This window comes from Callospermophilus lateralis, chromosome 3 (genome assembly GCF_048772815.1).
Source record: "Callospermophilus lateralis isolate mCalLat2 chromosome 3, mCalLat2.hap1, whole genome shotgun sequence".
NCBI classification, from domain to species: Eukaryota; Metazoa; Chordata; class Mammalia; order Rodentia; family Sciuridae; genus Callospermophilus; species Callospermophilus lateralis.
Window position 1 is genome coordinate 146,074,263 of NC_135307.1, and position 72,089 is coordinate 146,146,351.

The window sequence follows — 72,089 nt, forward strand, 5'->3', positions numbered from 1 at the left end:
GTTTTGGATGTTTGGGGTCCTGTAAGCTTCCAGGATTTGGCAATCCATTCCATCTTTCATCTCTGGGAAGTTTTCTAGTATTATCTCCTTTAGTAAGCCATCCATTCCTTTGGACTGATTCTCTGTGCCTTCTTCTATCCCAATGACTCTCAAATTTGGTTTTTTGATAAGATCCCATATCTCTTGGATAGATTGCTCGTGAGATTTCAGCATCTTTTCTGTGTTAACTATATTCTTTTCAAGTTGATAAACTTTGTCTTCATTATCTGATGTTCTGACTTCTACTTGATCTAGTCTGTTTGTAATATTCTCATTAGCGCTTTTAATCTGATTTACGGATTCTTGCATTTCTATGATTAAAACTTGATTTTTTTTTTAACACCTCTATCTCCTGATAAAGCTCATTCTTTACTGATTGAATTTGTGTGGTTAGTTCCTCTTCAAAATATACTTTCAATGCTTGGATTTGCTGTCTCATGTCTTCTCTAATATTCCGTTCCATCTGAATTAGGTATGTCTTGATTTCTTTCCCTGTCCAAGTTTCTGTTTCTGCTATGTCCTCTTGTACATTTAGATTGTCCTGCATTGTTTGTAACCCTTTTTTCCCTTGTTTTTTCATATTGTTCACGTCGCTATCCAGCTCTGTTTGACTGCTTTGTAACTGCTTTCTCCTATACATTTGTTTTGGCTTTGTATATCTCTGTTTTCTCTCTTTTGTGTTGGGAGATTATGCCTAGAAATGTTGGGCTTTGTTGTGCTTTAAAGCAGATTCATTCAATTCATATAAGGCTTCTAGGTCCTGTATGCATATAATGTTTTGCTGTTTGTTCTTAGGTCTATACGTTTAGGTTAGGTGCTCTGGTGGTACGATGGTTAGTATGTCTTGGCTACTTTAGGAGATTGCTCCACTGAAGGTGGATACTACCGGGCAATTGGATCAGGGTGTTGTTAGTAGCTAGGTATTTGGGAGTCTTATAGACAGCCTCGAGATATTCACCTATTTGCATTTGGACAATTACACGCAATGGAAGATGTAATGCTTGGGATGAGAGTTGGGGGGTAAGGGGATGAAGGTGCTGTTAAAAAGATAAAAGGATGGAGGGAGAGATAGATTAGAGGGGAATGAAAAGAACAATAAAATTTGAAATGGGATAGAAAGAGAGAAAGAGTAGGGGGGAAAGGATCAGAGAGAGAATAAGGAGAGAGAAAAAAAATATATCGGCAGCATCAACCACAACAACAACCACAAAAAAAATAAAAATAAAAATAAAAATAAAAAATAAAAAATAAATTAAAGTCTTGGAGCTCCTCCTTCTTCTCTTCCAGTAGGTGGCGCTGTGCCCTCCAAGCGGAGCGTCTGCTCTGTACCTGCCGAGAGCTATCTCTGTAGGGCGTCTCCTGGGAGTCTCTCAGACTTGTCAGTCCCGAGCCATTTCACTTCTCCAGCTCTTAACCCCCTTCCTCCTGTCAGCCTGCCAGCCAGGTCCTGTTCCCCATAAGTGATTCTCCAGAGGTCTAGTTACACTTGCAGCCCCACCGTGTGTCCCTTTTAAGCCCCAGTGCTGTGGTAAACTGGCGGCTAAGACCCTGGCGGTCACCGCTGGTGATATGGGGGCCTTGGGGTCTGGGATCCCCTCTGCTTCCCTACGGACACGACCCCTGAGAAGTCAATGATGTTTCCTGGCTGCCTGTATCAGTATGGGAAGTCACGCACCTGCTAAAGTGGATTCTGCTGGGAAGGAATTCCGCCAGCCGAACTCCGATGACGTCACCTCTCAGCTATGGCGGGCCCCAGGCTCCTTGCTGTAGTGTCCGAGGGGAGGGGTGAAACTAGTCCGACCCGGTTCGCCTCAGCTCCTGCGTCGTGGGGGCTTGGCTAAAGACTTCTTCCTGCCAAGCTGTGTCTCGGCATCTAGCAGGACCCAGTCACTTTTGCTGCTGGCGGGTGGACAGATCTGCAGCTGTGCCCGCGGTGCACGGACTGTGGAAGGTGAATCTGGTACTCCGCGTCTAGCGGCAGGGTCCCGCTCGTCCGGGTCACATAGACGTTTTAAAAAAATCCTAGTAGCTCCCGGGCGGTCTCTCTTCAATGGAATTTTGCTAGGAGAATCTCCGTTGGAAGGATCCAAGAGTTATCCTTGCAACTTTATGCCCCCATCACTGGGAGTACAGTGAAAGTGCAGCCTCTCTGCCCGCCGCCATGTTGGATCTTCCCTAAACCTTTCTTATGGAGAGGGATCTAACCTACTTTCTTGAGAATGTGAAGAAAGTTATGGCCTCTGATGTGAAACCCACTTTTTAAGGTTAAGAATCTGATTTATTATAATTTATAATGTATTTAAATCTTTAATTCTTGATGTAAGCCACCACTGTATTATTAGATTCTTAGATTTTTGTGGACTTCACGTTATTATGTAAGCAAATACTTGATTAATGCAAATACCTGAAGGTGTAAAATCAAGTGTCAAAGAACAACTTTGAAAATATTAGAAGAGAAATAATAACATACTTTGATTACTTAGCTTACCTTTTCTCTCAACTGGAAATACAGAAGCAACGCAAGGCACTTTGCGGCCATGTGAGACAACAATTTGTCTGAATTATGGAACATGCAGATCTATAACCAAACAAATACATGTAATCACTACTACTGAATGTTCTTAAAACATTTATTTTAAATACTTAGGTCTTCAAAATCGATAAAAATTGGCTTACCAATTTAGAATCAATTTCATTTGATTGTAAAAGAATTTTAATTACATCTCTGTATTTCTCTTTTGCATGGATCTCAGTTTCAACAGACAATATCCTGGTTACCATCACTTTGATCACAGTTAACTGAAGGAGCACCATTTCTCGGGCATCGCTCATCTGAGAGTGTCTCTTCACACAAACAGGTGCTTCAGGAATGGTAGACACCCTGATGGAGGGCAGCTGATGCTGGCCCGGCACAGCATCGGTGTTCAGCCATTCTAAGGAACTGGCTGCAGAGCAATCTTGGTTTGAAAGTGCTGGGTTGAGGTAAAAGACATAATCATGGCTGTCATCTTCAAGTATGGCTCCAGAAAGTACTTTTTTGTATAACTGTTCTAAAACTTCACAGAAGGTTTTCATTTTGATATCCAACATCAATCTTTAAGATGGCTGATAACTCCAATTTGTAAATACTGATATCTTAGAAATGTGATGAAGCTCTATAATGCTTCTTCAGTAAAGCCTAAAATAGAAGAAGTAATTTTAATACTGAGTGTAATATTCATATTACAAAAGAAAGACAACTGTTGTTTCCACTTAACCACAAAGTCTCAAGTAAGGGTAATATTGGTTGCTGAATTTCTAATATGGACATTCATAATAAGAACATCACTTTAAGATTATAATAATGAGCCAGGAATGGTGGCACAAACCTGTAATCCCAGCTGCTCCGGAGGCTGAGGCAGGGGGATCACAAATTCAGAGCCAGCCTCAGCAAAAGCAAGATGATAAGAAACTCAGTGAGACCCTGTCTCTAAATAAAATACAAAATAGGGCTGGGATGTGGGCTCAGTGGCTGAGTGCCCCCAAGTTCAATCCCTGGCATGCCCCCACCCCCCAAAAAGACTATAACAGTAAAATGTATGCTTTCCATATAGACTTAAGGGCAAAAAATTAAGGGTGATTTTATCACAACAAAAACATCAACTTTCTTCTAACCCTGCTCAATGGGTTGCCAGGGCTCAGTGCTGTTTACATTTATAGCTAGATTACTCTGTAGTCAAGAGCTGTCTTGGGCTCTGTAGGATGTTAGGCAACATTCCCAACTTCTACCCCTACATTCCAAAGCACTCCCAGCCTCACCCACCAGATTCTGACAACCAAAAATGTCTACAGACATTGTCAAATGTCCCTTAGGGGCAAAATCGCCCCAGTTCATTGGGGTAACTAAAATTCATTAAACTTAACCTCCAATTTATAGATGAAAATGTGAGGTTAGATTGCTATATGGCCAAACAATATCGTAGCTATTGCTCATTAAGTTCCAATTTAGAACATAAGATAATGGCAAGAGTCTTAATTATCACCTATTTAAAAAAAATTTTCAAATGTCTCAAGAAAAAGACAAAATATGAAGTGAAAGTAATCCAAACATGAGCAAACTGTATTTGTAGCTAGACGTAAATTTAGACATTCCAGTTGTCTAGGACTTCCTGGACATGATGAAGACCAGGAAGAGGAAGGAAATGGACATTTAAGGTCAGAAAGGACTTTTAAGGCACAGAATATGGGTCATTGACTGATGGATCAATATCAGAGGAAGCATGTAGTATAAAGACTTTGGCATAAGCAAAGATTTACTGAATATCCTTCTAATGGAATACTGGTGCCTCTGGGAATGAATTGATCCTATGGGGGCTCTGACCCTTTCATTGCCTTTGAGCTATTTTGCATCTCTTAACAAGACAAGCAAATAATTTTATGGTGGAGGGGCAACCCTTTCCCAGTGGAAAAGGTTTTGCTTCTACCTGTAAACATTTTAATATTCCTTTACTCCATATTAACTCATGGTTCTCTTATTTCTCCCTGAAATGGGCTGTGACATCTGCCTGATTCCCTCATGAACTAAAGAGTTTAGTAAAATATGTAATAATTGTTCATTTTATATGGGTCATGATTTTGTCCTCTTAAACCTTACCTTTTAACAAAATCTTTTCTTCTCCATCTTGACCTGTGTATAAATGCTGGACCCATCTTTAACTTCCTTCTTCGGAAGAGACTTTGAAGATGACCACTTACATTGGACCTTACTTCTACAGTGTGGCCCACCAACCCAGCTGTGGTCTTCCACCTCTTTACACTGGCTTCTTCCCCATATTTAGCTTCTAAGAAATTTCAACTGTTGGCCATCCCACCAGACAAAGCTGTCCTGTTTCAGACCTCTAATATAGAGATAAATACAAGAAACCTATAGATTTTAAAATTATGAACAAAGCTTTGGTAAGTTTTCTCTGACTCCTACTTTCAAGCTGCAATATACATTCAAGATGATTGATTAATATATCTAATGATAATCTTTTTCCATCTGATAGCATTAAATTTTATCAGAGCACTGTGCTCCCAGAAAGCAGCTATAGTTAAGAGCACTGTGCCCCTTTGTATTCCAGGAAGAAGCCAACCAGGAAGGATTGGCCCCTGTCCTTATTCCCAGGTAGGACCCACCTCTATCCTCCCCTCATGACGCCTTAGTTTTTATTTTTTTTAAGGTGAGGGTCTCTCTAAGTCGCCAAGGCTGGCCATTAACTTTAGATCCTCCTGCCTGAGACTCAAGTAGTTGGAACTACAGGTGTTGAGTGGTACACCGCTTTCTTTGTTCAATAAAAATCTCTTCCTCCTCCTTGAGAGGTTTCCCACTGAAGAATATTCTCCCTATTGTGATAGCCTAAATAAAATCATCACCTCAGCTATTGTCAGTTATATATCAGAAATTGGTTTTCATAGTCCACTTCAAATTTTATCTACTTCTAATTTTATCATACTTATTTTTCTTTATTTTTTTAGTTTTAACAATAACATTTCTTTTCAATAAAACTACTGACACTTTAAAATAGAATCTTTTAGGCTTTAATCAATATTATATGCTCAACTCATTAAAAATTTTAGCAACAAATGAAACTATTTTTATTTCAATCCTACATCAATAAAAATACTTCCAATGATATTTCTATGGATCATAAATTCTTAAATTTTACCATAAAGGAAAATGAATTTGCTATTTGGTCATTTCTATGGGCATAAAGGACAAATTTGTACAGTGCAATCTTTCCAGCATACAAACGAAAGTGAACATCAATAAATAAATATTTCAGAGAGAAAATAACCTGCTTTCTGTCACGGTAGGACCCTGTGCTATGAGAAAGAAATCAAGCTGAAAAGTTGTAAACTTTAAACTAAAAATACAGATTTAATCCAGGTGTGGTAGCAAGTTTGAGGTCAGTCTCAGCAATTTAGTGAGACCCTCAGTAACTTAGTGAGGCATTATCTCAAAACAAAAAATAAAAAGGAGTAGCGATGTAGCTCAGTGGTAAAATACCCCTACGTTCAATTCCCAGAAGCACAAAAAACAAACAACCCAGACTCAAATGGACTCTTTGTAAACAGAAGAGAAATGATGGGGTCACAAAAGACTAATGGCCAGGCAGATGACAAATGAATGAGGACCAGTTGCTAGGTTGCTTCTGTTGGGACCAAATCAAACATAAACCTTTCTTAATTACACTGTTTCTTAAAATATTTATGAGAGACCAAATAAATCTGCACTAAAATAAATGTGGGTAGCCTGTTGAAAATCGAAAACCGTAGATTTTCTTTTTAAAACAATTGTGGTGTTAAATGAAAGGATGAAAATTGAAAAAGCAAACTAGGGGGATGAACCAACTACTTTTTTTCCAGAAGTGCCTGCTCTGAGGTTGGCACATGGCAAGCTGCATTACCATGCTGGCCTGGAAGAAGGCATACCCTTCAGACACCAAGCTTGTAAGAAATGAGAACAAAGCAGCAGGCCACTCTGGATGCTGTGAGGCTTTGAAACTGTTCATACATAGTAAACAAGAGAGGTCTGTCTAGCCTGGAAAGGGAGTAAATAACTAGAGGGGTCAAATCAGGACAAGTGAACAAGCAGTGCATCTCTTGGTATCTACAGAACATGCCTCTTGACAGGGAAGAGTAGACTCCCACTCCTGGCTGCCTAGGAAGGTACCAAGACAAGTTAGAAGGCAAGTGCGGTTCTTCAAATTTCCTCTGCTGCCACAAAGCCCAGAATGACAGGTGAATAAACTTCCTAAGAGTAAGTAGTAACTCATAGAGCCTAATCTTTGACCTTCTATTCTACCATAAAACAGAATACCAATCCCCAATCATTTTCAAGGTTAATTACTATGCAATTTACCAATGCAAACCAAGATTTAATTTTTTTAAAGAAATATTCAGCAGCCAAAGGCTTGATTGATTCAATTTTTATATTAAGTTTTAGTAGCTACAACAAACCCATCAGCTCCTCAAGAAAAGTTGCAATGATCCCACTTCGACATCAGGTCATCAACAGCTTACAGGTACTATGAATCTAAGTGACTGAGACTGTGATTGTACTACAATTAAAATAATTTTAATTTTCTACTAAATTAACTCAAAATAGATGCAAAACTTAAACTTAGCCTTTTAGGAAAAAAACTGAACAAAATCCTTGGGATTTAGGGTTAAGTAAATCCTTGACTCTAAAAGCACAATTCATAAAAGTAAAAATTGGTAAACAGGACTTTGACAAAGTTAAAATAATTTGCACGGTGAAATATCATATTAAGAGGACAAAAGGCAAGATATAAACAGAGAAAATATATGCAAACCATGTATCTGACAAAGAGCAAGTACCTAATATATATAAAGAACTCTCAGGTGGGTAAGACATATGAACAAATATTTCACTGAAGAGGATACAGAGGTGGCAAATAAACACATGAAAAGATGGTCAAACTCATTAGTCATTAGGAAAATGCAAATTAAACCTACAGTGAAAGACCATTCTCAAAATAGCTAGAATAAAAATCAGTGACACCAAATATTGGTAAGAACATAAGAGAAACTGGATCCCTCTTATATGACTGGTGAAAATATTAACTGATACAGCTACTCTGGAAAACAGTTTGGCAGTTTCTTAAAAAGCTAAATCTGTACCACAATGTCCTCCACTTGGTGAATGGGTAAGTAAACTGGAATGCATCCACACCATGGAATACCTTTCAGCAACAAAAAGGGAAAAATTATAGATACGTGCAACATCAAAGGAATTAGATTGAAGGGGAAAAGTCAATCTCAGAAGGCTGTGCAGTTCATAATTCTATTCTTGAATGATAAAATAAGGAGTGAAGAACAGATTAGTGGCTGCCAGCTGCAAGGGAGGCCTCCTCTCCTTCAGTGGGTAGGATTATAGAGGGTAACAGAGGGATCCTTGTGATAATGAACTGATAGGGACAGACTAACCTACATAGATGATAAAATTACACTGATGATAAAATTACACAGAACTAAGTATACATTCAAATGAATATAAGTAAACTCTGAATAAGATTGGTGTTGATGACAAGATCCTGACTATGCTGGGAATATAGCTCAGTGGTAGAACATTTGCTTAGCATGTGTGGGGACCTGAGTTCAATACCCAGCACAGAAGGAAAAACAAAACAAAACAAAAAAAAACTTCTGCTGGCTGTGACATTGTGCTAAGTTAGCTCCATAGGAGGAAACTAGGTAAAGGCTACATAATATCTCTCTGTACTGTTGTTATTTCTTAACAACTTGTGAATTTATAATTATCTCAAAGTAAAAAGTTTAAATAAAAATTCAACTATTTTGGCTATATACATCAGTCTTTTGATTCCCAGCATTAATGTACAGATTATTTCATTAATATCCATTGTTCTAAAAAAACACATTAGAATTTTGAATTTCAAAATGTCTTAATCCAAAACTAAACAGGTTTTCTTAAAAATATTTCTATATAAGACTATTCATTGGAAAATACTCTCATCTTTGATAATTCAAAATTATCAAAGAATAAGCTGCTAGAAATTTAATCCTTTCTATATGAGGAAATTGCTACTTTGGGAGTCTTTAAATTCAAAAAACATCTATTTTCACAGTCAATATTACTAAAAGTCAAAAACTTTCACATATGACTTGGCTACTACAGTTGCTAATAGATTCAATACTGGGCTTTAGCATAGCTCAACAATAGGTTCAAATCTAATCAAATCTGAGAGGCTACTTAATCTAGATATTAAGATATTTAAAGCAAAAGTTGAAGCATTCCAAACAAATGCTTCTTCCAGGATTCTGGTTTCCTTCCCCATCAAAATCGCATTAACTATGCCAGAAAAAAACAAAATGGGTGTGGTTTGGCTCTTTAAGAGCACCTCTCTGCTGTCAAAAGAAGGGAAGGGGACATCTTTCAAACAGCAAGCCGTGTGCTGGGTATCTTCCCCTTGGCTAGATTAACTCTTCACCCTTCTCAGTGCCCAAATAGACTCCATTAGGAGATTTGGGGGGGCTGCAGAGAAGGAAGGACACTTTCTCAACTACTGGGAACTGAACTTCTCCTTACCCTCAAGCCTGACAGGGACAAGTGGCAAGTACTAGCCCTAGCCTGAGGGTGTAGCACTACCCCTTCTTAAAACAATCCTGCTCAAAATTTGGCCTGTCAGTATCACTTAAAAGGCTGTAAAAACAGACTCCATGGCCCAACCTAAGGGGTTTTAGGTGTGGTAGCTCTGCAATGAGGCCCAATAATTTGTATTTTAAACAATTTCCCTAGTTATCGTTATTACTTTTTTTTAAAATTCAGGAGACCAAACCCAGGGCCTTGCACATGCTAGGCAAGTGGTCTACCACTGAGCTACACCCCCAGCCCAGAACTCTTAAACTCAAGTGTTTATAAATTGTCTTCCAATTAAACTTTTGACCTTGGATTCTGATAATGGCCAAAAATTTTATTTAATTTTTAAGTATGAAGATAAAAGCTGGCAATCCAGTTATAGATAAAAGGCTCAGAAACTTACGTGGCTTTTTGTTAAAGTAGTATACCCAATAAAAGCCTTAGAGTCAAATGGCTTCACTAAATCAAAGTCATCACGGTGTTATGCTCGAATTCGGGACCCCCAAAGACCACCAGAGACCCAAGATCGATGTAAGCAGCAAAGAGGTGTTTATTGCGAGCTAGCTCGGTCCTCCGCGCACAGACACACAGCAACTGGTGACGCTGAGAGGCCCCGAACAAAGGATTTGCAGCAGTTTTATACATTTTTTTGGAGAGGGCAGGGACTTCACATACATCATAGCAAATCATCACACACCCTGGGAAAATCAAATAACAACTCTAAAACATGATTAGCACATTCACGGGCGGGAACAAGTTGGGTAGGGGTGATTGGTCAGTGCAAAAGGGGTATTCGTTTGAACTGATTGATTTAAGCCAAGAGGGGTGTACGTGCTGAACTACATGGTTTCCCAATATGTTATCAACCACCATAAAATACTGGGAGGGTCATCTGGCATCCCAGGTATTTCCCTGTCTCATGCTGATTGGTGGCTGCTAGGGGTTTGCTATGGATCTCCACTTAGCCTGACTGAGTTAGGGACACCTGGGGCAGCAGATCTCTCTTGTTATTTGTAGATAAACAACTTAGCAGGGTGGGAATGTGCTTAGGAGTGCTCTGTGGGTTTTTCCAAGTCAAAGGTCATGTCCCTTTCTTGGACAGGCTTTGCTCTGGAGAGGCTGGTTTTTCAACGGGGGCAAATTATCTTCTAAACCTCAGTCTCCTTCTGTGTTCAAAGGTCATATAATGTACTCAGCTCACAGGATGCTAGGAAGGTTAAATGAAATCCAATCCTGAAATATCCACCTTGGGATCTGATTCCTTTGCATTTCTGTGTGTGGTATTTAAAAAAAAAAAAAAAAAAAGATTAACATGGTTTATTTTGAGAAAGATAGTCCTCTTTCCCTCTTTTATAGGGGGTTGAAGAAAATATTGGTCACCAGATTCTTTTGTGTGTGTGTGTGTGTGTGTGTGTGTGTAGGATGGCTACCAAATTCTTGATAAGGAAATTCAGTAAGCACTAACTGACAGATCTGGGGCCTCTGGAAAGGAGGCAGGACATGAACTAAAAGATGGGAAACAGCGCAAAAGCAAAGTTGTAATCATCTGAACCACATGAAACCCTGATTGGGCTCAACACAGATCACCCTGAACTGGGAAGATGCAGATATCAGCAAATACAAAGTTGCTGGATAAATTCACAAACAGCTGGTATTAGTTTTAAACAAGTAATGAAGTAGTTTTGTTTTTAAGAGCATGAAATAACAGGGATTGTAGCATTCAACATAAACTACCTCATTAGAAAGTATTCACATGTATCTTTCCCAAGTAGCCCCATTATTTGACCACTCCAAAAGCTAACTTTTCTCCAACATAGCACAAATTGATGTTGGATATCAGAATCAGAGCTTTAGGCTGGGGGTGTAGGTCAGTGATAAAGAGTGCTTGCCTACCACACACCAGGCACTGGGTTCACTCCTCAGCATCACAAAACAAAACAAAAAGAATATCCCCACCAACAAAACAAAACAACCATAGTTCATTGTCAGAAGAAATCTTGGAGAAGGCTAAATCAATCAAACTCTTAACACTGGAATTCCCTGGAAGGCTTGTTAGAACACAGATGGCTGAGAGTACCCCCCCCCACCCCTACTGAGATTCTGATTTTGTGGGTCTCAGGAGGGTCTAAGAAATGGACCAGGGACTACACTTTGAGAATCACTGATCAAACTACCCATTTTTTTTCTGATGAGACTCTAAGTTGCTTAGGTTTATATCAAATTGTATGAGTACTAAGTATTTTAAAAATGGAAACCCTCCTGAGTATCAATATTTTTTAAAATGCAACTTTTCTACTCTTAATTGCTATAATCTGATTTTGTTTTAAGTGGTCCTTCAGAGTGAAATCCTTCATTGAAAGGTTTTCTATACTCATTCACTTTTACCAGTCTAGGCTCTGTTCAATCTCTGCAGTCCTCCTACCCTCCCCAAATCTGCCACCAGTGTCAGGGAGAATTTAGTGAATGTCTGTATGACACTACCCAGATTTTACTGAACTGTTGAGTTCTGTACAGACAATTTGGTTTTCAGTTCATTAAAAAAAAAAAAGGCTTCCTCAATGAAGTGGTATACACTGAAGGTACACACGCAAGGTATATTTAAGTAGCATACATCTAAGTTATAAGTGTTTTCACTTATGTAACTCAAGGAGGAAGTGTGTGTAGAGTGCTGGTGAGAGTTCGGGAATAAAGAGTTGCTGTTTGAAACTACAAGGCTGTGTGGAAGCTCGGTTATTTTGTGCCCAGCCAGACTACGGCACTTGGATAATTTTTTTCTACTCAAGGAATAAACTCAATTCTGGTTGAATAAGAGTTTTATGAATTAAACTTCAGAAATATTTATTCCTGAGTTGCTTCATTTATATGTTGTAAAAGTAGTGCTTCAAACGCTTGTCAATTTGATATTATCTAAGTGAATAAAAAATGATATTAAAACCTAATCAATGTTAACTTGTTAAAAAAAATACTCTGTAACCTAGGGCAGGGTGTGGAACTCAGTGGTAGAGTTTTTGCTTAACAGATAAGAGGCCTGAGTTTGATCCCCAGCACCCTGCAAATGAAACAAACAAAATAAACTCCAAGACCTCTACTATCTAAAGTGCTTTTAAATCAATGAAAAGTTCTAATTTAAGAATTTGAAAATTTAATAGCACAATTTAATAGGCCATTTAATAATATTTCTCAATCACTTGAAAAATACTTGCAACTTGATCACAGGATTTTATGGGTAATCGAACCCAGAGGTTTGAGCCTGCTGGGCAAGTGCTCTACCATTGAACTATATTACCACAGCCCAACAGGACTTTAGATGAAGAACAAATGGCCAAAAATATGGAAGAGCTGACAATGAGGAAACAACTCAGTGATCAGGTCCCTCACCAAGAGTTCATATACATTCATCATTCAGATAAAGCAGTATTTAGCAAATACATTGAGCTGCATGGGTGCTGTGACAGCTATAAGACAATATGTTCTCCATAACCATTTACATATTTATATACCTCTTTCTCTCCCTCTCTTTCCTTCTTTTGGAGTTTGAAATTTCCTGATTTTATAATTAGTACATATTATAAAACTGAACTTATAAATACATGAGCTATTAAAAAAATTTTCAAGAAATTTAGTTTAAAGATCTACTAGGCATTTTCTTTGTTTGTGGTTCTGGAGCTTGACAAGGGCTTTACCACTGAACTACAATCCCTGTCCTTTTTTAAATTTTGACACAAGGTTTTGCTAAGTTGCCTAGGCTGGCCTCAAACTTGCAATCCTACTGCTTCAGCTTCCCCAGTAGCTGGGATTAAAGGCATATACCAACCAGCATGTCCTTCTCAATAGTTTTTTCTTTCAAATTAATAATTCATGAATTGAGAATGTGTTCCAATGAGCTGAGCAGGAGAGAAAAACAAAAAAATGGATTGGTCATTTCGAAGTTATTTTCCTTATCAGGTTAAAACAGAGTGGGCATCCTTATTTTGCTAGCTCAAGCACACAGGGCCCCTTCTGATTTGTTGCTGGGCATCTCCTGTTTTTTAGTTCTTACATTACTGGCATCTAACACAGGTGACTCTGTTCTGGTTTGGTCCAGTCTGTTAATAGGGCCTAATATAGCAACATTGTTGCTCATAAGACATGAATATATGTGTGTGTGTGTGTGTGTGTATGTGTATATATACACACACACACACATATATAAACACACATTCATACACACATACATTGTAGTACTATTGCTAAAAAAAAAATGTGAAAATCACTGGATCAGATGATTCCTAGATTCTTTTGCTACTGTGAAATTCCATCACCTGAAGAATATTGAAGGCCTGGTGTAGAGATCAAGGTTCCCCGTAAGAAAACTTCTCAGGATTAACTTTATAGACAGAATGAACAGATTATGTCTACAAAGTCATAGAACAAGTATTGTTGCATCTATGTAAAATAATAAAGACAAAAATAAACTACAAAAATATATTTAGGCCAGCTACACAGGAGACTGAAGCAGAAAGATCCCAAGTCTGAAGTTGGCTTGGGCACACAGCAAGATGCTATCTCAACGAACAAACAAAAAACTACAAGGTAGTATAGTTGGATTAAAGGTGAGGTCTTCTAAATGCCTTTCAAATTTCCTGGGAAGTTGTTTTGCTTTTATAATAATTAGGAAAACATCAAGGTAAAGTTAAAACCATCTAATTTACTGTAATTTAATATCATTTAATTACAAATGCTATTCTGATTATTCCTAAAATTACAATAGTTTCTAACTTTATTTCAGCTATCTATTTTAAGGGAAATTTAGAGATTTGAAATTCTGAATATGACTGATAAGAAGTATAATGAGATTAAAACTAAAAATGATTTAAAAAATTGGAAGTTCTACACCTCAAAATATATGGTATACATCAAAGTGTTTTTATTTTGTTTTAGGAAGAGTTACCTCATTTTAAATAGCATATTACTGTTTTAGACTCTTGTTGAGATCTCTGTTTTGGAACTGCTTGCAGAGTTTGGCATTTATTCTTTTGAATATACAGTTATATAACTACACTTTCTAAAGGGTTTTAGCTTCAAGAAACAACCAGAAATGATGAAAATTCCCTGCTTGATTTGCAACCTGGCTCTTACTGAACCCAACTTTTATGTTTTCTAATTCAAGCAAATGGTTAATAAAAAGATGTTCTAAAAATTTGTATTTTCTGAAAAGCCTTACACAGAACAAGAGAATGAAATCTTTGGCACTCGCCAGATATGCATATTAATTTAACCATTAATCTATAACATTCAAGTGCCTTCTCTATCAGTGTGAGATGTCAGACTTTAAAATATACCATTTTACTCTCCTCTCCCTACCAATCTATTTTTCCCACTTACAATTTCATTGTTGGAATTCTTGGCCAAAGGGGAAAATTCCTTATAATAAAAATAAGCATATGTTCATGTGGATAACTATGTAGTGGAACTCCCTCTTTGGAAGGTCCTACTTAGTCACCCTTACTGGATCCTCTTCCTCTTCTAGTCTCCTATATGTTGGGATCTCTAAGTGTTCAGTCCTCTCTATCAATTTTGTGGACTTTCAATGTCTTTAACTAGATTTTTTCTGAGCTTTCTATAGATGCTCCTTGACTTACAATGATATTATTCTTGATAAATCTATCATGAGTTTAAAATGCATTTAAAACATTTAACCTACTGACATCATACTTTAGCCTAACCTCCTTAAACATGCTCAGACCCTTACATTTGCCTATAGTTGGGCAAAATGACCTAACATAAAGCCTATTTTATAATAAAGCATTGAATACCTCATATAACTTATTGAATATCTTATGGAAAGTGAAAAACAAAACCAGAATGATTACATGGATACAGATGATATAGGAGGCATAGACATAGACTGGCATTTTGTAGATTTGATGGGATGCAAAACCACAAAACGCAATATCCACAAAAACACAGTATGCTGTAGAGTACTGGTAGTTTCCACTGGTGATCCTGTGGCTGACTGGGATATGGCTCACTGCCACTGCTCACCACTGAGAGAGTACTGGACTGCATTATTGCCAGCCTAGGAGACCAAAGTTCAACATTTGAAGTACAATTTCTACAGATACTTATGGTAAGTTGAACCACAGTAAGTTGAACCTCTCCAAGTCACATGTCTGTACTCAAGTACCTTCTGGAACCCTCCACCTGGCAAATTCAACTCTTTGTTTCTTCCCTCAAACTTGCTTTTCTCCTACACTCCTCAGTTCAATATGACTTCTATATTTCCTTGTTACCCAAGCTAGAAACCTGGGCATCTTCCAATCCTTCCCCATCTGTCTTCCCTCCATCCTCACTGTCATTGCTGCCTTTACCACTTTTATCCTAGACAATTGCAACAGATTCTTTCCTAAGTGGTTGTATCTTGGCCCACCTTACATCCACTGCCTTCTGAAAAAATGTTTACTTTCTTTGGGATAAAGTCAAAGCCCTTTAAACATGGCATTACCAGGTCCTCTGAGATCTAACTATTGGGGGTCTCCTTACTTCTGAGACCACAAACTAAGCTCTATGCTTTTTCTAAGGTCCCTACAAATTGTGCACTTAAGAGACTCCCAGGCTGTGTGTAACCCATTTTTTCTGACTAAATCATACTCAACCTCCACCCTCCACCTTCAACTTGGAAACCATTACCCTCAGAGAGCCTTTTACATATGCAAGTCAGGATCAGGCAGTCCTGCCATATAATCCCTAGGTTAATACCACAGTATCTGTTTCACTGCATTCTCCTCAACTTTGGTTCTTTGGTTCCCTCCACACTTGATTATGAGCTTCTCTGGGCAGAACTGAGCCCTGTTTGTCCACATAAACACGTAGATGACTCACATGGAAGGCACTAAGCAAGTATTCTTGAATAAATGAATGACAGTGTAGAAGAAAACAGGAGAGAACAAACTTAAGTGGTTATGATTCCCACCTGCCACAAAATATCCTAATATATCTAATTACATAAAAGTAGTCCATACCTTATAATACTTCCTTCATATACAATCAAGTAGGTATTTTACTTTTGAGGATACTGGTGGGAGTCAAATGTCTAATGTACCTTAGTCTGAGACATCATTTCTTGCCTGGACAACTATAACAGCTGACCATATTTGCTGTAATCCAGCGGCCCACCAGTCTTCTCTATTGAGGAGCCAGTGGTCTTTTCAAACATAAATAAGAGGCTGTCAAAGCAAACAAGGTGCTGCAAGATCTACAGCCTGTCCCACACCTTCTAATCTTATCAATGCTCTCCCCCTACCCTTTACTCTCTGCTTCAGCTACATGGATTTCTTTCTTCAGTTCCTGTAAACAGCAAAGCTTATTCCAGCATCAAAAGCTTTGTACTTCTGATTCACTCTACCTGCAAATTTCTTCCCCTACAACCGACAGGGCTAGCTCTTTGTCATTCAGACTGCTGCTCAAATGTCACTCTAAGACCCTTCCTGACTATCTAAAACAACCCATCACGTCCTCGCAAATTCGATCCTCTTATTTTGCTTTTAGTATAGACTGTCCCTGATCATCCTGTATTAGTCTCCCTTGATGAAATGAAAACACAAGTGATTGCCTTTCTCTTGTTTTCTGTTGTCTCCCCAAAGACTGGAACAGTGCTCGGCCAGTAAATACTAGCGAAATGAATTAACACATTTAATAAACACGTCTTCATATGCCCATGTTACATATTTCCCACTCTCCCGTTACCTTCACTCACAGGAAACCGTGGACCTGAGGATCGTTATGCTTTCAGGAAAGCCCTTGAGCCAGCATCGCGGTTCCAAAGACAATGCTAACTTGCAGCCTCCGGGAGGCATCTCCAGCTTGGTAGCTCACCGGGTCTCTGAGACCGACAGATGCTCCAAAGATTGGGCACTGGAAGCGCTGAGGAGAGGCGGCGGGTCAGGGCCTCTCCCTCCTCACTTTGTGGAGACTGCTGCCTCCCCAGCTCCGGTACCAGACCCTCACTCTGCTGTACACACGTCTCTCCTGTCGCTCAGTTCAACGACCGCTTGGGGTTACCAGTCCGGGAGCCTCCTCAGGCCTCTCGGCCTTCGCAACGCCATTCAAGTTCACGTCTGTTCTTTCAGGGCCACCGTAGTTCACGGAATGTATACGCTAATCCACTCCTCCCGCAGGCGCACAGCCACCTTTCGGTGTACAGTGTCTCTTAGCAACCACTTCGAGTCCCTCTGCCAGGGGCGGAGCCTTGGAAGCCTCCGCGGGGAAGCCGAGGGGAAGTGAGTGAGACCAATCAGAGACGAGTCTTAGCTCCGATCGACACGCCTCCCCTAACTGTCGCGAATCCGCAAGCAGCTTTACGGCAGATAGGGGGTGGGGGCTGCTGGGGAAAGGAGGGGAGAAGGAAGCAACCAACCAACCAAGTCGCCCCCACCCCCCACCCCCCTCCCACCCCGGACCTGGTTTACGGCTCAGGGCTCAGGCTCTAGTGCGGCCGCTGATTGGCTGCTGAAGGATTGGTCCCATCCCAGTGACCCCAAAGTGCTGGAGGGAGGGGGCGGGGGTGGCCCAGTGCAAAGTGCATCCCGAAAGCCCCCTGTCCGGAGACCCGGCTGCTGGCACTTCGGACTCTGTACGACCTAGGACCTCGCTGTCCCGAGACCTCCTGAGTCCCTCCGTAGCTGGAAGCCTCTGGCCCGGAGCGCGACAGCCCCCCTGCTCCGAGCCCCTGGACCGGGGCGGTCCCCCCCAATCCCCGAGCCCAGACTTCCTCCCTGCACCCCTGTCCCGAAGCTGCCCGGAGGCCAGGACAGCCACCCCTACCCTACTCGGCTATCTGGATGCTCTCCGGGCCAGGGCCGTGAGGCACCTAGGAGGATCGGGAACACCCGTGTCCGGCCCTGCCTGGGGTGTTTCTTCAATGGAGAAGTTGGTGAGTGTGGAGGAGGCTGAGAGAAGGAAGAGAAGCAGCAGCTGAGGAAACAGGTAAAGTCAGTTACCTCCTCCGAAGGGAAGGGGGCTACCTAGAGGTCTGGGAAGAAGGAAAAATCACTGTTTCTGCCTGCCTGCCCTTTGCCACTTTCTAGCTTTTTCCTTTGCTCCCTCTTTCTTAGAACCCTCTTCTCTTCGCCCCTGGGGCACTGCACCACTCACTGGTTTCCGTTTTCCAGGTGTGAACTGACCGGAGGACACTCGAGAGCAGGAAGGGGGTCTGTCTACTCTCTAGAGAAGCAGCAGGCAGAGTACCTCTGACCAGCATCTTCCATAAAGGTAATGAGCCAGATCTCCCCTCCCCCATTGTTTATTCCTGGCCCCTACCTCATTAGGCAGTGCATTATTTTCAGGGCGGTTACTTGGGGATGCATCCTTTCCTAGACTCCAGTTTCCTAGCAAAAACAAAAACACTGCAGGGCCTGATCCTTGACATTTTAATAACTTCTCTACTCTAGAAACCTATTTCCTTTTCCTCTCCGTTCAGTGAGTTTCCATGTTTTGCATTATCTTTTGATACACTGTGCCATTTGCTCTGAGGCTTTGAGACCTTTTTGTAGCTCTCCCACCTTCCTTACTCTCATAGGAATTCTTCAATTTCATGTTAATTGCTTGTTAATTCTGAAAGACTCTGCTTTTTAATTAAACCACAATTTACTTACCCCCACCCCCTTTGCTACTTCTGTCACCTTTTCTGTACCACTGTCAGAAAATCTTTTCATTACCTCACCTGACAGTCTGGTAGGGGAGGGTAAACTATTGGCTTGAAATTTGTTAAGTTTCAAAAATACTCTGATTTTTTCCAATAGTAAAAAGTGGATATATTTACTTTTAAAGTGTGAATAGAATGAAAACAGTATTAGCTCCTGAAGCATTTACATGTGATTAACTCTAGGTTTTCCCACATTTGTGTATGACAAATATGGATAGACACCAAAATTTTTACAAAGAGATATTCGTTACATCACAGATGTTTTAGACAAACAAAAATTTACACAATGTTAACAATCATTTTACAGTCAGAAATACAAAAATAAAGGATATTTTGATGTGTTTAGATATCTGGGGCTTAATTTTGGCCCTCTTCATAAATCAGTTTTCTTATTTCAAAACTTTTACAGAGAATTTGCTAAATCAAAATTTAAGCATCTAATTCATGTGGTCACATTTCTGCTGCCTATTTTGATGCTGCCTCTGAAAATGCATTAAAGGTAAGTTTAGGACATGAATGTAATTCCTAAAGAGAGCATATGAGCACAGAAATTATATAAAGGCTAATTCAGAAATCAGCCAAGTGAATGACTTTTCTAGCATCTACTAGCAAGGGTATAAAGTGACTTGTTAACCTCATTTTTTTTTTTTTTTAATATCTCAGATTGTGTAAGGATTTTTTGGTGTGAAAAAGCACTCAAAATAACATGTTTTTTTTTTTTACTTTGTTCCACTGGAATTTCTGCTTTCCATATGATTCTACTAATTCTCCAGATATAACTAAAGATACTTTTAAGGGATTTGGATATTCTTGAGATCTGGAACTGGATGTCAAGGGTATTTTCTGAATACAATTAGAAATAGCATCTACCAGTAACTGATCTATGGTGAAAGTTTAGGTAGACCTTTATATATGTATGTAGGAATCAAGGCTAATTGATCATTTCGGTAAAAGCTAGGCATAAAGCCATAAAGTTAAATGCTGCTTTTTATTATTTAAATATGGAAGTAACCAGAGATACCTAATGATTACTTTAGAATCTAAGAAAAAAAAAAAGCTAAATATTTGAGATATGATTTGAAGATTCATATGAAGTATATATTTTCTATTTAACCCTTCTTGGTGAAATATTTTTTCTGCTTTGGATTTAATCCTAGTGAGTTTTCATTTCTCAGGCTTTCTCCATTACCTGAGATGGTAAGAGAGGGGAAGTCTGTAACCTGTCAAAAAACTTATAAAAAGAGGGCATTGCTTTCCCCATGTTTCCCACCAGTTCATTCTCATTGCTTAAATAATATCATGGATCTGCTCAGCTTTTAATCATTTTTCTAAGATTAGAGAATATGATTAGCATGATGGAGAGTATTTGATCTAGGTTATGCCAAACATTTAAAATATTTAATTTGGGTATTTACTAGCAACATCGCCATTTAGGTCATTTATATTTTTTTCAGTCTGGCTGCCAACTTTATGTTCATTCTTTTGCCAGACACATCATTTTGAAAACAAACTCATCTGATTTATTTGGTCACCAAATATACATTTATAATCACATAGAAGAGAATAATTGATTTTAATTGAATCTATTCAGTGATGCCTCTTGAAAATACTATGGATTACACATTGACAATTATTTATTTTGTTCATATTTAACTTTGGTGACTTAGAGGCATATGCTACTTCTAAAAGTCCTAAAGTCAGTTAAAGTTTATGTTGTATCTACTATTTGACTTTCAGCTATTCATTTCATTCTCAAGTGAAAGCATTCCATAGTATAACACTTGTCTCCTTTCTTGAAGACTTTGTAGGCACTGACATGTGAGGCTGCAAAGATTGTATTGGCATACATGGGTTAATAGAAAAAGGTAGTATCATTTTTAATACTTGTGATTTAAGCTTTGAGTTGAGTTGGATAAGTGAACTTTAAAATTCCTTTATTGCCTTATCTGCACTACGTGAAAAGTATTGGGTTTTCTGCTGAAACTTAAGTGAATCATAGATAAATTGTACATGATGATAAATCTCTGTTATTCACAGGCCCAGTAATTTGGAGGAACTATGAATACCCTTATATTTGTTTAGGAACACAAACACAGTGCTATGTTGAGTGGTTTTAAAATAACACCTCCACTTTTTGGGGGGTTCCAGGCTCTTAATCACTAAGTAGAGCTCATTAACATGCATTTCAGCCAGGTTGTATGCTTTGATTGGGCTTTGGAGTGTTTCTGCATCCATCTTTCCTCTTAGGTCTAATGAGCCACTGGTAGAATATTTTTCCCCCTTAGAGCCAAAATCCTTGAAGTTGTTGATTTTATTTCCTTACTAGCTTCTATCTTTGCTTACTCTGCAAGGAAATGCTTATTTCTTTTTTTTTGAGTAGCAAGCAAGCTGTTAGCTTGTTTCTAGTTTGTGTGAAATCATGAAGACAGTTCTAATTTGTATCACTTAATCAAAAAATGTGTGAACTTTTAGTGAAAATAATATGCAAAAAGCCACTAAGGTCTAGTTATTTATACCAAAGGAAATTAGAGAAATATGGTCAAACTGTATGAAGATTTTATAATTTTGTAGAGGTTTTTTTTTAAATATGTTTAGTTTTGTGGGTATTTTATATTTCACTATCATATCACATATTTTCTTTTAAATATGTGAAGCAAGAAGTTTTGGTTTTACTAAATGAAGTTCACTTGACATCTATATGGAAATTAAGCGGTAATTTATCTTAATTTCTGAACTTGTAATTTCTAATATGATTAAACAGTATAAAACCTTGGGAACCCAAGTTTGTTTTCTTTTGACCCCATGTAGAGAGGAAAAGATGAGTTAGCAAAATTTAAACAGTGTTAACTTTGAGCAATAAGACTGCATATAAAAGTGATACATATTATGGAAATGGTTCACTTTGATACATACTTCTACAGTATTCAGCATTCGTATACTTTTTGCTTAGAATGGAATTTCTAAAGATTGTATCCTTAGAGGATCATTAGTTCCTGAGTCCAAGTCATCAAGATAGTCTTATACTGAATTATGTTATTTTAAAAATTGTCTCTTTTGCCATATTCCTTTTTTTTTGATAGGTGACTTCCATGAGCTTTCAGATTTTTAAACAGGTACTCCCTGAGGGGAAATAGGCTCTTCTCCATTCTCACCTTTGGATTTCCTTGATGTTTGTAATAGGCATTTTTACCAGTGAATACAATATTCACTTTTAAGTTCTTTGATCTTTTTTTATTCTTTATTTATACATACATGAGTAGCCATACCCTATTAGGTGCAGCTCTCATCAAATAACACCAAGAGAAAATTGTCTGATGCTTTGGACTATTGGGATTTTTGGTAATAAATTAATGCCCTCCATAATTTAAAATGGTGCAACTGATAGGGATCATGTGTACATAGTTGTATGTGTTTTTCCCTATAAAGAGTGATGTACCAGATATATGTAAGGAGTGCTTTTTTGATTTAAATCTAAATTTATAGTGCTTTGTTTTATCAGAAAAGAGAAAAACAATCCTAAAATTTCTAGGATTAAAAAAAATCATTTTAAGTATGTAGATCTCTCTATTAAAATACTCTCTAGAGCTGATATCTATGGCCAAGGCCTAACACCATGCTGGCCATCTCAGGCATTCAGCAGACATTCATTTGTTTGTTTGAAGTAACTTATATGAAATTGTCACAAGTTACTAATGTTCATACATCTTTTTTTTAATGGGGAGAAATAACTTAGTCACTTCATATTTTAATATCCAGTCTTTTCTGATATTATAAATAAATAGTATTTCATATTTTCCTCAACCTCTCAGCTGTCATGGCCTCCTCCCCATCATGTCTACCCACCTCCATGGTAGTAGTGATGGCTATTTAGAAGCCAGTAAAAACCACAAGGATTCTTATGGACTTGAAGCCACGTTGGATCTTTTCTACTTTTGGGAGCAGGGGCTGCTAGGACACACTTAGAAATAAGGTGTCCATTGATATTCATTTCTGACATGTAAATGTCATTAATGTGGAAAATGATCACAGGTCATATGTGGAAATGTGTGAGGCACATCATTAGAAATAATTGATTTACATTTTTAAAATAGACTTTATTTTAGCATAACTTAGAAAAATTACAAAGATAGTACAATGTTCCCCATATATTCTGTAGCCAGTTTCTGCTGTTGATACCTATGTTAATATATATTTGTTACCTTCTCAAGTGGGTACTAGTACACATGTTATTTGGAACTCTGAACAGGAATTGTATTTCTCTTTATTTGTCCAGTTATTTATTTCAATATACTAAATAAATATATTTTTATTTTATATATTGAAATAAATGGGATTTATTTTATATTTTGGGTTATAATTCAGTACTGTAGAAGTATTTCCTTGCTCCAGTTGTTTCATCTTTGGCCATTGAAAGCTCTTTCATTTGGTTCCTTTGTTCTCTCAACTTAGTCCATTCGTGATTTTTTTTCGTCAAGCACATTCCTTTTAGTACTACAAGATGCTCCAGGCTCATCTTGTATATTTCCTACCCTAGCTCTAGACTTAGTCATTTCTATAAGGATTGTTCCACATTATTTACACTTTGCCTTGTGTAAAGGTGCTCTCATCATGTCTACTTCATTTATTTAGAAACAATAAGATAAAATATTATATTTTATTTGCCAGTCTTTGCCCTCCTTGGAAAAGTTTGACAAGAAAGAATCAGGTATGAAAAGAGCAAAATGCAGGAGTGGTCTATCTAATTTGGATTGGTGAAAATTCTAGCATGCAGCCAGCAGTACCTACAACTTCTACTTTTTCCCTACAGCTTGTCAGGTTGCCAGGTAGCCTGGCCTTTCCCTCATCTGAAGGTTTAAGTGCTAGAGGGCTTGGTATCTCTATCCTGTCGTCATGGAAAGGGGTGCTGGTTCTTCCAATACAAAATTCCTAAAGTGATTCTCCTGTTGTTTGTGTAAGTCACTTTGCACGTGTCTTTAACCTGAATGGAATTTACAGACCTAGTATTCACTTGACATGGAGAAAGATCCCTTTTCTTTTAGTTGTAGTGAGAGGTTTGTTTGTTTGTTTGTTTTAGAATTCATGTGGGGAAGCTGGCAAAAGTATTGTTACTGTTTTACCTAGTTTGATGTATGCATAAAGAAATAATGTCTTTAATATTATTGAGTTGATGCCTCTTGAGCATATGAGGAACCAGCATTTATCCTCACCTTTTAGTTGTCATAGATTCCATTTTGACCCTGGCCATCTTCTATATTCAGTGCACACATTTTCTCCTTTTAGTCCTGTTTAGAAAGCACAGCAGGTAACTCATGGTGTCAGTTAAAATAATTCAAATGAAATGTCTGAAGATACATTCTCAGTAGAGGAAAAAGAAGAATCTGTGCTTGCATCCAGAATCCAAATATATGATTTCTCTACTCTTTTTCAAAAAAAAAAAAAAAAAATACATGGGAGTTGTGGGCGTCTGGAAGTAAATCACGTTTGATACTACCTTCAGGAATATTGTAAGTGACAAGATCATTTTTTCTAAGAGTTTTTCTAAGAGTTTTTCTGAGTTCTTTCTCTCTGTATAGATTTATAGTAAAGTACGGATATTTAAGCTCACCAAAAAGTAGACTATGCAAGTAGCTATGATTTCTTTATTATTTTAAGGAATTTCCCTGTGATTGTTATTTATTTTTAGGTTAAGAAGGCTCTTTTGCTCTGCAACCTGGACACCCTCTGAACCCCTCCCCACAATGCTGTATGTGCACAATGGTTATTAGGCAATCCATACACCAGGAGAAGGGATACTCTTCTGTAAGGTAAGGTACATCAGGATTATCAGTCAGCTATACTACATCGGGAGATACTCATTTAGCTTTTACTTTTCTTGAAATCAGCTAACATATGGGGGCTGGGAGTTTAACTCAATGGTAGAGCACATCCTGGGTTCAATTCCAAACACCAAAAATAAATAAATTAATTAAATAAAGAAATGTACAAATTATGAATTAAAAAAATAAATCAGCCAGGCATGGTGGCACATGCATGTAATCCCAGCAGCTCAGGAGATTGAGGCAAGAGGATCGCAGTTCAAAGCCAGCCTTAGCATCGGTGAGGCACTAAGCAACTCAGTGAGATCCTGTCTCTAAAATATAAATTAGGGCTGGGGTGTGGCTCAGTGGTTGAGTGCCCCTGAGTTCAATCCTCATTACCACCCCTCACAATAAACAAACAAAAAACCAAATAAATAAATCAGTTAATGTTTACTGCATATACCACTTGTTGAAAGAAAATGCCAGTTTATTTTTGATACTGTTTCAACTTTTTTTTTTTTTAATTTGGCATAACAGTAGTGTACTACATACAACACTTGCTATAAGGAAATCCAGGTTTGTTTTGATACTGTTTCAGACTTTTTCTTGTACAGCAGACCTTCTTTAAGTTCCAAGAAAATCATCCCATTTAAAACATTCTGTTAAAGATGATTGTTTTGAGCATATAGTTACAGTTTCTATTAATTCTTTCTGATGATCTTCCACATTTTCTCTTATAACACTGAGAATTAGCAAAAATTCTAATTCCTTCAGGTTTCTAAGTTCAGATTTAATATCAATGAAGTAACTTAAGTGAAGACAGAGGGGAAAATCTTGTTTTTTAAGATAACAAATTGTTAAGAACTCTCTATTGTCTCTGAGAAAATAGCTATTTGTAGCAGTAGCTTGATATTTTTAAATTACATCACAATAGTGATACTTATGAATATGTAGTAACATAATGTTCCATGTATAAAATCACATCAGGTATTTGTACTCTTAAGCTATGATGGTTCCACCTAACGTAGGCTTAGTTTAAACTATATAATCTATAAGGAGAAATTTTGCAAGTTAAATTATTATTGGTCACAAGATTATCTCAAAATGTCTAACCTACATATGAGAACAAAATGTCTTTAAATGGCCTTATCACATAATTTTTAATTTTTATTATTAGAAATGGAAATTACTACTTAAGAGATGAGGGTAATCTATTCTTTTAAATGAGCTCAATTGGAATATCTTCCTAGAAGCTTATTAGAGTTTAGGTTTCTACGCATACCTAAAATCTTAAAAACTTTTTTGTACTCACACATATGAGATGTGACCTTTCATCATTTCAATTTGGATTGTTCCTGTTTGCATGAAGATCTCATTTTATATTTGGTATGAGTACATATCTCTTTTGTGACCTACTAGAGCTTATGGAAATTCTAGGTATTACTTTTCCTTTAAAATAATTTTATTTTAACAGGTTCTTAACAGGTTTTTCAGATCCTTAGAGTTTAAAAACATATCATAATTTTTCTGCTTTGAATATTTGTAAAGTTAAACTTTTGAAAAACAAATTAGAAAAGTGCCAAAAAGGATGTGGCAGAAAAGGAAAGGAGTAGATAATACATCAAATACCATAAACTGGGAAACACTGATAGAAAGAAATTGAAATAGACAAAAGGAAGGTAAATATAATAAAAATATTTTACTCTAATTTACTTAATCCAGTGTACTTTTCCTTCCCCCAACCTTCCACCATATGCTGAAAATAAGATATTGATTTACTTTAAAGAACCAGTCTAAAGATTTTTATTTCTTTCTTTTTTTTTTTTTTTTTTTGACTTCTCAAAATTGTCTTTAGTCTTTAAAGAACATGGATTGTCCATTTGATACTCCATATTTACTAACTCTGATCTAAGATAGAATCCTTAAATGTTTGCAACTTAAATCTCTTCCATGGTGCACCACATAAATCAGAATTCCTAAAACAGGTACTAATTTAGCACCTTTGGTGGTTCCCACTTTTTTTAGCTGCCTGGTGTCACCTCCCATTTTATCTGTAATAAAGCTCTTGTGCCCATATGTTGCTTGTTTTGAATTTTCAAAAGGCTAAAGAAGAAATGTTTTGTTTTGTTCTAGGAGTTCAATACCTGGCAAAATCATTTGTAATCTTAGTGAAATTCCTGAAATTTTCTTAATGTTAACTAGGAATATGAACTATTGTTACTTAGGTTTACTGATTTAGCAAATGGAGATAATTCTGTGATATTTTGTGGATGCAGTATTAGGAGCCACATATTCTATTCTAAATTTCATAAATTCTACCTTCCTGAAAGGCTGATCCCTGTGACCTAATGAATCCTTTGTAAAAAGTGGACTCGCTAGGATGTTACACCACCATTGTCGAAGGAACCCTGAACTCCAGGAAGAATTGCAGATTCAGGCTGCAGTGGCCGCTGGGGATGTTCACACAGTGCGGAAGATGTTAGAACAAGGCTATTCTCCAAATGGCCGAGATGCTAATGGCTGGACCCTGCTTCATTTCTCTGCAGCAAGAGGAAAGGAAAGATGTGTTCGAGTATTTCTAGAACACGGAGGTGAGTTTATCACAAGCAAACCTTTTTCCCCATGGAGAAACTTGAAATCAAGTTAAAAGTGCATGTGTGCCTGCACACATGTGTGCCTGCACACATGTGTGTGTGTAATTTTTTAATGCTTCTCTTTCATTAATACTCAACATCTCGTTCCCTATTCTTTGTGAAAAATTTGTGAACAAAATACTGAGTTTTGTTTAAAACCAAATTGTTTAAAAGATGAGTTTGACTTCCTCTCCTTGCATGTATAATTTCCACGTACAACCAAGTTTTCTCAAGATATTTCAACTAAGCTGTACTTCTTGAGCTGTGTAGTTAACTTTTGTTTCCAGAAGCAGAAGTGGTTGAGGTACTGAGAATTGCACAAGTTTTCCCTGTTGATAATTGCTTAAGCAGAGAGACCTTAGTTCAGACTTCTTTTAAACATCTTGGCTCCAATGGTCTTAGAATTTGCCTTTCTTTTTATTTTGAATGCTTACTTTTATTATTATTGCTGTAGAGCACTTGCCTTTTCCAGAATCATACATAGTTTCTAGGTATCCTACAAGAAGACTGGTTTTTCTGAGGTCTAATTCTGTATAAATATATGTAGTTGGAAACTACATTTGTCATTTGATGTTTTTGCTTCAAAAAACTGTGCATCTCCATAGGATTTTTAAACTAATAACTGTCACAAATCAATTTACTTTTTCTTCCAGTTGAACTTAAGCTGCTTGATTTTCCTAGAAATGAATTTTTTTAAATTATTTATACCTTCATTAACTCTATAAATTATGGTATAAAACAGCTTGGTCGGAACTCAGGTTACACTTGTGCCATTCTATGGCCTGGATTGCTCATTAACAACATAGTTTCATTCTTAGTTTGCACTTTGTTACAAGGCTAGCCAAACTTCCTTGCATTCTGAAGTGCATAAAAATGTCAGAAGTCCCATAGCTCTCATGAGGATTGTGTGAAGAACATGAATATATGAATACAAAGGCTATGAGCATGGAGTAAGATAAAGCTAAACCTGAGATTGGGAGTAGTCATACATCCCAGGGGCCCTGAAATGAGAATTATATGCCTGAAATAAGTCTATTGTCTACAAGACCCAGAAATTCATTGGCCTGTGCCTGCTTTCTAGTTGTCTTCCACGTCATTTCACCATACAACTTGAAAACCTCAGTTCTGAAGTTAATGAAGGTGAAACATAAGCGGAATGCCAGGAAAAAGATTGAAAAAACAAAAAGGTGGGTGTAGGATCAAGAACACTTAAAATTCTGGCAGTAGATAGTAAAATTAAGATGAAGATCAGAGCTCACATTCTTTATTCTTCCTAGTCCTGTTACTTTCTACTTTCATCAGCCTCGTAAAAAAACAAAATTAAGAAGAAAAAGTTCAAATATTCAGGTAATACATGGATACTGTCTCCTTAGCACAAATAAAACACATTTTCAAATAAATTACAAATAAAGCCCAAGTCCCCTTTGGCCAGCCCCTATCCTTGTCTGCCTTCCACTGCCTGTAAGTAACTGTAGGCATAAGTTTCATTTTGTGTTTATCCTTCCAGATCATGTCCTAATGCCATTGCATGTACTCATAAAAATTATACTGCATTGTATTGTGTGTGGGTTTTGATCATAAGCAATATGCTTACTTACTGTTCGACAGCAGTTGCTTTATACTTGATTGTATGACTTAAAGATATTTCTGATATCAGAGGTTTGTTTTGTGATGAGAAAACAGCTATATATCATCTATAGTAGGTGTGACTTTTCCATTAAATCCTTATTTATAAAAATCAATGGTAGGGGGACTAGGGCTGTAGCTCAGTGTAGCGAGCTTGCCTAGCACTTGTGAGGCACTGGGTTCCATCCTCAACACCACATATAAATAAATAAAATAAAGGTATTATGTCCATGTACCACATAAAAAATATTAAAAAAAAAAAAATCAGGGCTATGTTGGTAGCTCAGTTGGTAGAGTGCTTGCTTTTCGGGTTCAATCCCCAGCACCACCCACACAAAAACAACAATGACAAAAAAACGTTTTGCTGGCATGGTGGGGCATGCCTGTAATCCCAGCAGCTCAAGGGGCTGAGAAAGGAGGATCACAATTTCAAAGCCAGCAACTGCAAGGCCCTAAGCAACTCAATGAGACCCTGTCTCTAAATAAAATACAAAAAGGGCTGGGAATGTGGCTCAGTGGTGGAGTGCCCCTGAGCTCAATCCCTGGTACCAAAAAAAAAAAAAAAAAAATGAATCAATGGTGGGCCAGCTGCAGAGGCACTTTCCTGTAATCTCAGCCACTGAGGAGACTGGTGCATGAGGATTGCAAGTTCAAGGCCAGCTTGGGCTATATAATGAGACCTTGTCTCAGAACAAAACAAAACCAGTTGGGGGAGAAGAAGAAAACCAGGATGGGCCACATTTTTTTGTAGGCCACAGTTTCTAATCCCTATTTTCTCTATAAACGCGCGCGCGCGCGCGTGTGTGTGTGTGTGTGTGTGTGTGTGTGTGTGTGTTTACAGCTTTATTTACATGATTCAAAGGAATTGGTGTATGCCTAGCATGTGTGATCCCCTTGGTTTGATCCCTTAGTACCACAAATAATAAGTAGACACAATTCACATACTATACTGTTCACTCATGTAAAAGTGTACGATTCAGTGACTTGAGCATCCAATACCACATTTAATTTGTCATTACTCCAAAGAGAAACTTCATATGAGTTCTATAGTAATGCATAATGTGAAAGCAGCCATAGATGATATGTTATGAATATAACTGGACTGCTGTACCAAATCTAGAAACCATCATGGACACCTTTTTACTAAGTCTTGTTGATTCTGCCTCATAAATAGCTGTCAATAAATGCATATTGATGTTTTAGTATGGTTTTATTATCATTTATTCTGTTTTTTATTTTTGAGAAAGGATGAAATTTTCTTAGGAGATGTTGTCTTTTGAGAAGGTAATGTGTACATACCTCGTTAAAACAAAATTTAAGGCACTGCAGACTGGTCAGAGAGGAGGAAGTGGATACTCACTAGTCCCAGTCCCAGTCTCAGTCTTTTCCCCAGAGACCATATCTTTCATCACTTTTTAAAAAAAACCTGCATATATAGTCTGTGCATATACGCATGATTATTTTTCCATCCTCTACCTTCTAGCCTGCTGCCCTTTCTTAATATTCTGTTCTGTATCTTGATTTTTGTCACCTAACAGCTGTTATTTGTCAGAATATCATTCTGTCTCTAATTTATTTATGTAATTTATTTCTACTTAACTCCTGTTGTTGGATACTTTAAATTGTTTTCATTTTCCTGATAGAAGTAGTATTACAGAGAATGTCCTGGACTGATCTTTCTACATATGTAAGCTTCTCTCTTTAATAATTCCTAGAAGTGCACTTCCCAAGTCAAATTTTTTAATGGATATTGACAAGTTGTCCTCTGAAGAGGTTGTAATTGCTTACGTCCTTCCCAACCTGTGGGAAAGTGTCCATTCTTCTGCCTCTGCCAGTAGTGTATCAGCAGATGGTTTGCTCTTCCCCTGTGTGACACGCTTGCCTCTTTTTTTTTTTCTCTTCGAAATCAACTATGACTAATGAAAAATTATGAGACTAGGTTGTTTTTTTCTTATTGACTTCTAGGAATTGCTTATATATTCCCCTTTGTTATATATCGCAACAATCTTCTCTGAATTTGTACTATTTCTTTCACATTCATTTTGATTTTTACTAATCACTTGTTTTGTGGTACTGGGGGTTGAACACAGGTTCTTGTGCATGGTAGGCAAGTGCTGTGCCACTGACATCACCAGCCCAGTTTTTCCACATTTTTGATGTTTTTGTTGTTGGGCAGAAGTCTACATTTTAATGTATGTGAGTTCAGTTTTTCTTTTGTCTTATGGTTTGTGCCTTTTATGTCTTGTTTAGGAAATACATCATATCATGGGATCATTATTTACCCGTATTTTCTTCTAAAAAGGTTTGTGGCATTTAGGTTGGTCCAGAATTGGTTTTTGTGCATGTACAATTTTCACCTCTTTCCCCCAAAGATAAGCCTCAATTTTTCCTTCTTTCCTCATGATGATGCACTGTTGGATCAGATAAAGTTTTCTAACCGGGGTTTGAAAGAACGTCACATGTCATTCCATTTATTCTGTTATGTGCTCTATAATACATTTTAATAAAAAACAACAACAAAATATTTTGGAGAAGCCCTTCATTTGTTATATAGCATCTCTTACCAGCTCCTTTTATCCTAATAAGATCTTCAGAGAGCATTTTTCCTACCACATTATAAACCAGTCCAGACAAATTCATTTTTGGGAAAGGAAACTCCTCTTATCTGCTCCATGTGACCACATATAGTGCTTAAGTGTGTTCTGTACTTACTAGCATAGTCCTAGTTATCCCCTTTCATGACCTGTCAATATCACAGCACAGCACAACCCACTGTCCTCTCTGTGTTCTTTCCCAGTTTATGGCACCACTGTGCCAGAAATCTAGAAACCATTATGAACACCTTTTTCCTCACTTCTGATGTGATCGGTTACTAAATCTTAATTGATTCTGCCTTGTAAAAATCTGTCAACGATTTCATCTCTTTTCACAGGAGACACAGCCCCACTCTTAGGCAGGAAAGCCTCTTTCCTCACCAGTACTATTGGATTTGTCTCCTTCATACCCACATCATCTTGCCCTTCCCTCAACTCAGCTTAACTCCAAATAACGTTATCTGTCAGAAGTGGAAATTAAAATATTTTCTTTTCAAAATCCATCAGTGGTTTCCCAATTCCTTGCAGTTGCTGTTCTAAGTCCTTCCTGTGATCTGCTTTCAGTATTTGACTCCACTTACTTTTCCTGCTGTAGCTTTGTGCCTTTGCTGAGCTTGGGCTTTTTCTTGGATAGGTCACTCTTGTGCTTACCTTACCCTGGACCCCTTTCCCTTGCTTGTGCTTACTTCTCCCTCAAATCTCAGCTGCCACTCTCTTAGGTCAGCTGAGATCATTATTTATGTCCTAGTTGTATGATAAAATGTTGTTCCAGTATGATATTATCCCTTTAGTGCATGATATTTTCCTCTACACCTTCTTATTGTAGTGCCTGTCAATAAGCATGATAAATTAGTTTACTATTCAATATCTCTGTTGCCAGTTAGTCTGAAGTTTCATGAGGGTAGAACCTACACCTTTTTTTTTTTCTCTTAAGAGATAAAACTAGCACCAGTTAAGTAACTAACATAATAGTCTGACAGATACGACTGATATTTTCTCAAAAATTATTGCTTGAAAATGGGCTAGCCTTGTGATGGAAATAGAACGCTACCTGAATTTATCAGACCACTCTTCAAAATCACCAACAGGGGGAAATAAGTGGAAAAAAAATGTATAACGAGAGTTGAACATTTTGCTCTCCTTTTCTTTATTCCCCTTTCTTCTGGTGTGTGTGTGAGAGAGAAAGAGAGAACTCATAAATAGATGATTTGGCTATTGGTCCCCTCTAAATAATTTAGTCATATATTTATTCAGAAAATATTTATTGAGCACTTAATATCTGCCTGGCCCTGTATTAGGCAACAAGACACAGAAATAAACATGGTGCTAGCCTTCTAGCATTTTAACAAGTGGGTAGATTTATAGCCAATATTTACTGAGCATTTAATATATGCCAAAGTCTTCACAACTGTGAAGGTAGTGTTATTGATTTTCACAATGAAAAAGTAGCCACAGTAGAGTAGATAATTTGCCTAAGATCATTCACATCATTAACATTGGATCTGGGAATCAAACCATTTTTCTAACCATGACTACTGCTTGGAAGAAAATGTGGTATTTCCAACAAAGTGAGTTAAGTGCTGTGGCTATAAGATCCTCTGTCTGCTAGGATTATGGTTGGGGTGGCAAGGAAGGATTTCTAGAGAAAGCAGAGTTTGAACAAAGATCTTGAAAGGCGTGTCAGACAAGAGTGTGGGTGCTGAAAGAACGGGGTGTGGAATTAAGCCAAACACAAGGGACAGTGAGTGAGAAGGTTGAAAAGAGAAGGAACATGTTTGATACTAGGAACTAAAAAAAGTTGATTATTTTTGGAGCATATTCAATAATTTATTCTAGGGACATTCTGGTCTATCAAAATATTTAATGGAGAGGAATGGGAAAGGCAGATTTGTGTTCTAGAAATTCTCTGATTATAGTTTGTAACTGTATTGAAGGGCCCAAGACCTAAGGCCTAAGGAAGTGGGATATGAGGTGGGAGTGAAAGAAATCACAAATGAATGAAGGTTTTTGGTTTGAGACTCTGGAAGAAAGAGTTGCTATTTATTGAAATGTTGAAGATTCACAAACAAGCAGGAGAAAGTAAGGTAGATGGAATTTAAGAAGCAGGAGATAGATGTTTAATATAAGCCACTTGTAAAACTACACATTTTTTGAACTATATTAAAAGATCAGATTTTCCCAATTTTAAGTCTATACACCTGCATAGTAAAACCACTCATGCATGAGTGATTGCACAGAGCTAGCAAAGCTCAGAGCTAAGAGGCTTCCCATGACTGAGAGTGAGTATAAGTGGTAGGACCATCGGAGTAGTCTTGCTGAGGAGCAGCTATATTTCTACTATGGGAGAAATCCAGTTTTGTTAAAAAAAAAAAAAAAAAAAGCAGATTTGAGCTAGATAACTAATAATATCAATATTCCAAAAGGGGGAAAATGAGACTCTCTAGTTCATTCTAAACCTGTGTTATCCATTGCAGGTAAACTATTTAAATTTCAGTTAAATGAATTCAGCTCCTTAGTCTTATTGGCCATGTTTTTAACTGCTCCATAAGCACAGGTGACTAGGGGCTCCTGTGTTAGCATAAGTAAAAAAAAAAAAAAAAAAAACTTTGGCCTGCACAGGTAAGTGGTACTTTATTGCCTTACTTTTAAACATGTTGTTTCAAAATGATAAAAACTAGGGTTTTATAAATTTTCAATACAAATAGAATGCATAAAGTAATACCTCTGTACAGATCGTGGCAGCCTTTCTGTGCTAATGATCTAGTGTCCTATTGGAATTGTAAGAGAAGAGAATATTACAAAGGTAGGAATTATTAAAAATCCATTGTTATTATCTTCAGTTTCAAATTTTGAATCTTTCTAAAAATTCTAAGACAGTGTTGAACATTTCAAAAGAGGAAATGAAGAGACCATAACTTAGTGTACTTATTCATCTTTAGATTGAGTGCTTTTGCAAATTGGCCTGGAGGGCATTAGACTAAAACTTTAGAAGTTACGTGTATAGAGCAAATCCTCAGAGGAACCTGAGAAAAACATCTTAGGTCCTCTCTCAACAAAGTAAGTAAGCCATGCACAGTGGTGCACACCTGAAATCCCAATAGCTGGGGAGGCTGAGACAGAAGGATCACGAGTTCAAAGCCACCTCAGCAACTTAGTGAGACCCTGTCTCAAAATAGAAAAAAAAAAAAAAAAGAAAGGAAAAAAAGAAAAGCTTGGGGAGCTGGGGATGTGGCTCACTAGTAAAGCACCTCTGAGTTTAATCCCTGGTACCAAATAAAATAAACTAAATAAAACTCTACTGGTGTGGAATACATGAAAATAAGTGAGATGAGGGAGTAGTAATCAAAGACTTCCACAGAAGTTATAAGAACTTTTTTTAGATTTTCAGAAATGAAACATTTTGCCCAAATGATAATGCCAAAACATGGTGGGAAATTGTGAGATGACTTTTGAAAAGCAACTGAATAATATGTTTATAACCTTAAGACTGGTAGATGCTTTTGCCCAATAAATGTACGTACATTCTAATAATTTAAATTCAATTAAATTAATAACTAAATTTTCTTAATTTATCCCAAGTACATAGTCTTAAAAGCAAGAGATATTTTCTCTATAAAAATGCTACCCCTATTACATATAATTTTAAAAACAGAGGCATTCTTAGAGCCCACACACAGGGAAAGGGTTAAGTAATTAGAATGTGATTATGATTGAATATCATTTTTTTTAAAGTAGGAGAAGAAAAGCTGAAAGTCTGTTATTACATTAAATAGTCATTAGGGAATACTGTTTTTACCTTTGAATAGTTCTATCATAAATAGTATAAATATGCTTTTTGCTCATTTCATTTTTGAAAGAACAATATCATAAAACAATTTTGTTAAACTATTGGACTTATATGAAAATATAATATGTTTGACATTAAGAGCATAGAAAAGGGGAAAGAAAAGGTGAGTATATTAAAGTAGTTTTGATAGACTATTAAAATTAAAGCCCAAGTTAAAATAGGACTAAAATAATGAATACAAAAACAGAAATCAGCATAATTGAAACTGAGCAAATACTAGAGGAAATTGATGAGAACTAAAACACAAAAATTGGTTCTTTGAAAAGATCAATAAAATTGGTAACTATTTAGCTAGACCAAAGAAAGCAAGAGAAAAAAACATAACTGATTTCAGGAATGGAGAAAGAGATGTTACTACAGATCCTATAGGTATCAAAAAGGTAAGGAATATGATGAGCATCTTTTTGCCATTTAGAAGAAATGGACAAGTTCTTTGAAGGACATAAATCGTTAAAACTGACCCAAATAAAAAATAGAACGATTTAATAGCTGTACGTCAATTTAAGAAATTTAGTTCATAGTTAAAACTTTCTCAAAGAAAACATTAGGCCCAGCTACTGTCTCTGTTGTGTTGTTTTACTATTAAAGGAACAAATAATCATATATAGACCTTTTGAGAAAGCAGAAGAGAAAACACTTCCTAACTTCATATGTAGACTTGCATTGCCAAAGACAATAAAGAAAAGAAAACTATATCCTTCATGAGTACAGATAGAAAAATCCTTGAGCTGGGGATGTAGCTCAGCGGTAGAGCACTTGTCCAGCATTGTGAGGTCCTGGTTTCAAAATTTAAAAAGAGGTGCCATGATTTTTATTGGCCTCTACTTTTTTTTTTTTTTTAAAGGTTTTCTTTCCTCCCCCGCCCCCTCTTCCTCCCCCTCCATCTCCTCCTCTCCCGCCCCTCTTCCTCCTCCTTTTCTGTCTCTGTCTCTGTCTCTTTTTTGATAGTATTGGGGATTAAACAAACACTTTTTAAAATCACTGACAAAATAGTGGCAAATTTATCAATACATTTAATAAGTACTACTTATGTCAGAAATTCAAGGTTTGTTTAATGTGTGGAAGTCAATAGGGTGACTAATTTACTATATTAAGAGAATAAAAGATTTTTAAAAATGAACATGTTAAAAGATGCAGAAAATGTGTGTGATAATATTAAAATTCTCATTCCTGATAAAGACTTAAGCAGACAAAAGAAGGCAACTTAACATAATTATGTCTGTGAAAACCTACAATTTGTGTTCTACTCAGGGATGAACTACTGAATATTTTTACTCTAAGATCAGAAACAAGGCGAGGGTATATACTTTTACCATTTTTATTCAATATTCTATTGTGGGTTCTAGCCATTGGAATAAAAGAACAATAAATTGAAAAGGAAAAAGTTTAATAGTCTATTTACAGAGAACATAATTTGCATGCAGAAAATTATGAGAAATCTACAAAAATGTACTAGAACTAAGAAGTGAATTTATAGGCCAATATAAAACTCAGTTTAACTTTTCTCTCTGAGCAATTAACATTTAAAGAATGAGTATATATAGCAAGAAAAATTTAAATTTGTAGGATAAATTTTAAAATATATAACCCATGCACTGAAATATTCCTGAGGGAAATTAAAGAAGACTTACATAAATGGAGAAATATTCCATTTGCCTGGTTTGGGAAAAACATATTGTTTATATCATTTTGAGGATATTGCCACTTTTAGATTCATTGGAGTTCCTTCCAATCAAAATTTCAGCAGGCTTATTTGAAGAAATTGGTAAGTTGATTCTAAAATATATTAGCCAAATTATTTGAAAGAAGATTGAAGTACTTACCTGCTATCAAAACTTACTGTAAAGTTACAGTAGTTAAAACAGTCTGGTATTTGTGTATGGAAAGACTTTTAGATCATAGAATAAAACGGAGTTCAGAAATAGACCTACACTTTTATGGTATATTGATTTTCATTGACGGTGCCAGGGGAAATCATTGTGAAGAGGTATAGTCTTAGTCAGGCTTGGTGGCATACTCCTGTAATCCCAATGGCTCTGGAGGCTGAGACAGGAGGATCAAGAGTTCAAAGCCAGCCTCAGCAACTGGGAGGCACTAAGCAACCAGTGAGACCCTGTCTCTAAATAAAATAGAAAATAGGGCTGGGAATGTGGCTTAGTGGTCAAGTGATCCTGAATTCAATCCCCAGTACCAAAAAAACAAACAAACAAACAACAACAACAACAAAAAAAAAACAGTTAACAAGTAGTAGATCATTGACCTAAACATAAGAAATTTAGAAGTTCAGAATTTCTACAGGAAAAGAGAATATCTTTTCTTAAAATGTATTCATTTTAGTTACATACAATACCAGGATACACGCCACGAAATCACAAAATCATGAAACATGACCCACTCCAATTCAGTCCCCAGCACTTGCTCCCTCCCTGCCCTCACTCCCCTTCCTCTACTCCATCAATTTCTCTTCAATTCATTTAGTTTTAAAAAAAAATTATTAGTGCCCTGTGGATACATTCAATGCTGGAACCCACCATGCCACATCCGTGCATAAGCAAGTTTGTTTAGATTAACTCCATGGAAAACAGAATGTCTTGTGACATTGTATTGGGCAAAGCTTTCTTTAACAGGACACACAAAAGAAATATTGGACTAAATAAAAATTTTAAATGTTTACTCTTCAAATCATAGTACAAAGAATGAAAAGATAGGCAAAGAAAGAAAAGGTAGACTGGAAGAAAATATTTATAAAACATCTCACAAAGATCATATATGTAGAATATATAAAGATTTTTTACAACACAATAATAAGGCATCCCAATAAAAATGGCTAAATGATGTGAAAAAAGAATTCACAAAAGGAAGTGTACAAGGAGGCCCAGTGTCACTAGTTATCAGGGAAATGTAAATTTAAAGCAAAATAAGCCATGATTTAAAACTCATACATAAAACTGATGATACCAGGATATGGAACTGGGGCTCTCACATATTGCTGTTGCAAGTGCAAAACTGTATAGCCATTTAGAAACTAACAGTTGGTGATTTCTTATAAAATTAATGTGCATTGAACATGTAACCCATCTGTTCTCACCTAGAAGTGAAAACATATGCACATACACACTTACCATGAATGTACACAGTAGCATCATTCAAATAGCTTCACATTGATAATAACTCATGTCCACCTGCTTACAAATGGATAAAAAAATGCATATCCATATTATAGAAATACTCTTCAGCAATACAAGGAATGGACTGTTGATTCAACAATGTTGATAAATTTCAAGATATTATGCCAGGTGAAATAAATCAAACAAAGTTTACATATGATTCCTTTTATGTGAAATATCAGGAAAGGCAAAACTTCCTTTTTTCCTCATCAATGGTTTGCCAGAGTTTGGGCAGGGAGTTGACTGACACATGAAAGAACTTTCTGAGGTGATGGAAATGTTCTATATTTTAACTGTGTTTCTGTTTATGTGACTGTATGTAATTGTCATAGCTCATCAATCTCTATACTTAAAATGAGTGAATTTTACTTCAAAGTTCTTAGGAAGAAACTGAATTCATCATAGGAATGTTTCCTTGTTTTTATTTATATATATTAAAAAATTTCAATAGATTTAAATGGGCTTATTGAGATTATGCTGTAGCTTGTTTAAAGTAGGTCCTATCTGGAGAAGAAAAAAAAAATGTTTGCTAAAGGAATAGATGAATAGGTTTGGTGGAATTGCTAGTTTAGACAAAGTGTTCAGGGAAGGCTTCTTTTTTTATCAAGGGATGTTTGAGCAAACGTAGATGAAGTAGTGTGGTGTACTTTGCATGAGCCTTACATATTTTCTAGTGAATATCTGTTTAACTGTTCTATAGTTTCTATTGCCATTAAATGGGATATCTTTTTCTTATCTTATTGCATTGGCAAATACTAATCCAGAAATTAAATTTTGTTTGCATTTTCGTTTGCCTCATGATCTCTGATTTGGTTGTTAATGTCTTGTGAACAGTAACTGTACAAATTTTATTCATTGTTACCTCCATTGCTTCTTTCAGTGACATATTCCTAGGGTGTAGTCCATTAATTCATTGATTGCTTTTTTTGATGTTGTTTTGTTTTTGTTTTTTTATTAATGAGACTAAGCAGATCTTTGTTGCATGTGTTTATCTGTTTTTTTCTTAGCCCAGCATAGCACCAACATGTGAATAGTGCCTAAAAAAGACCTCACCAGGCTTGGGGGTATGTCTGCAGTCCTAGCAACTCAGGAGGCTGAGGTAGGAGGATCGCAAGTTCAAGGCCAGTTTCTGCAATTGAGCATGATCCTCGGCAACTTAGGGAGACCCTGTCTCAAAATAAATAATCAAAAAGGATTGGGGGATGTAGCTCAGTAGTAAAGCACCCCAGAGGGTTCAATCCCCAGTACAAAAAAGCAAACCTGAAGTGGAAATCAAAGATGCAAGTACAATTTCATGTAACACAGTTTTAATTTAGAATGAGTATCGGATGAAAATAAGGATGTTGACTGACACCTTTGAAGGCTCCCCTGGTGGATGAAAGGTGGGAGAAGTGAAAGAAGGTATTCTTGATTTTACTCACAGATGAAGAGGTCAGGAAACAGTTGCCTGGCCAGGTATAGATTGAAAATGACATTTTGGCAAGATTGCTTCCAACATTTGAATAGGAGGGAATCTTTTGGATGTCATACCTGTCTTTGCTTTTTAAGTTTATTTAAGATGAGCAAAGTTATGTGAAACAGATTTGCTCAGCATCATCTGTCAAAATAAAACTTAATAGTTTATGTTCACACTATAACCAGTAGATGGCAGCAAAATGCTTTGCTAAAATGTTCTTGCCTGCCTTTTTGAAGGGAGAGTAAATAGATGCTGTATGTTTTTCTTTTAGGTAAAACCAACATAGATATGATACACTTATTTTCTCTAAACTGATTAAAATGACATTACCATTGTATACTGTCACGTTAGATTAAGTGTTTTTAGGAATTCAAATGATCTGGTTTACCTAAAAAGCATTACTTTTCATAGATTTTTTTTAGCAAATCCTTCTTAATGGAAAATGTCACTCTCCATAGTATTGTTCATATTTTAACATATAATTTTCTGCCTTAAGATTTTTCTAACAGAATCCATCCATTGTAATATATTCTAGAACTAAATTTTACATTTTACTAAACAACATAATGTTTAATCACATAACTTTAGAGACATTTTGTGTATGTATGTGTGAAAATCACTATTGTTTTTTTTTTTATTATCAACAAACTGAAAATTCAAGATGACTTTTATAAGAAACCCATTTAATCCTAGTAATTACGTTTGGCCAGTTTATATCCTACAATGAACTGCTGGCTTCCAGGAAGTAGCCTATATGAGTTAGAGGAAGCAGATCTTGAACCTGCCCTGCCCACTGTGCAGGAATGCCAGAGGAATTCAAGCTACAGAGAACTGACCTTTGCCTTAATGAAAACACTGGGGCAAGTGACAGAAGTGACTCAAAAGTCATATAGCAGATGAATTCTGGTACCTTTTCTCCCCAGAAATCAGTCAATTAAGGAGAGGTTTTTAAAACTGTTTTAGCACATAGTGTTTATATAGTGCTTGAGTTTCTCCCCATTTTTCACATACTATGTACTTAATTCTTATGAATTCCTAAGACCATGTAAAACTAAGAATTCAGAGACATATTTTATTTTATGGAAACATGATTTATCAAGATCACTTTAACATCTTGCATGCTTTAGAATTTTTACAGACCACAAAAAAACTGTTTTTATATTATATTTTATTTTTTTTATCAAATATGCCCTTAAACAACACAGTCTGCCAGACCAGAGTATTATCCATAATTCAGAGCAGCAGATGTTGCTGCACATGCTTCTCTTAGGACCAAGAAGAAGTGCAAGAGAAAATGAAACATTCAGAACAAACGAGAAAAGGGAGACTGCAGAGATGGGGGTGTAAGGTAGCCAAAGGAGTTGGTTAAATTAGCAAAGAGGGGATATGGTGGTCTGAACTCTGTTTTTAGTATCTATCAGCATAAACATTTTGTATGTGTTTTTCCTTCCACTAGCTCAGGCTTGATAACTTTCTACTAAAATTTGTTTTTCGTGGAAAGTAGACTTCAGTTAAACTGAGGGGAGAAAGTACTTGATGTTCTTTGTAATGTTTGATCCCTTCACATTTTGTACGAGAATTGACTAGAATTGGAGTGCTGTGCCATGGGAGAGTACATTGTTTTGTCTTAGACTCTGCTAACGTTTTCATTTTGGTTTTAACTCTAGCTGATCCCACAGTTAAAGACTTAATTGGAGGCTTCACTGCTCTTCATTATGCAGCCATGCACGGCCGGGCCCGGATTGCACGCTTGATGTTAGAATCGGAATACAGGAGTGACATTATTAATGCAAAAAGCAATGATGGTTGGACTCCCCTCCATGTGGCCGCTCACTATGGTAGGGACTCATTTGTCCGACTCCTTCTGGAGTTCAAGGCTGAGGTCGACCCACTCAGCGATAAAGGTACAACACCGCTTCAGCTCGCCATCATCCGTGAGAGGTCAAGCTGTGTAAAAATCCTCCTGGACCACAATGCCAACATCGACATTCAGAATGGATTCCTGTTGCGATATGCTGTGATCAAAAGTAATCACTCTTATTGCCGAATGTTCCTTCAGAGAGGGGCAGACACAAACTTGGGGCGTTTAGAAGATGGACAGACTCCTTTACACTTGTCTGCCCTTCGGGATGATGTGCTGTGTGCACGGATGTTATATAACTATGGAGCAGACACAAACACAAGGAACTATGAAGGTCAGACCCCACTGGCTGTTTCAATAAGTATTTCGGGAAGTAGTCGACCGTGTTTGGATTTCTTACAAGAAGTCACAAGTATGTAATATAATTATTACTATATTATTGCATCTTTTAAAACAATTTGCATCTCTTGAGAAGCTCAAGGTGTTTTTATAACATTAAATAACTAGACATTAATCGTTCCTATAAGCCCTGCTTGCTAAATAACGCCTCATTCATCCAAAAAATTTTTAAAGTTCTGAGTTCACTTGTGTTAATAAAAATAACAGGATAGATAGTAAGGATGGGAAAAGAAATGGAGGAAAGAACAGGGAGGAGAATTTTCAAAATAAAGATCTGTGTTAGAACAAGCTAGTTCCTATAGTCAAAGGGATCGTCTTTCTAGAATTCTGTAGTTTTCAGATTGGGAAAATGGAGAATTTGGATTTTAGATTCCTTAGTTATGGGAGTGTTGTAGAATTTGTGATTTATTGTTAAGTTATTCATGTTTTAATTGTGGCTTTTCTATTCAAGTGAACCCACATGAAATGGAATGGCAGTATTATTTATTTAAGTCCCCTCATAATGGAGGCTAAGGATACTAGAAATTGTTGTAGGAAAAAACTATCAGTGGGAAATTAGGCACTATTGTCCCTGAGACACACAGCTTCCATTAGTCTGACTTGTTTATGTATGGCTTTTTTTTAAGCATTTGTAAATATCTACTTTATGTAGTAGCATATGCATCTGAGTTGTTTTCTGAGGGACTGTTAGTTTGTGTAGACTTCGATTCCTTCTCTTGTCCAGCTTCCTTGTGACCAGTCAAGTACACGTCCCCAAGATTAACATCCAACACATGAAGTTAAGTCTATAAACAAAATTGATTTTGCTGCCTGCTGTACTTTCTAATGAATGCCTTTTACCTCACTGATTTTGAACTTTCACTCATGATTATAGAAAGACATTAACATCCTAGGTACATGGGTAAGAAATTTCACTTGACTTGCTTATAAACAATCCACTCCAACTCTTGAAACTGAATTTGAGAGTAAAAATTTGCTTTTAAGAAATGAAATATAATTTTGTTTATTTCTAGTGGGGAAGAAGATTAACTTATTATGATTAAATATATTCAGACTAAAGCTTAAAAAGAAATCACAGGTCTAACTCAGTGCAGCCAGGAGAACTTTCTGTAATAATAGAAATGTTCTCTCAGTGCTGTCCATTATGGTACCCATTGGCCTCCCTGTGACTGTTGAGCACTTGTTATGCAGCTAATGCCACTAAGGGGACTAATTTTTAAATTTTATTTACTTGTCATTAGGATAAATTTAAATGGTCATGCACTGATGACTCCCTGTTGGTCTGCACCATTCAGCCTGGCCTTGGAGAGGTATGGGCTATCTGGCATATGTTCCCTTGCAGAAAGCTTTTGAGGCACACAGAAGTAGCCAAAGAATGAAGATGTGTATGTGGTGCTGCAGCCACTGGTACCTTGTATCTTTTTATCATTGGTTACCTTTCATCTTTTTGTCTTTATATCCTTTTAACTTCTGCACTGAAGAATCTTGGTTAAAGTAGTATGGCTGCCCTCAAAAATGCCTGATACTTACTCACTAAATGTCCGAGCCCCTTTTGTTATTATTTTGCTCAGCAGAGGCATACACTAGAGATAGGCTGCTGAGTTCCAATTCTAATTCTACACTTCAGCTGTGACCTTAGGCAGGATTATCTAACCTCTCTGTGCCTCAGTGTCCTTATCTCAAAATAAAGGTGATGATAATATCTATGCTACAGGCTTGTTATGAAGATTAAATAAATTAATATTTATAATGTACCTAAAAGAGTGCCTGACACATTTTAAATGCTGTATAAGCATTTTTCAAAATAGACTGTAATAAAGTGAGGGTAGATAAACAGCAAGGATAGATTCTTATTCTAGCCCAGCTGCCTGTTTTCAGCCCTGTAGAATCTGTGCGTGGAGTCATGCAGCCAGGTGGCTCCTGCTGAGCATGTACTTAATATGAAGGGCAACAATAAGCATCAACAGGAACTTGCACCTACTGCGTCCTCAGTAAATGCTGGGTGGATTGACTGGCTGAGCACACAAAGAGGCAGGGACTGAGTAAACTTGGGATACTTTCCAGAAGTGTAGGACCATCTGTCTTTTTAAGGCTGCAGTCTTCCTTTGTGTTCTAGTGCCTCCACCTAAATCATTCTTTTTGACTCTCTAGTGGTGTTTCTGCCCAAAGCAGATTTGATGTTCCTGCTTCACCCATGCATTCCTTGGCTCTAATAGATTTTGCCAGTAAATTATAGGTGCTAGAAGGAGCCACTGTAGCTGCTGCTCTTTAGAGCCCTCCACTGAGGGTTTCCTCTCTTGGAAACTAGAAGGAAAGAAGGTTAGGTAGTTCAAAGGGCACAAGTCAAATCTGTGAGCTGCTTGAGCCCTAATGCCACTGAGCACCAGAGCTCTGTTCACCAAGCTGTTGGCTTCTAATCTGAGAACTCAAACTCCCCAGGTAAAAGGAGAGCAGAGATACCACTTGGTGGTCTTTCTCCAAGGCCATCTTTTCTATTATTTTTTTTTTCCCTTTTTCTTTTTTTGAGATGGAATCTCACTAGGCTGCCAAGCTGGCCCCGAACTTCTGGGCTCAAAACATCCTCCTACCTTGGCCTCCTGAGTAGCCGGGAAATGAGTGGATGCAAGAGTGTCTAATTCCTTCAGGGCCATCTTAATTGTTTATTGCACCATTTTGACTAGAAGCAGCTTATTCAAATTGGAAGAGGCCCCAGAAATCTTAATCCTGGAATTTAAAAACTAAAAACTTGCCATAAAAACTCTTGATACATTCTATATAAAAACAGTGGATCAGGTGGCTTGGTCATAAAGTAAGGTCTTCTGGTATCACATTTATAATGAGTGGAGGGAGAAGCCACAAAAGTTTCCTGTCACAGTTTACCTCCAGACTGAGCTATCCAACTATCAGACTTCAGAGACCCCCACCTTCTTCCATGGCTGCAGCTTGACTGGTGGCCTCCTCCAGAAAGCAGCCAAGTGAAGGAGTAGCTTCTCTGTGCCCAGGAGCAATAAAAACAACCAAGAATTATATTAATAATTGTAGTTAATTTAAATTCCCTAGCTGGTAGTTGCAATATCTGTGTCATATGTTAAGTCTGGTTCTGACGCTCTCTTTCTGTCTTTTGTCTGTTTTAGAATGACATTAATCTGTAGTATGCCTTGTAAATTTTTATTGAAGCAAGATATGTTATAGGATAATAGGAACTGAGGTAAATAAGCCTTTAATGTAAGGTGTTTTATTACTGTGCCTAGGAGTTAGGCTATGTGTAATGTTTGCTGGAACTGTAGGTACTGGAAGGTTCCTATTCCAACAGGGTTCTTGTTTTGGGTTCCCCAAGCCTTAGACTTTGGGCTTCCCTCCCCCTAGGAGCCGTGAGGGGGTCTTTATTGGCTCTTCACTTTGGGAACCTGGTGGGGTTCCTGGAAGTAAAACTCATAACCAGAAGGGGGCTTCCCAAGACTATGACCTCACTATTCATACACAACCTCTAACAGATCCTCAAACTTGCCATTGAAGTGTTCCTGTCAGTTCCAGTGGCTCCTTACTGTAGGTAAGCAGATCTCAACTGTGGTTCTCGGGGGTTTATTTCTCCATGTGTTTGGTAAAGTTTGCCCTACAACCTCAATTTATTGATTGATCCAAGATCAATAATTTTAGTTCAAATTTTTTTTTTAAGGACGGAAGTAACAACTACCAAGCTCTTTTCCTGTTGGAGCTGAAACCAGAAGTAAAAATTTTTATCATTTTTACTTAAAATGTAAAAAATACATCCTATCTGTGATCCTTTAAACTGAATAATATTTGCCCACTGGGATCAGAAACACGGGTCTCCCTATATCATCAATAAGGTCTCTCTACTGTGCTCCCACCCCATCCTGCTCATTTAACAGCAACCCCCTCATGGCTCCTAGGGGGAGGGAAGCCCAAAGTCTAAGGCTTGGGGAACCCAAAACAAGGACCCTGTTGGAATAGGAACCTTCCAGTACCTACAGTTCCAGCAAACACCTCCAGTCAGAGGTGCTGTTAAATGAGCAGGATGGGGTGGGAGAAAACTCCTAATGGGCTCCTGTCTGACTTGCCTAATAAATAAGAGCAGATCTTTTACCTTCACCCTCCACTTCTGAATCTTAGTTTCTTTTTTTGAAAATTGGTGAAGTCAGACCATAGTCCTTAAGATCCCTCACTTAAAATTTTTACTGGTAACAAGTTTTTTGGGGGGTGTTTTTTGTTTGTTTGTTTGTTTGTTTTGGTATTGGGGATAGAATCCAGGTGCATTCTACCACTGAGCTACGTCTCTAGCCCTTTTTTATTTTAACACAAAGTCTTGCAAAGTTGCTGAGGCTGGCCTCAAACTTTTAATCCTCCTGCCTCAGCCTCCTGAGTCACTGGCATTAAAGGCATGGGCTATGATACCCAGCTGCCACTAACCACTTTTAAAGGGAATGACTTCCTACTGCTTGCAATTTAAAAATCATTTTTGTTTCACATAGAACGTTTTTTTTTTTTTTTTCACCAAATGGGCTTCTCCAGGTCCTCAAGACTGTCTTATGTGTCCATCAAATCTAAACTAATTTCATTAAGTATTGTTTGCCCTTTTCACAGTGATGACATTTACACTTTATGACATTTGGTAGACAAGCTGTGGAGGGTAAACTCTGGCTTGTTAGCATGATATAGGCAGTGGCCCAACCCGTACTCAATAGTCATTGCATCTTTCCAGCAGGTGGTAAAGTAAAGAGTATTCCAGTCCCATTTAAGAATGCCTTTGATGAAGCAGTAAAATTAATTTTATTAAATATTACCCTCTTGTGTATATATTTTCTTAATATTTTGTGGGATGGAAATGGAAAATGTTCTCACTGTGTACCGAAGTGTGATGACTGAATTGGGGAAAAGTAACTGTAATTCATTTGAGCTGAACCAGAAGGTTTTTTTCAGGAAGCACCATTTTTACCTGAAAGATTAACAGCCAAACTATAGATTTAGTCTTGGGTTATTGGCAGGCATTTTCTTGAAAACGAATAAAATTCATTGGTCACTTTAAGGAAAAAAACTGACAGCCCTGATGGCTAGTCGAAATTTGAACTCTGAAAATGAGAATTGGGGAAGTTTGTATTTGCTACTGTGAGATTCTAATGTGTAAAGGCTTTGTTCGAGAATCATACATGGGTAAAAGACCCAAAGTGCAAGATAAATGGATTTTAATCTAAAAGAGTACAAAAAGTTCACCAATTTGGTTTCAAATTCTGTATTTCAGCTAACCTTGAAGAAGCCATCACTTGTGTAGTTTTGATAGAGTATCATAGAAGATCTACAGTTATCTGGGAAAAAAATATTAAAATATTCCTTGCTTTTCCAACTGCATGTCTGAGTAAGGCAGGGTTTTCTCCAGGTACTCCAATCAAGGCAGCATATTACAACAGATGAGATGCGGAAGCAGATCTCTGAGGTCACACATTAAAAGAGATTTGCTGGGGGTGGGGGTGTGGCTCAGTGGTAGAGCACTCGCCTAGCACGTGCAAGGCCCTGGGTTGGATCCTCAGCACCACATACAAATAAATAAATAAAATAAAGGGTATTTTAAAAAAGAGAGAGAGATTTGCAGAAATGTGAGAGTAATGCCATTTCTCTCAGGATCATTTTTGTTTTGGAAATCAGTTCAATTTTTCCAAAAGACTTTATTTCTACTTCAATTGATGAATTTATTACTGTTACTTGTAAATGAATCAATAAAGGTTTCTAAAATTTCTATTTTCTAAATGTGGTAAATATGGATAAATTCAACTCAATTAAAGAAGAATTCTTTAAGGTCCTACCATTTTAAAGGTACAAAGAGGTCCTTAAACTAAAACGTCAACACACAGTGATATGTAATTTCTACATTGAGATTTTTAAAGGGTGTCCCGTTAGCCTAGTATTTTGGAATTTGATGAATCTCTATTGTATTTCTATTAAGTTAAAATTTGTGGGTAATGTGAAATTTTAAAAAATTATTGCTTGCCCTATGCTATCACATTTTCTACAGAGGTTATGTTGAAATTGGTGATTCCTGAAATTTGTTTATAAAATTGTGGCCCTACAGATACTGTGATGTAAAACAGGTTCATGATTCTCATCAGCTGAAAAGATTGGTACATTGGATCCCAGAGGCCAGTTACAGAAATTTGCCATGCATGGTAATGTGTAAAAAGTGCCAAGCCCCTAAGTAAATAAACCATTTAACTTTGTTTGCTAGTTCAGCAGCTTAACTTTCCCAGCTTACTTTCTTTCACACAGCACCTTTTTATTTCTATAGCAAGCTCTGGTCTAAATTATTCTTAGGGCAGAGAGTATGCTATTTGGGTTTGTGTTTAAATCCAAGGGAGTCTGAACTGAGGCAGTGTGATCTGTGTTCTGGAAGACACTGCTCAAAGACTAGAAGCAGCCATCAGTATGTTTCAGGGGTGTGTAGAAGGTAGGACTGGGTTGGATTTTTATTTGTATGTTTTAGGAAACTGAATGGCTCATATTTCCAAAAAAAAAAAAAAAAAATTAAGTGGATGGGAACTGAGTTGTGTAAACTGTTTCGCAGGAGACAATCTGTCAACTACTTAAGCTAGTAACTTTCTGGAACATCAATCACAGATGTTTAAAAATACTATATTATAAATATCACAGTAACCAGAAATATGTTTTTGTTTATATTTAAGCAATAGTCAAGTACTATGTTTGTGCAAAAACAAAAGTACTATGTTTGCAAAAGTAAAATACAAGATTTCAAACTTAAAAAAAGGAGGGAAAAAAACACACACATACAAAACTTCAGAGCCAGGGCTATAGCACAGTGGTGGAGTAGCTTGTTTAGCATGCACAAGGCCCTGCATTCAATCACTAACACTGCAAAAGAAAAAATAAAACACACACACACACAGGACCAATAAAAATCATGGCTTCTCTTTTTTAATTTTAAGAAAAGGAAATGGACTGAGACTTTCTAAGCTGAATCAGTACAGCAGTAGGTATGTGATCATGCAAAGTGCCACTGACATCTACTCCCCTTACTTACTGTCCTTTCCAATGTTGCTTTAATTTTTTTTTTTTGGTAGGATGATTCATTTTAAAACAATATTATATAGTGTAACTATTTAGAGACATTGTGTAACACATTTTAACTAAGGTTATTTTTTATTATTTCTTTTTCTAATGAATTATGGATTTTTGTCAGGCATCTATATCATAATCTAAATAGGTTTTCCAGTCTTAATTATTAAAAAATCAATAATCATTTCTAGTTTCTAAAATTTAGAAATTAGCAATCAGTAGTACATAGTTATAAGTCAATTTTATCACATTTTAAAATTTAAAGATACAAAAAATCTTATTTTGCACTTTTTCACAGTATTTTTATTACTTTCTATTTTTAATTAGCATCTAAAGATTTCTTGTCATTTGTTAGTAAGCCATGTATGGTTTTTTGTGATGGAGTACCAAAGGAAGTTAGAGTTCAAAGCTCATTTGTCTATGGAAAAAATGTAACCAATAGACAAATGTCAGAAGACTAATAAGTGGATACATTTGGACTCTAAGAGATTATGCCATAATTTTTTTTAAGAGAACTAGAAACTGCCTTGGCCCTATAAAGTAAAATTTGTGTAGCACATTTCATACCACCCCATAGTGAAGGGAATTCAGAAGCAAGAACAAAGGGAGAACATGTGTTTATAGTAGGGTTTTAAAAATGGGAAGTAGAGATAAAACACAAGAGATATGTATTGGGAGACCATTCCAGATTTTGACCTAAGATGGAGAGGTTCCCGAAGGAGTGACAGATCGTGCAAACCAGAGGAGGCTAAATCTTTCCCTTTATTTCTTTACACACTCCTCTCTTCCTCCAGTCTCCCCAGCCCCCAAAGAAAAACCTGGGATCTGTTTTGCTTTAATGTTGTCCACTTTGGTATTTAAAATATTTTGTCTCTCTGTCTACCTGTATGAATCCAGATATTTTTATCCAAATAAATAAATTTATCTATCACAAATATAATAATGGTGCTGTCAAAGGAGGTAGCTGGTTCTTGTTTTGTAATTTATACTAAACTGAACCCTTTAAAAGCTGATTTCCTATTTTATACCAGCCCAATTACTAGTAATGATGGGCTTCTTTACCAAATGGAAAGACTAATAACCCTTTGAACTATTATGTAATTCCACTGTAGTTGGTTAGTCTGAATACCTTGGAATTTTTCTGCATCCCCCAAAGCATTTATAATTTCTTATTTTTACCCTTTTTGAGAGGTTTCTCTCATGTTTTCCCCTCTTATATTCCCATGGACTAAACAGTTGTTATTTAGTGGGAGCTAATTTTCAAAGAGCCTAGAAAATGATGTGCACATCTGTCTTGGTGTTTTTGCCTTCATTCTCTTCATTCTTTCTCTTCCTCTACTATTCTGTCTTTCCCCTGCCCCTTTAATCTTTGGTACAGTGCATTGTTTAGTATATAGTAGGTGCTCAGTAAATACTCTTACATGTTCTGTTGACAAGAATTAAGTACTTTTGTTTTAATCATAATCTATTCCTAAAATATTATTCCTGAAGACTCCTGGAATAGTTTAGGAATAACAACAATTACAATGAGTAGTCCTTATTACTCTTTATTATTTAGCCCCCTGTTAAATCAACAATGCTGGTATGACAAGATGAGTTAGTATTTATATATAAGTGCAGAACCTATAAATACATCCCTCACTTCATCACATCTTTTTATATAGTTAAAATCATGCAGTGGGCTGGGGTTGTGGCTCAGTGGTAGTACCAGTGCTTGCCTCGCATGCATGGGGCACTGGGTTCAATCCTCAGCACCACATAAATAAATAAAATAAAGGTATTGTGTCCATCTACAACTAAAAAAGTTAAAAAAAGAAAAAAAAAGTCATGCAATGATTTCCAGAATACAATTTCCATCAATTTTCCCAGGACTATTTCTGAGTAATAAATTGTTCCCAATAACTAGTTGCTCCTTAATGGTTACACTAATTAGTTTTCTTACTATTTTAACATCAAAAAGATGAAGACTCTCCCTTTCAAAGAGGGTGCCTTTCTGTTTTTTCTGAGAATGAGAAGCAAACCTTATCTTTACAAATATTAAAAAACCCATTGACCAAATAATCCCTTTGTGTTTGGCACTCTTCTTAGAACTTTTTCAAAATTAACTTTTTTAATGCTTATAAAGCCCTTGAGATAGATTCAGTTATTTTGAGGATACTGAGGCAGAAATACCTTGGTCAAGATCATGCAGACTCAGGGCCAGAAGTCAGACCCAGGCAGTCTGACTCTGATATATCACTATCATTAAAGACAGGAGTTACACAGGCTTGAGAAAATAAAGATCACATTCTCCCCAAACATACCAGATAACTGCTTGAAGGAGAAAAAACACCACCAAATTGAGCAAAGTGTTCCCATATATTTAGGCCTAAAATGTCCATTAACAGCATTCTGATATATTTGGATCTGGACAGTCTGACTGAGCTCCTAGCCGACCTCTAGCACCAACGCACCAGCCATCTGAGTGAGCCATTTTGCAAGCAGGGAGGCCCTGGTCAAGCCTCTCCAGAAAACACTTCATGGAACAGAGAAGGGATAATAATTGTTTTAAACCACAAAATGGTAGGAGAAATCACTAAATACTAAGGGTAGTAGTAGTATTGTCGAGTGTAATGATGATAAAAATACTACCATTCTCTGTTATCTATGCCTGAGTCTTTCCCAGTCAGTGATAAGAGTATCCAGCCACATTACACAAAATATGAGGGAGAGGAGAAATTGTAGTCATCTTTGGGGAGGACAGTCTATCACAAACACGACTTAAGAAGAGCCCCCATTACATAACCTTTTGTCCCAGTCCTTTCTAAGGAATAGAGCTAAGCAAAATTCCAGGAATTTTGTTTTTTCCACTTTGTTGATATGTCTTCTATATGAATGTATACTTATGTATGTCAGCTTAAATGATACTTGAAAAGAACCAACCATCTATTAGAAAAATCAACTATCCCCCACCCCCGTCCCTCTCTCTCTGTCTGTCTTTTAGTACTGGGGATTGAACCCAAGGGTGTTCTACCACTGAGCTACATTCCCCAACCCTTTTTATTTTGCATTTTGAGATGGAGTCTTGCTAAAGCTAACCTCAAACTTGGGTTCTTCTGCCTCAGCCTCCAGATTCACTGGGATTACAGGCATGGGCCACCACACCCAACAGGAAAATTGGATTCTTTACTTAAAAAGAAAAAAGAAGAAGAAGAATCATATCTAATTCATATTCTGATTTGCATTTTCAGGTCAAATACTACAAGCATTTGTTGAAAAATGACAGTGATAATTCATTCTCTTCCCCAAGGTAGCCTGTGAGTGGTGATGAAAAATAATTCAAAATAGGTTAGGAAATGACTTGCTGTTATAGGCATGTTTCACTACATATTGACTGTTTTATACTTTAAAGGAAAGCCTATTAAGTATTCATTTATTCCAGCTAATATTTGTTGAGTACTGTGTCAGGCTTTGGGTTTACATTGGCAAATGGTATTGGACATGGTCCTGGCTTCATGACATATGTCATATGGTGAGAAAGATGGGCATTAATATGTAAGACCCAAACATGGAAAGGTAAAACTACAGCCTGTTATAAAGGAGGGGAGCTCTAAGGGTTTCCATAGGGAGCATGATCTAGTCTCCCAATGAAATGCTGTTTGGCAAAGATCTGGAAGATGGAGAAGATTCAATCTTGTCCAGAGACCCCTTGAGTGTATAGGTCACATCCTGCATGAATCCTTCTACAGACATCTGTGGTTACACATACCCCAAGTTGAGGCATTTCCAAGGCAGCAGTTGCTTCTGCTGTGACTCTGCCAAGAATGCACATATTCACTATGCTCTTGGAAAGCAGCATTCACCCAAGCCTTCTAGAATAGTCGTCTGAGTCTGAGGACTGGGAGCCTTTTTCACTCGTGAAGAATTATTTGAGTAATGGTGATCACTATAAACAAGTATAATTCAAGTAAGGGGTTACTAAGAATAGCAGTGTTTCTGCACATGTGGCCTGAGGAGTCTTACAATCCCCTGGTCCCTTTCAGGGTATCTGTGAGGTCAAAATGATTTTCATAATAATATTAAGACATTATTAGCCTTTCATATATCTTCTCTCCTGAGTATAAGTGAAGTTTTCCACAGACTAGATGGTACAATTAACAGACACATATGTGAAAATTCAGCTGTCCACTTTTAAGCCAGATATTAAAAAACATTCCAGAAATGTGAAAGAGTGCCATTCCTCTCACAATTTCTTTTTAGTTTTTGAGCCATTACTTTTAAATGAATTAATAAATATCTCTAAAATTTGTTTTAACTTCTCATATGGTAATTATTCATAGAAATAACCCACATCAAAGTTCTTTTGGGTCCTCAATCATTTTTAAAAGTGTAAAGGAGATTTGAGACAAAAAGTTCAAGAACCATTGAAATACAGCATCTACCTGACCATACATACCCATGTTACTTAATCTCTCTGAGACTGTCAGTAAAATTGGGATGATGATCAAAGTACTTCCCTCATAAAAGGATTAAAGGAGTTAATACGTGTCAAGAACTTATAACAATACATGGCACAGAGTAAGCAGTTAATATTTTAGCTTTTATCATCATTACCATTTAATAGGAAAGCAGAATGTACATGACTCCAAATATGTTGAAGCACTGTTAAACATTTTTTTTCGCTTGTGTTTGTGGCATCTATATGGTTTGGGAATGTATTCAAAAGTGGAATAAATTGGATTTTACTTTTTTTCATTTGAGTTGGGTGATAATCAGGGGTTATTGGCAGGTGGATAGAGTATGAGGTGTGAAGCAACATAGATTCAGACTAGCTGGAGGGGCCTGTTCACACTCCCTGCCTGCTGCACCTCTCAGCCCTCATCCTCACAACCAGGGTTCTGCTCTGTCTAGGATGACAGTGAACAAGTGGGCAGATGTCCTTTAGAAAGTTCCACAGAGATTGAGAGGCATCAAGGCTCCAGCATCCTAGACCCAGAGTTGAAAGGGCTTGAGGAGGAGAGTATCTCATTGGGTACATATAATTCAGATAGTGTCTCTGGCCCAGAGAAACAGTTTTCTCTCAGAGGCTTGTCTATAGTTAGAGGCCTCATCAGGACAAGAACCAGAGTTCTCTTGATTTGTGATAGAAAGACCAGGATTAGACTCAGAACTGGTTTTTAGTCTCAATCTAAGGTTGTCTGACATTGAACAATATACTTAAATCTCTGATACAGAGTATCCTTATTTGTAAAATGGAAATGGAAATGTCTACCATATTGTAGAGGATTGTGACAAGAACTATCTGAGACTTCACACGGACATGTCATTTAGTTAGTGCCTTTCTGATCCATGGTGTTTAAAATCCATAGAGAGCACTCCCAGTGAAATAAACAGTTTTCAAAATCTCAAAGCCCATCTTAAATATTGTGTTTGATAACAAAGTAACATTTTCTTTTTTCTGTCTTTTTAGGACAGCCCCGAAACTTGCAGGACCTGTGCCGAATTAAAATTCGACAATGTATAGGCCTTCAAAACCTAAAGCTACTTGATGAACTACCAATTGCCAAGGTCATGAAAGACTACTTAAAACACAAATTTGATGATATCTGATACATCAGAACTGTGAGCAAGATTAGGAGTTATATTCCAGATACTTAAAAGGCTTTTTGCCTTGCACAAAGTATATCCTATGCAATTTCTGATTTGCTGTGAAGTCAGAAAGCAGGTATACACTTTTAGGTTTTTTGTTTATTTGGTTGGTTTTCATTGTAGGGGAGGGATTTTTATATATATACATATACATATATATATATATATATATAAACATACACCACATGCTTGAAAGTCTTAATTTGGTTTCTTGGTCCAAGTTTAAGAGGTCCAAGCTTTCTATACAACATTGCATTTAGAAAAATTGTCTTTCCTAAATGACACAAGCAGGTTTGAAGTGGAGAGTTTACCCTTTCCAAATTTCTAGTTTCATTGGCAAGCATGGTACCAGAAACCAGCAGCACACTTGTCGAAGTTGAGGCACAGTTTCACCCAGGGGGGTCCTGGGTTATACTGGAAAATGCCCTAATTTTTTTTTTTTTTTTTTTAAATAATGCTGTCACCTCATTCATTTTTAATGAGTATAAATTGGCTGTTTCAAACTGTTCTCTTTTTTTCCTAATTAATGTAGCTTTCAAATGACAAAAATCCAGTACCTCGGCTTTCCTTTTGGTGTGCTCGTTTTTAACTTATTTTTTAACAACGATAGGACACTACCATGAGACACTGTGTCTCAACCTCTCTCTCTCTCTAGTTGAATTGTGCTTTTAAAAAAAAAATTAATGAGATAGAAAATAACTTTATAAAGCCAGTGTATTCTGTTTTTAAAACAGTGCCTCCAGTGCAATACTCTTTCTGGTGTATTCTATCCATTATTTTACTTGCTGTTCATCATTCCACGGCCGGCTTTGACATGCCCGGGAGAACAGGAACCGCCACTTTAATTTTCATAGCAGACCCATAGTGTGTCAGTTACAATTTCTATTTTAAGCTTTATCTTTTACTTCACTTTAAGCAGCAAATTTCATATCCTGGTGGTAGAGTATTTCCTAAAAATAGCCCAAACTATTGTTAAACCATTTGCCTTTAATGGTTAAATAATTTGGGGTCGTTTCATAGTGGGTTTTTTTCTTCCCAGTTTTAAATATATGTCTACATCTATATAGATATAGATATATTTTTTAAAGGTAAAATCTCTAATGGGTGCATATTTGCAAGTCTGGCTAATTCCTAATATGCTAATTAAACATTTCCGGTCTATTTTAAGGTTCTGTACAGTGAAGCTCTTCAGGACTGTTATTTTCTCTTCTGGGTTGATTGGTCTTTTGTGTGCAGTGTAAACACAGATATGGTAAAGTGTCTGACAATGGAAAATAGCCCAGAGGCACTAGGTATCTATGATGTCCTGGCCGACGTGTTGTGTGCTTTATTCATTCATTATCATGTTAGTTTCAGAAGCACCTCAAATGTCCCAGTATCATTTTTAGTGATTTGGGAAATGCCACAATATTTATATGCTATTAATAAATTGGTTATCAGAAGTTTACAAGATGAAGGGCTTCTCTTTTCTTGTCTGAATTTCTACTTATAAGTCATAAAAACTCTTTCACCTAGAAGTATAACTAGGAGCCAGGAGATGACGCTGGCTTTGTCTTTTTCAGAGCCAGCAGTGCTAGTTTCTCAGGCACAAAGTTTGCTCTCTTGGCTATCGAGTAGCCCTGGCATTAGAGAATCTGATATGCCTAAGCCATGTGCAGGTTTCTGAAGAAAATGCAGCTTCAGGAAAAGGATTATTAGGGGAAGCACTTATGCGGACTGTAGACTCTTACAGGCACCTAGTCAGCAAGAGACCAGTTCTGTTAACCATCCCCAACTGTAGCTGGCAGAGCCTGATGGATAGAAGTGGGTAGTCAGATGTTTGCCTCTTAAAAATATTCTCCAAAACATTATCCCCAGAAAGTCAGAGTAAGTCCCTTGTGAAGACAGTTGCTGAGATGTATTCTCATTCTTTAAACCACCCCAGATCAGATCTGATATGTAGAAGCAGCATTAGGGACACATGTGGCCAGAAATGAATTGGGTGTTGCTTCTCTTAAAACCCCAAGCCCAGGGAGATGAGGAGGCAGGAGGGTGCCTAGGGTCCTGCACTCTGAGTGGTGATGTTAATATTTCATTTACCCAGTGCTTATATCCACATATGTATATTAATTTATTCAGTTAGTTTAAAAGGATATTCTCTCCCCAGCGACTCAAAGATTTCCAAACTAAGTTAGCCACTGAGTTTGAGCCAGGAAATTCCAAGGAAAAAGATCAGATTAGGTGAATTCTTTGTTCTGTCTTGCTGCTGTGATTTCAGAAAAAAATTATGGGAACTCTTCCTGGAATTGAAAATTCTATTTAATGAAGAAGTGTATAATTGCATTATTTATTGTTTGAGGTTTGATTTATCTGAAAGCTTCAAAAGAATATTTTATATGTTTGTTTTCAATAAAGTCCCAATCACATATCATATTTAACAATAACTAAAATGTCTTGCAGTTGGTAATAGTAGAATATAGCAGTGAACATACAGATCTGCATTCGAATTTGCTTGCCAGAGAAGCATTTTGTGGTCACATATTGAGTAGAGAAAACAGGTATTTTCAGAAAATCAACTGATTAGTTTTCAGAATCCTGATTAAAATGTTCAGCATATTATCAAATTTGTCGTTGATTCTTTGTTTCTTTTGAAATTTATTATTGAAACTTAACCACTCAATCTTTATAAGAATATATTTGGCAGGTACACCAAAGAAACCAGCTCATAAAAGATTTATGATCATTAATGAACCGCAAACCTCATTTTTTGAAAAGACGTTTGCTTTTTTTTTTTTGTAAATATTTGTGTTTATAAATGTGCAGAAGAGTAAGAGTGTTTTTAGATTATTTAATTCCCACATTTCTAAACTATTTACTACAGAATAATCCATGCTTGTTAGTTTGGAGGACTTGACTGTTTTGTTTTTTAATTCATTATCAGTCATGCTTGGAACAACATTTCCACTAGAGAATTCAGTATTCTGGCAGTGGCAAGAGTACACATCTGGAGCAGGAGGGAGTCTAGCATGACTTGTCAGATGCACACCCTGAGAGACGAGAATGTGTAGCTTAATTACCAGAGTGGACCATGCGAAACTGAGATTCTAACTTCCCTGCAGAATTGCTCATTAGCCCAGGATGTGATTGGGATGAGGCTGTTTGCCTGCAAATTTAGCTTTCATGTTAACTCCCAGTGTGTTATATCATAATGTATTTTGTTCTTCCTTTGTAATGTAAGTTTTGCTTTGGGTCAATTTGAATTAAAAAAAAAAAACTTAAATATGGTTTAAAAAAGATATTGGAATTGTGTTTTATTTCTGGTCTGCCTTAGCTTTTTAATATTTCTAGCTACTTAGTGAAAAACAAAAATTCATCTATCATTCGTCAACATTTTAGATTGCTGGGACTAAGTAAGGATGTGATATAGAAAACAGTACCACTTTACATCAGCATTGGATAAACCAATTTCTACCCTTCTGCTAAATTTATGTTTTAAAAATGCATTCTGCAAATACCAACCAACAAAGTCATGGGTGTGTTGGATACAGTGCTGAGCCTTCTTGGGTCATATTCATCACCAGCCTCATGCACATACACCTTGACCAAAGACGGAGTTCAGACCACAGCTTTCTAAACACAGTACAGTAAATGTAGACAGAGTGCATCTGAGGTAGTTTATTAGCCAGCAGGAGCTTGAAGCAAAATAACTTGGATTTCTCACTTCCTCCCTATGACATAAGCACAGCTTGATTCAGGAGAGACCTGAAACTCATATAAATGATGGTGTGCGAAGAGAGAGGGAGGACAGACTGCTTAGCACCCTGTGCAGAAAGGGGCTGTTTTGGAATTATAACCTTGATGCATACTTGTCCAGGGTTTGGCACCCATGAAGGCCAAGAATGGGACATTTGAAATTATTTCTAATGATCAGCAGGGGAGTTAGGATTTGAAAAATAGCTGTGTTGCTTGGAAATCTTGAGGTCATTCCTTTTCCAGTATGATGTAAGGAGTGCATTGTTTTCTCAGCTGAAAGACAATTTATAAAAATGGTTTACTTGCTATTGATAAAACAGATTATCTGCTTGATAACAGGAATATTTTCCACATCCTGTGTAATTGGGTAGCCAAGAAGAAAGAAGATGGGTTTGTATCATCTGCCTATATTTATGTAACTTAATATAACTGTTCCATTAAGTGGAGTGAGTGATGCTTTACAAATTTTGATGTTAGATTTTTTACCAGCTTAACTGCCGAAGACTGAAATTTAGGCTGGAGTTGATGTGGACTCCCAACATACAAAGATGATTGTCTGTCTTCTATTATTGGCTCTTCTTTCACTACATGAGGTCTCTTAAATCTTAGATAATCAAAATAAAGGGTCCCAGTAAATGATGCTATTTGATCTCACAACTTTCTGTATGCCACTGGTAAATAGCATTCAGTTTTGTATTATATTTCTTGAAGACCATGGCACATTCCCTAAGTTTGTTATCTTCTGAAAATCTCTGTGATTCTTAAGCAACAGTTCACTGTACAAATCACACTCGAAAAGACTGAGGCAATTTGTCAATTTCTGTATTGGCAGGGGACTAAAACCTTGACCCCTAGCTAGCCCTGTTAAAGTGCCCTGAGAAAGTGCTCAGCCCTTTGACTAAGTGCTGAGAGGTGCTCTTTCAATTCCATTCATTCAGCTATGCCCAGAGTATCTTGTGTTGCCTTCCAATTGTGCATCATCAAGCAAAGTGATTTTTTAATTCTGAAGACCCATAAACCATTAGAAGCAAAGGATCTGATGAAGGCAAATTACTTTTCCCTTGCAAATATGACCTTTATTTTAAAAAGTAATCATTTATAATTATTGTAAATATATTTTAAATTAAATCTTGATTTGTTCCCAGTATGTTAAAAATCTCACTCAGGAGGGGCGGGTTTGTGGCTCAGTGGTTCTGTGTGAGGCACTGGATTCAATACCTGGCACCACATAAAAAATAAATAAATAAAATAAAGGTATTGTGTTCATCTACAATTAAGAAAGTATTCTTTAAAAAGTCAAATCTGTGTTTCCTTTCTATTAGGAAATTGTTTAAAATTAATATGAGTAATTTTATGTCACATTAAGAAGAAGTAAAGTGATTCAGTTTTCTGTGAAACAGTTTTATTAATCAGAAAAGACATGGCTGAATTTAGACAGCAGGAATCAGTTTTAAGTTGAGAAACTGGGTTACGTGACCAGTAGACTGACCCTTTGTGACGGACACAGAGGTAATCCAGCTGCACAATTTCCTATTTTATCTGGCAAATGGAGTCATATTGTTCTTGCTGCTCAATTTTGAGCTAATGTTGCTTTTCTTCCTCTGATAGTTTTGGGTCAGGTCACTGCTTAGTTTTCTTTTTCTTTACCAGAAAAAAAGAGCACTCAGAGGGCATGGGCTTACTGTACGTGAATGTTTTAGATTTCTCTAGAGGCTTCTAGACTTCCCCTCTCTTAATTCCGGTTACTTAGCCCTTAAGCGAAGTGCATGCTTGTACACAAGGTAAAAACTTAGCCCATTAAATTGCTTTAGTTTCCCAATTTTAGAGTTCAGGAATTTTTTTTGCCTTACCTGGATAGAAATATGGCTCACTATTTTGGAAGAATGCCCACTAAATTAGTCTGGGCTACAGCCATTTCCCACCTTGGGTAGCACTTGAGGGAACAAATTGTATTTCTTCCTAGTTACTGTTGTTCCTAAGAAACCATTTTCCCTGAGTCCCCTGGGCTCAGAACTCCTTTAGAACGGATCCTGAGTTTTATTTGCTTCTCCAACCCTGTTGCCAAAAGAATCCATTTTCCACAGCTTTAGTTACATGTGGCCATTGGTACCATGATGGTGAGTTTGGGGATGGCCCACTAAAACTCTGGCTGCAGGGAATGGTCTAGTCAGGAGTCCCTAGTTGAGCTCCGATGGCACTTGGAAAGAGGAGGGGTCCACTCTATGAATGCCCAGTTCAGAGCTGTCCCACATGGATCCCTGGCTTGGCTAGCTGAGGTATCTGCATGAGTTCCAGCTCTGTTCAGAGCTCTCCTCAGTTCTCAGGGCAGCTAGATGGGGACTGAGGGGTAGTCCTGCCCCATCACCACTTCATGTGCTTTTTCTACAGTTGTCCATATCCTGCAGACATGAATGCTGTGTGTATTTTTTCTGTGTGTATTTGTGTGTGGTGGAGGAGGGGTGCTGGGGATGGAACTCAGAACCCAGCACATGCTAGGCAAGTGCTCCACCACTGAGCTACAGTCCCAGCTCAGTATAATTTTTTTTTTTTTTTTTTTTTTTTTATGTTGTAGGAAAACACTGGCATAGTTTGTCCTTTTTTCTTTCACTGGTAGTGTAGGCTGAAGAAGCCAGGCCTCCCTAACCTTTTGCTAGATCTTCAGCTTTCCATGGCTTAGCATGGCTTAGCATGACAATTGCCCAAGTCACTTGTCTGCCATGGAACACAAATCAACCCACTGTTAATAGAGCAGAAATAGAACAACACAGATTTTGGCAGGAGTTGGTGAGTCAGGATTTCATAGGTGTACTTCCTAGATTTAAAGCCCACACATCCATAAAATGCTCATAACTTCTTACTAAATGTGTTCTGAGAGCTCAGTCTTGGCCTCCACTTGCCTTTTTGAATAATCTTGATTGAAAGGAAACAGCCTGTCTTCTGGGGACCCCCTTAACTATATGTGCCCTTTGCCAGCCTTGTGAGTATAGCTGGACCAATTACTTCTTGTGGCTTTGTGTTTTTGTTCCCACTGTGAATTTACAAAATGGGTTGGATAACTGAATGAACTTGCACCAAGAAGCCAGTGGTGTGTACACTAAGCTTTTTCTGTTAGCTTTCATTACAGAGATGGAAATACTACCAGCCTTTCACCAACTTATGCTCCCTCACATTTATAATACATACTTCCATTGAGAGTTAAAAGGATCTGGAAGGGAGAAGAACTAGGATATTTTGCATTAGAGATTAAGTTGAATTGAAATAAACATTCTTAGTATCAGCAACTAGTTGATTGTTGATACACTTTAAAGTTGCTGCTTACTCACCTAGAGAATTCTGAAATTTATGTAAGAAGCTGATAGATCACTATTAGTTTCTAGACTTTTGTGTGATTATCTGGCAAATATAAACTAAAACTGCCATGTCAGCGGTAGGCTGACTAATGTTTCTGACTTGGAGAAAATATTGAATCATGAGAGTTTACCCTAATGCACCAGCCCTTGAGACTAAGGTAATGATGCATTGTCCCAGAAAGTACTCTTGGCTCAAATATACTACCCACAGAAAATTTCAAGGTCCTGTGATTAAAATCACATTGCACATGTCCATGACAAGGTCACTCCCTGTCAGACCCAATTCAGGGTAGATTTTAAAAGTCTCCACCACCGCGTCCCTGGCCTCCACTCCCATCCCTAGCAGCTGTTTCTTATACATAATAAGCCGTTGTGACTTAGGACCTCCACCTGCTGAGGTAGAACCAGTGGAGGAGAGATGGACATCGCCTGCTGCCTGACTCATAAGGGAGAACCAGCCCTGGAAGGAATGGAGTAGCCACAGCCAAAGTCTGATGACAGACTCCTAGGTGTACCTGGAGCCACAACAAAGACAGGCAGAATGGTAGCCATAACACCCTTGCCTTGAGGTCCTGAAAAGAATAGGTGCCACAGAATTGTGTGCAATGCCCTATACCCACCACAGTCTAGAAAGCAGCAACTTTGCTGCAGCCTGTTCAGAAAACCTGTCTATTAAACCTGTCCTCAAGACATGACATGATTATCTGTCCTGTAACATGTAAATGACAAATTACTGTTATCACCCACCCTGAGGGGTCGTGTATGTGTGTGTGTGTGTGTTAACATTAAGATAAAGCCTTAGGGGAACAGGGATGTGATTCCAATAAAACAAAAAATGTTGAAACAACAGCTCTGTCCCTGTCCACAGAGGGGAGGCTGGCCCATGGCTTCCAGAGTGTGATGCGCACAGGGTGGAGGGATTCCAGGCTATGGGACTGTGGATTGGGAGTGACTTGAGCTCAGTCCGTCTAAACAGGATGGGAAACTGAGGAGAGGAAGTGGTGTAGATGGCTGGGATTAGATTCTAAAGTTGCCTGCTATTTCTAGGGCTGGGGAGAGCAGAGGAAGTGGTCTTTGTCCTGCTGGACCCTGAGTCCATACCACCCAAAATAGCAGTTAAGTCTCCCTCTTGGGCCAACTTCTTCAAGGTGTTCCTATTCTAGTTGGGAGGGTGCCCTGGCTCTCTGACTTCCCATTTCTTGATCCCAACTGTGTATCTGGAAAATCCTGCTTGGAGTTCTTTCTAAAGGGGAAATTAAGGTTTGTTTTCCATCTCCACCTGCTATGCTGTAAGCCTCTGAAAGTGAGGGATCTGGCCTTGCACTTTGCATCCCAACAACTAGAATAGTGCCACATGTAGTCACTGGTTGGCAGGTGTTTGATGAGTGGGGAGTGTGTAGCCCACAGCACTGATACTAGGAAAGTACGACAGAAACTGAAGTTTGATAGGTCCCAGTACCTACTGTGTAAAGCCGGGTTCTCATCACCACCCTGTGAGTTACTTCCTATTATTTCCAAAGATGAAGAGGCAGACGGTGATTCTTCTAAATCCCTCCCTCCACCCCATCCCTTCTCGCCTTCTCAGCAGGAAGGCTTCCCCAAGCTTCTGAGCTGGCATGATTCACGCTTCCTAGTGTTCCCACAGACTTGCTTTATGACACACATCTCCACTGCCTTGTTCTTTGTGTGTACCATCTTCCTCTGAGTTCTGAATTCAGGGCTGTGAAACCTTCTGAGGATGTGCACAGGTGGCTTTTCCCAGTTTGAGGATCTATGGCACTACCACAGTGTCCAAGACGCCTATAACACCAATGGTGTCAGGGGCTGTGCGTTAGGGAACACTGTGAGAGTTCCCCGGGCCTTCAGCAGAGTGCTGCATGTGCTGTGCTGAGTGGTGACATGAGTGTGGCACACTGTCTCCTGCCACCTGGACCTCTGTGTACCTGCCTGGCCCTAATTCAGGTTGGGTGAGATTCAGAACCTGTTTGCTTTTCTTGATTTTCTCTCTGTTTTACCCAAGACAATCAGCTTATAAAGAGGAAAGGTTTATTTTGGCTCACAGCTTTAGGGGTTTCAGTCCAGGATTGGTTAGTCTTATTGTCGTAGGTGTGTGTTGGCACATGATGGCAGGAGCATGTGGTGGAACAGAACTGTTGACCTCATGGCCAGGAAGCAAAAGACAAAAAGAGAAAGAGACAGGGTCCCAAGATCCTCTTTAGGAGCATGTCCCCAGTGACCATAAAACCTCCCAGGAGGCCCTACAGGCTCCACCACCTCCCAATAGCACCATGCTGGGAACCAAGTGTTTCACCTGTGGACCTTTGAGGAACATTTCAGATGCGAACCATAGCACTTCCCTAGTTTTCATTTCCTCACTTAACTCTTGCCATGTGGCTTCTGTCTTAAATGCAAAGATTACAGGAAGCAGACAGTTTGTAAGCTCACAGGGGCTTTGAAGAATCTGGTGCTGCAGGTTAGTGGAGAGGAGAGGGCTGCAGGGCTTATGCATGTGCCCCTGCTGGTGATGACACTGGACCAGGCTTGGGTGCTCATCATTGCCATCCATTCACTGTGTACCTCTCGGCCCTAACTTCTCGCAGGCTCTCAAGTTCCAACATGTAGCTGGCTCCCTCTGCCGAATGGGCTTTGAAGACAGATCCTCAGTGCTCTGAGGGGAAGCAACAGCCACACTGAGTGTCGTGGTGATAAGCCATGATGTTACTGCTATGAGGGGGCTCCCCTGCATGAGAAAACCACCAGGAGGCCACTGTATGCCTGGCACAAGGCTTGCAGAGGCCCGCGGCTGAGCAGGGTGGGGATGCCAGCACCCGAGTTCACGCCTTTGGTCGGTTGCCTCATCCCTGAGCCAGGCTGGCTCCCCAGGGTGTTTAACTCCTCATTGCATCCTCTTCTGGACACCTTTGTGCATTAAGATAAAAGGGCTAGTATATAGGCTCTGGCGTGGAACATCTAAACCCTGCATTATACAAGGATCCTGATGATTCCTTTGAGAATTCCATAGAAATTCTTAGTCATAGAGCCTATAATTAAGTAACTCTGGTTAGCTTCATGGAAATGCTTGATGTTTAGGAAGCTATTAGGGTCTTAAAATTAAAAAAAAAAAATTTAAAAAAGCCCTACCCTGAGATTAACTGATACCATTACTTCCTGCTCCATTTAATAATTGTTTTAAATTAAAAAGTACTTTAATCACCTTCTGTTTTAACAGGAAGTAATAAAATGCCTGCTTAGTAGAAGCCAATATTTGCAGGATATGTAGGTTGGGATATTCCACAAGTCAGAGTATATATAATAAATATCCCCAGAGGAGTCCTGAGTCTGCCTAACCCAAGTGTAGGGTGCACACCTTGTGTGATGTTAACAGACTCCACCCTTGTGTTCTTTCCTGAGCGTATTAACAGAATCCTGGGAGAGTTTAGAAATGATCCAGTAGAGGCTTCCTTGCTCATTCAGTACGCATTTTTTGACTCTGGCCATCTAGGGATCAGAAGGAGCCAGCACTGAACCCAGCTGATTGACAAGCCAAAGGAAGCAGGGTTAGCTGGGTAAGGCCAGGGTAGGCCAGTGTATGCCAGCCAGCATGTGCCTTGGCATCACCCAGGAGGCAGGCTGCCAATGGTGTGTCCACTTTCCAAGTCCTAAATGGAGTGTGGAATTATGGTGCTCCACTGTATATTGGTGCAATTGAGCGAGCATCAGAATCCCATGGAGGGCTTGTTAAAATATTGCTAGTTTGTGTGGTGAAACACTTCTGTAATCCCAGCAATTCAGGAGGCTGAGGCAGGAGGATCACAATTGAGGATCCTCAATTTAGTGAGATCCTGCCTCAAAATAAAAAATAAAATGGGCTGTAGAGGTAGCTCAGTGGTAAAGCAGCCCTAAGTCCAATTTACAGTACCACTTGCACACACACAAAAAAATTATCTTTATAAATATATATATTTAGAGAGAGAGAGAATTTTTTAATATGTATTTTTTAGTTTTCAGTGGACTCAACATCTTTATTTTATTTCTATGTGGTGCTGAGGATGGAACCCAACGTCCCGCGCATGCCAGGCGAGCACGCTACTGCTTGAGCCACATCCCCAGCCCTTATATATGTTTTGATGGTTCCATCCCTAGAAAAGTGAAGCCTAAGAATCTGCCTTTCTAATCAGTGTCCAGATGATGTGAATGCTGGTAGTCCTGGGACCACACTTGGAACCACTTCATTAGGGTATTTGGACTCACCCATGGCAAAACAAAACCAAACAAAGAAACAAAACTAAACTGAAAAAGAATCCAACATTCACTATAAGATATTATAGAAACCACCTACCTGATTCTCTATGAGTTGTGAATAAAAGTACTTCTGGTGATTCTTGGGGTTCACATGTAAAAACGAGTCTCCTGACTTTATAGGCTAGCCTTGGATAGTCCTGTATGTGTTAACAAAGACTGCAAATCTTTCCTACCACATTACAAGCTAACTCCAAGTCTAGACCTCTGTGTCTCCAATTATCTTTTGCAACTACTTAATTTAATTTGGGCACAGACAAAACCTGTAGCCTGTAGTTCTGTTATCCTGCTGTTATTGTTCTTTAGCCTCGTTTAGTAGCTCATAAATAACATGTGTGCCAAACATTAATAATGACAGCTCTAACCTGTTTGGGGGTGGGGGAGACAATGGCTCCAGCTGCCTCAGCCAGCATGTGCCTTGGCATTGCTCAGAAGGCAGGCTGCCAATGGTGTGTCCCTAAGATCAAAGCATTGGCAGCATGGTCCCAAGCATTGATGGCAGAGAGAAAACACCTTGCCACATTCATTTGGCTGAAACCAAAGCCCCCCCAGCCAAAGCAGTTAGAAGGAATCACTGCAACTACAAATTCTTTCCCAGCCCTCTGAATGCAGCCTGAGCATCTTGGGGGCTATGCTGATGTTACTTGATTTAAGAAATAAACAAATGAGTTGGCAGGTGAGGAATACTCTGCAATGGCTGCTGCTACTGCTGCTATTCCAGGAAGCCACTCTGAGAACCAGCAACGTGGAAAAATCTCTGCACGGAGTCTGCCTGCCAAGATAAAGAAATGTTTCCTTTTTCTTAAACAGCTGCTTTGTGGTGTAATTGCTGTACCAAAACAAAACAAAACAAAACAAAAAAATGCACATATTGAATATATGCGATTTGGTGGGTTTGATTGATTCTCATATGAAGGTGGGAAGCCAGACAACCATGAGAGAAGGGGGATGTGCAGAGTTTCTCCTCAAAGTATGAAGGCTGCTATTCATGAGCCAGGGCCTGCATCCAGCCTACCCCTTGCTCTGAAGCCTGGCCAGGCCGGTCTTGGAATGGCTGGCGTCAGGTCCACCTGGCCCAGTGCTGTCAATCTTGTAGCTCCATCCTGACAGCAGTGACAACTGGCAAGACGGGAGGGAGGAGGGGATCAGAAACCCTTCATCAGGCAAAAGTGTCTAAGTATTTTAATGGGCATCTTCTCCAACCCATATATCTCCTTACTGTCCAACAGAATGTTTTTCCAAAGCAAAATGTAGCCAAATCCCTGGCCTACTAAGATCACAAACAATTCCTGATCTGTTACAATATTGATTTGATTTGCCTATTTGGGTTTGGGAGGGACAACATGAATGTGATGAAATAATAATGTTTGGAAGTCAGTTTGTGGCTGTTTGTGCTATTTATTATTCTCAGAGCCTTCAGTTTAAATTTTTAAATCTTTTCCTCCCCCAAATGAAAAATTGCCATCTCACCTACTGGATTGTAAAATTTTTTGTATGTATGGGCTGGGTCTGTTTTTCCCTCACACAGCTTGGCATGTTACTCCTTCCTTGAAAGTTTTATTCTGTGTTAGTTGAAGAAACAGACTCCTATGGTTCATTGGGTGGTTATTTTTGTAGAAGAGATTCCTCCCTCCCTCCCTCCCTTCTTTCCTTCCTTCCTTCCTTCCTTCCTTCCTTCTTTCCTCCCTCCCTCCCTCCCTCCCTTCTTTCCTTCCTTCCTTCCTTCCTTCCTTCCTTCCTTCCTTCCTTCCTTCCCACAGGGCACTGCAGTCATTCCTGGAAGAGAAAGGGGACAGGAACCTGCCTTCCCCACAGTCAGACCCTGGAAGAAGAGAGGAGACAAAGGCAAGTGAGTAATGCACACGGAGTCAGTGAGGACCCTGAAGGCCCCAGATGAAGGGCTGCTGCAGAACACCCCCCCACACATCACCACCACCACCGATGTCTAGCTCTGTGTGCTGAGTCACTTGCCAAAGGCAGAAAAAAATTGTGACTTGAGCATCCTATGGCTGAGGCCACAGTCTGGCTCTGCTGGTGACGGGTGGCACCAAAGACTGTAGGATCCCTTGCCCAGGATTAGCGGGATGAGCTAGAGGCTCCATGACCAAGTCATACAGTAGGATCCTAGTGTTCCAGAGAAGCTGGAGGGGGAAAGACAGGCTCCTAGGACAAAGCTCCAGCTGTGAACCCCACAGGTGGTTTGTTAACATACTCCCCGCCCCACCCTCTTACAATGGCTTATTAGGGGTGGTTTATGAAAAGACTGGAATCTATGCTGGGGGGGGTGGGCGTGCCATTCTGGCGGAGGCTTTAGCTGCAGCAAACTCACTTTGTGAAAGTGCAGCAGCTGTGATAAATAAGCTTAAGCCTCGGTAATCACTTTTTCACTTTTACCAATTACTCTGGGCTGCTTTGTGACAGAAGTTAATACCGAGTAAGAATTTTAAAGAAGCCTCATTTTCCTTGTCTAATTAAATTAAAAACTTGAAAGGTGATTCAGATATTGATTTTCCCCCCATTTAGTCAACTGAAAATTACAGGGTCTTTTAGGAGCCCCAGTCACCTGATTCGCCTGCTCAGCCTCTGGGGTCAGGAGCCCTCACCCTGGGATGCTCTCCTGCTGGCATCCCACCCACCAGAATCTTGTGTGCAGCTGTCCTTGGTGGGGCTCTCAGACCAACACTGCCCAGGAGAATTTGGGGAGGGTTTGCCTTGTTCATTTTCCAGTTCTTGCACAAAAACCCACACCAGATGTCTTTGTCTCCAGTCTTTAAAATATTATTACTGATGTCCATGGATTTTTAATTGTTTTAAAATTGACATGTCTAAATTGTACATATTTATGAGGTACCCTGTGATATTTCGATACATGTGCACATTGTGTAATGTTCAAATCAGGGCAAACAGATCTTGACCATTTATCATTTCTTTGTAGGGAAGACATTCAGTATCATTTATTTTAGCTTTTCGTGAAATATACACAGAACATTATCATTTTTGTACAGTCACCCCACTGTGCAATAGCACACAGAGCTGCTTTCTCTTAACTACAACCTAGTACTCTGTCTTCAGTTGTCAACATTCCCACATGAAGCAGTTTTTGTTGTTGTTGTTGTTGTTGTTAGTGGGTGAGAAATCAGAAAAGACAGTTGTTTCTGTTGTAACCAGTCACAGTATTCACCTGGGTTGAGGCCACCAAGTCAGCATCTCTAATTTCCCTTCACAGTGAAGATATGGATTATTTAACTGCTACTAGATCCTGGCAAGTTATTTCGGTGGTACCAACAGGATGCTGAAAGTTGAAATTTTGAATGCTTTCTTTATTCTCTATTCTTATGCCATCTTCCTTTGTTTCTGAGATAACACATGGGCATTAAGACACTGTGACATGCTGTGCCCCTGACCTTCCTGGGACATAGGAGAGGCTTCAGGGTACATAGGGAGCCTGGCCAATGGCTAGTATGTGAGTGAGCTGGCTTAGCCTGGACATCTGAGGAATAATCACTTATAAAGTAACTTTTTCTTGTGTAGGTTTCATGCTTGAATCAAATGATTCAACAACATTCCTGCTCTATTTCTGGGGTCACCTCTCCTGATACATATAATCGTCATGTACTTCATATATATAAAATACACACACACACACACACACACACACACACACACACACACATTAGGGCCATCCCAGAATGAGTGAGAGAACCCTATGATCTCTGGTGAGAAGTGCTTCTGGAAGAGGGACAGTATGTGTACATTAAGGCAAAAGTGAAAGCCCCTCCCACTTCCCTCTTGGTGTTACCTACATAGTGTGGGTTCTTTCAGTTCTTTCTCTGTGCATCTATCTGTGTGCACATTTAGTTTTATGAAATGATCTTTCTGCAGCTTACTTGTCTCTACTCACAGTCACCCTTTTATGTTAGCCTGTGCACATGTGCCTGATTCTTATTGGTTGATAAATGATGCTCCACATTCACTTTTTCTTCCAACCAATACACATCAAGCACTTTTCATATGCCACACACTTCTCTAGGGAAGCAGGAAGGGGTTCTTTATATTGTCTTTTTCTTGATGATTTTCTTCTGGATCTAAAGTAAGTGCCCAACCTATTTTAATCACTGTATCAAATGATTTTTTACTTTTTCAGGCTGAAATTTGCTTGGTATATATTTTGCTTTTTTGTTTATTGTCCATCTACATTAAAATATAAACTCTCAGAGAGCTCCCTCCTTGCCCACTGGTCAACAGCCCCTGTTTCTAAGCCCCTTCACATGCTTTATGTAATTCTTCATAGCATTTGACGTATGTACAGATGCCTGTATATATGACGTTACATTATCTATATGACATCTATACCTATTTTTCTTTCTATCTATCTCTATCATCTAAATGTATCTATCATGTATCCTTCTATAAAAATATGTATACCTATCATACATCTACAATCTATCTGTATCTATCATTTGTCTATCTATTATCCATATGCCTACCATCTATCTATCATATACCTATCATTTATCTACCTGAACTATGGCAGATCTTCAGTAAATATTTGTAGAATGAGTTGGGTGTGGTGGTGCATGCCTGTAATCCCAGTGACTCAGGAGGCTGAGGCACGAGGATCTTGAGTTCAAAGCCAGGCTCAGCAACTTAGTGAGGTCCTAAGCAACTCAGCAAAACTCTGTCTCTAAATAAAATATTAAAAAGATGTGAGGATGTGGCTCAGTGGTTAAGGTCCCTGAGTTCAATTCCTGGTACTAAAAAAAATGTAGAATGAATAAATAATAGATAAACTGAAACCATCCTATAATGAGTGGACCTATAATGAGTGAAGTTTTGTTGTTGTTTATTTGTTTATTTTTGGTACTGGGGATTGAACTCAGGGACACTGGATAACTGAGCCACATCCTCAGCCTTTCTTTTATTTTTTATTTTGAGATAGGGTTTCACTAAATTGCTTAGAACCTAAAACTTGCAATCCTCCTGCCTTGGCCACCAGAGTCACTGGGATTACAGGCATGCACCATAGAGCCCAGCTGAGTGCAATTTTTTCTTCACTGTCCTGAAGACTGACTATAAGAATATTTTTTTATCATCTTCGTAACCAACCACAGGAACCAGGTAATATTTTAACTTACTTGATTTTTGAGCCATCCTCATTGATCCATGCATGGCCCTCTTCCATTTATTTGTTCATTTATTAATAATACATCATGTGCATGAGGCTTTCACACAAATCAAGAACTGGAATACTGACATCTACTACTACTGACATCTGTGGTCTTCTCCCAATCCCAAGATATCCCCTGTACCAGGCATTTTGATTTTGATTTTATAAGCACTTGTTTCCTTTTTTCCCCCAATTCCTAGTTGTTTTAGCATGCATGGTTACATACTGGCCATATTTTCTCCTTTATGCTTTTCAGAAGACAAGATAGTAGAATGCATGGCTTTAATTAGAATAATCTTTTTTCCAACTTTTAAAAGAAATTTTTAGTTTTAAAATATTTCCCTTTTATTTACTTTCTCTTTAAAGGTACTTTTGTCGACAAGAGATCATTATTCAAGCCAAGGTAGAATTGCTACATTTAAGGCTCTGTTCAGCTCACCTTGTAGATTTAAAGATTTGGAACTTCTGCAGGTCCTAATACATATAATCATCATTATTTTTTTTCTATTCTGTTTTCTTATTTCCCCTGCTTTTTCATATGAAAGCATTATACAACAAATATCTCCATGTAGTTCCATTAATTGTGACA

The 72,089-nt window shown here is 38.0% G+C and overlaps 2 protein-coding genes across 3 annotated transcripts in view; one reads left to right on the forward strand and one right to left on the reverse strand.

The window, feature by feature from the left end:
* Positions 1–3,151, reverse strand: part of Lins1 (lines homolog 1) — a 15,059-nt gene extending 11,908 nt beyond the window's left edge. Inside the window, exons 1-2 of the mRNA XM_076848851.2 lie at positions 2,716–3,151; positions 2,528–2,617 (exon numbers count right to left, since the gene is read on the reverse strand). Coding sequence (XP_076704966.2) covers positions 2,528–2,617; positions 2,716–3,129 — 504 coding nt within the window. The 5' untranslated portion in view covers positions 3,130–3,151. The remainder of the gene's footprint in view (positions 1–2,527; positions 2,618–2,715) is intronic.
* A 14,576-nt stretch (positions 3,152–17,727) lies between these two features.
* Positions 17,728–57,555, forward strand: Asb7 (ankyrin repeat and SOCS box containing 7). Of its 2 annotated transcripts, XM_076848852.2 has the most exons (6): positions 17,728–18,145; positions 18,331–18,430; positions 24,547–24,667; positions 26,992–27,252; positions 41,652–42,257; positions 54,774–57,555. In XM_076848852.2, the coding sequence occupies exons 4-6, from the start codon at positions 27,042–27,044 to the stop codon at positions 54,911–54,913; spliced, it is 957 nt and encodes a 318-aa protein (XP_076704967.1). In that variant the 5' UTR covers positions 17,728–18,145; positions 18,331–18,430; positions 24,547–24,667; positions 26,992–27,041; the 3' UTR covers positions 54,914–57,555. The 2 variants fall into 2 exon arrangements, with proteins under 2 accessions (XP_076704967.1, XP_076704969.1); XM_076848854.2 differs by lacking the exons at positions 17,728–18,145; positions 18,331–18,430 and adding an exon at positions 19,310–19,362.
* Positions 57,556–72,089: the final 14,534 nt, after the last annotated feature.

Excerpts from the sequence above, each read along its gene's own strand:
- Asb7 (XM_076848852.2), top strand. The coding sequence starts at position 27,042 with ATGTTACACCACCATTGTCGAAGGAACCCTGAACTCCAGGAAGAATTG. Across the intron at positions 27,253-41,651 it reads AGTATTTCTAGAACACGGAG|CTGATCCCACAGTTAAAGAC; the intron begins GTGAGTTTATCA and ends TTTTAACTCTAG. Across the intron at positions 42,258-54,773 it reads TTTCTTACAAGAAGTCACAA|GACAGCCCCGAAACTTGCAG; the intron begins GTATGTAATATA and ends CTGTCTTTTTAG.